This window comes from Carya illinoinensis, chromosome 7 (assembly GCF_018687715.1).
Source record: "Carya illinoinensis cultivar Pawnee chromosome 7, C.illinoinensisPawnee_v1, whole genome shotgun sequence".
NCBI lineage: Eukaryota > Viridiplantae > Streptophyta > Magnoliopsida > Fagales > Juglandaceae > Carya > Carya illinoinensis.
This window is the reverse complement of record NC_056758.1, coordinates 26,055,984-26,126,382: the sequence shown is the minus strand read 5'-3', so window position 1 is coordinate 26,126,382 and position 70,399 is coordinate 26,055,984. Positions and strand designations below refer to the sequence as shown.

Below are 70,399 nucleotides of genomic sequence, written 5' to 3'. Positions count from 1 at the left end.
GAATGGGGACAGTTTGTTATTTGGAGAGATCCTTGGGAGAATGTACAGTCACCTATTCATATTCATTCCAAAATCCCAAAGCTGAATTGATTGCTATACATTTTCTGCATGCAGATTTGTTCAGAAGCTTGCACTTCACTTGTTCAGTGGTGACACTCATCAAGCAGCTTTTCGTATTCTCTCTGATTTCCGGAAAGGGAAGCTTGGTTGGATCGCATTGGAGAGGCCTCCCAGTTAATGCCCTTGAATATTTTCGTATTGGAAAATAAGGACTTTTGAAGCTTTGACTGCAATCCTGGACATGCCAAAAGAATGCTAATGTCCATCAAAGAAGAACCTAGTAACCGTAGTCAAGATTGGAGAACAAAAATCTTGGTAAGATAAGGTTTCATTATGGAAGAACAAGTCCCACAACGTTACAATACCACCACATAGAACATGACAGATAGCAGAGATTTCAGGTGGTCCAAACTGGGAAAGCTCCATGTAAGGTAATTAAAATTTAGTCTAGTTTGCACAGTAACCAGTGACCATAATGAGACATCCTCTTTTACTGACTTTTTCATGCACCGTGGTGAATGTATGTAAATTGAACCAGAGGATCACTGATTATACCACATTTCTGGACGGAAAAATGTATTATGGCATCTGTTTATCTGCCTAAAGAGCCCACTTCTAAAGATTGTTGGACATGAGTACGGTATCCGGTGATTACACTATTCTGTTAATTCACTAGATCTCATTAGAACTCCCTTGTTAAGTATGTTAGATGAGAGGAGTGCTAGGATGGGTAGTGTAACGGACCCAGTTGATGACTAATTTGAGATAGTCTCCAAGAAAACCAAGTAGAGAGAGAGAGAGAGAGAGAGAGAGAGAGAGAAATCTGTTGAATGAATTTCCGAATGGGGATTTTCCCTCCAGCTCGTGTGTTTTATGTTTCTTTCATCTCTTCCAATACAACATTGTATTTACGATCATAAGAAAAAAAAAAAAAAGCTACAAAACGACTGTGTTCAACTTATTCACCCAACCTATTACTAAACTAAATGACAGCTTAATCATTATTAACACTTTCAATTACACTACGACACTGTTCCAGCCTCCAAGAACATAATGAACAAAACTTTCAAAACTCTCATTCTTCCTACTGCCGAGTAGCATGCCTTTAACTATATTGCTATCATTCACTCTAGCACATTCTTGACTTATAATGCACTCCCCCTTTGAAGCACCTTGCCCATAAGGTAAGAAAACTTTTGACGAAGTTGCCAATAAGGCTCCGATGCTATCATCCACTCCAACACCCTTCCACTGAACCAACACCTCAACACATGTCGATTGTTGACCTTCTTATTCCAGTGCTACAAAATTTTCTTAGGCTCAGGCATTAGTTTCCCTTGCAAATCCACTGGGGTAAGGTTGAAAGAGGCAACATATGTTCTCGTATTTTTCTTTTCAAACAAGCAACATGAAAAACAAAATGCAAAAGAGAATACGAGGGTAAACGAAGTCTGTAAGCCACCTTTCCCACTTGATGAGTAATCTAAAATGGGCCAAAAAAACCTAGGAGACAGTTTCAAATTTCTCCTCACTAGCAATAATTGCTACCTGTAAGGTTGCAATATGAGATAAACCCAATCCCCCACTGAAAATTCTCTTTCAGTTCTATGTTTATCAAACTGAAACTTCATCCTTACTTGGGTTGCGGCCAAATTTGTCTTCAATGCTACCATGATCCGATATCTTGTCTTCAACAACTCATCTACTGCTTGACTAGTTGTGATTCCAAGAATATATGACTGAAGTCTAGTAGGAGTAACTCCATAAACAACCTCAAAAGGAGTAAGCCTTGTTGAGGAGTGGAAAGTGGTGTTGTAACATCACTTAACCAATGATAGCTTGGTTTATCTCAGTGAATGACCAAATGAAATGTTCCAAACATTTATTAACAGCTTCTATTTGGTCATCACTTTGAGGTTGATAGGTAGATGAGTATGATAAATTGATCCCTGACAACTTAAATAGTTTCCTCCAAAATGAGCTTGTAAAAGTGGGACATCTATACAAAACAATAGTTTTAGGCATACCATGTAATTTAAAAACATTGTTCAGAAATAGTAATGTTGCCTTAACAGTTATAAAAGGGTGTTTTAAAGCCATAAAATGGGCATACTCTGACAACCTATCCACCACAACCATAATCACTGAATATCCCTTGGAAAGAGGTAGTCCTTCCACAAAACCCATTGAAATATTAGTCCAGACTTGTTCTAGTATGGGCAAAGGTTGTAATAAACTAGCTGGAAACTCATTCTCCACTTTTTGTCTCTTTGGCACACCTCACATTCACGAATGAACTTCTTAACCTTAGACTTCAAACCATGCCAATAAAAATTAGCTCTAGCCTTGTGCAATGATTTGTGAAAACTAGAATGACCTGCAAAAGAATTAACATAAATGTAATTTAAAATTTTCAACTTCAATTTAGGGAAATTGGGCATATAGATCCTTCATTTAAAAAAAAAAAAAAAAAACTCCATGTTTTAAACTGAAAGAAGGATGAGAAGAAGCATCAAGCTGTGAAGAAGTAATTAATTACTGTATAGTTTGGTCTTCTATATAAGCAACCTTTAAATTTGCTAGCCATGTTGGAGGTGGGAAATGATATAGCAACTAAAACTCCAAATTCATCATCTTGATTTGGTCTAAATGAGGCATTAGCTACCTTGTTCTCCACCCCTTTTTTTATATTCAATGCAAAACTCATATCCAAGCAACTTAGAGAGCTACTTCTGTTGTGAGGATGTACTAGAAGTAATTAATTGCTGTATAGTTTGGTCTTCTGTATAAGCAACCTTTAAATTTGCTAGCCATGTTGGGGTGGGAAATGATATCGCAGCCAATACTCTAGATTCATCATCTTGATTTGTTCTAAACAAGGCATTAGCTCCCTTGTTCTCCACCCCTTTTTTATATCCAATGCAAAACTCATATGCAAGCAACTTAGAAGGCTACTTCTGCTGTGAGGATGTACCTATTTTCTATTCCAACAAGTATTTCAGACTGTGATAATTAGTTCTTACCACAAATGAACTCCCCAAGAGATATGGTTGCCACTTCTTCACCGTTAACACCAAGGCTAACAATTCTTTCTCATAAGTAGAAAGTGATAAATTATTGGTCTTGAGAGCTTGGCTGAGGAAAGCTAAAGGCCTCTTCTCCTGCATCAAGACAACACTGATACTTGGTCCACACACATCACACTCAATGACAAACACTTTTGAAAAGTTTGGCAAGGAAAGCACAGGAGGGTTTGTCACTACTGTCTTGAGATCATCGAAGGATTGTGTAGTACTCTCAGTCCAAAGGAATGCATCTTTTTTTAACAATGCAGTGAAAGGGGCAGCAATCTTTCAATGCCCTTTTATAAACTTCCTATTAGTAACCTATCAAACCCAAAAACCCCTTAGTGACTTTAGGTTTTTTGGAATTGGCCAAGTAACCATAGATTCCAACTTCTTAAGATCTGCCCTTACTCCTTCCTTAGAAATCAGGTGGCCCAAATACTTAAATTCATCACAAGCAAACTTACACTTGGACTTTTTGGCATACAATTGATGTTGTTGTAGTGTCTGCAAGGCTAAAGTCAAATGCATTAAATGAGATTGTAAATCCTTGCTGTAAATAAGGATATCATCAAAAAACACTATGACAAACTTCGAGAGGAAAGGCTTGAACACTTCATTCATAAGTCCTTGAAATGTTTAGAGAACATTAGTGAGTCCAAGAGGCATTATGAGTTCCTTGTCATGCCTTGAAATGTTGAGAGGCATGACAAGGAACTCATAATGCCTCACATGTGTTCTGAAAGCAGTTTTGTGAATATCCTCACTTCTCAAACAAATTTGATGATAGTCTGCCCTAAGATCCAACTTGGAGAAAATGATGGAACCAGAAAGTTACATTTCAAGGCATGACAATGAACTCATAATACCTCTCATGTGTTCTTAAAACAATTTTTTTAATATCCTCACTTCTCATGCGAATTTGATGATAGTCTGCCTTGAGATCTAACTCGGAGAAAATGGTGGAGCTAGCAAGTTCATCCAACAACTTATCCACCACAAGAGTTGGGTACTTATCTTTGATAATAGCTTCATTTAAGACACTATAGTCAATACACATTCTCCAACTGCCATCAAACTTCCTGACCAACAATACATGAGAGGAGAATGGGGACTAACTTGGTCGAGTTACCCCTGAATCTAACAACTCCTTAACAATCTTCTCAATTTCTGTGTTTTTTATAATAGGGGTATCTTTAAGACCTGACACTCATTGGTGATGTTTTTTGCTTCAGATTAATTTGATGATCATGAGACCTATGGGGAGGTAAACCCTTAGGTTCCACAAATATCTTTTCAAACTGCTCCAGTAACTCCAAAACATCATTGGATTCCATAGCTACAAATTCTGTAACATCACAAGTAATCAATTGCAGTAGTAGTCCCTTATTCCCAAGCTTGGAGATACTTGAAAATTCCTTATCATCAACCAATCCATTCTGTAAAGCTGTAATACCTTTAAGACAAGCATCCCTCCCTCTATAAGTAAACTGCATCTTTAACTCCACAAAGTCCCACAAAATAGGTCCCAGTGATGAAAGCTACTTCACACCAAAATTGCATTACATCCATCCAATGACAGTGTTAAAAAATCAATGGTAAAAGTTGTACCTTGTATCTACACACCCACTAAAATACACCTACCCTTACTTTGAATCATATGTCCATTGGCTACTCTCACTTGAATGGACTAATTCTGTTGTATAAACAAATTACACCTTGAAGCTACTGAAGTGTCCACAAATTATGGGTACTACCAGTATCTATTAAAATGACCACTTTCCTCTTACCTAACTAGCCAATAAGTCTCATTATCTTAGGACCTGGAGCCCCCATAATAGTTTGAAGCGAAATTGAGGCTATCTCTCCCACAAACTTCAAGCTGTTTAATCTCATCTTTAGCCACTTTGTCTTGCTCCAAACCAATAGCACCATCCATACTATCTGACAACTCCATACTTTCTATCAAAAACAATTTTAGTTTAAGACACTTGTGGCCTTGATGCCACTTCTCATCACAAAAGTAGCAAAGACCATTATTTTGCCTATCTTGCATCTGAGCCTCAAACACTTTTTGATAAGGCATCTTTGCTATAGGTGGAGTTTTAGGTGTTCCTCAAATAGAACCAATTTGTCCCTATTTTAACACACTCGACCCTGGACCCAACTGACTAGAATCTGTAGATCCATTCCTCCAAGATCTTCTACTACTCGAGACATATTGTTCTTGGATCTTAGCCAATTCAAATGCATCATTTAAAGTAGTAGGATTAAACATCCTAACAGGTAATCTGACCTCATCCCGTAGGCCACTCAAAAAATAACTAAGTTTGTTTTTCTCATATATTCCTGTTATTCTATTAGAAAGAACCTCAAATTCAGCTTTATATGTAGTAATTGTACTGACCTGGTTCAAACGTGTAAGAGCCTCCATGGAATGATCATATAGGAATGATCCAAATTTGATTTGCACAACCTATACAAATTCCTCTCAAGAGTGAAATGCCCTTGCCTCACTTGCATCTTGAAACCAGATCAATGCTACTTCATCCATGTGAAAAGAAGCTATAAAAATTCGTTGGTGAGGAGGAACTTGGTAATATATGATATATTGATTGGCCCTATATCCATGGGTTATTCCCAGAGAATCGTGGAAACTCCAATTTAATTCCTTTAATAAAGCATTTATCATAGTCCTCCCTATGATGCACCTCACCCGTACCTTCATTGAAATCAACATTTCTAACAAAAGCCTACGCCTCCTGAAAGTTTTTGTTTGCTGTCCCATTGTCTTCCAAAGCATTACAAGAAATTGTTGAAATTTGTCGTAACACATCATGAAATCTTTTATCTTGGGTCTCCCTGTCAACCCTTGCAGCTTCTTGTTGGTGTAACAACAACACAATTGCATCCTCTATCTGCTTTTGCTGATGTTCTTATTGTTGGTGAAGATGATTCACCAAATCAACAATCTGAGCATAAGAACATGTTCCTTCCACCGTGGATAGCTCTGAATATCAACTATAATGGACCTAGTTGATAACTAATTTAAGATATTCAATCTCCAAGAAAACCAACAAGTAGAGAGAGAGAGAGAGAGAGAGAGAGAGAGAGAGAGAGAGAGAGAAATCTATTGAATGAATTTCCGAGTGAGGGTTTTCCCTCCAGGTCGTGTGTCATGTTCTACTTATTCACCCAACCCTTTACTAAACTAAATGACAACATATTCATTATTAACACTTTATATTACAACACGACACTGTTCCAGCCTCTAAGAACATAACAAACAAAATTGTCAAACTCCCCTTCTTCCTTCTTCTGCCCTGTAGCACGCGTTCAATTGCATTGCTATCATCTACTCCAGCACCTTCTTGACCCATAAGATATAGGTTAGTGTGGTTAGGTTAGTATTTTCTTCAGCCTTGTGTCTCTCTCTTCTAACTGAGAGAGACTCAACCAACTAAAACACCCCTTCCATCTTTCTCTTTGGTCTACAGCCTCCCTGACTTCATCACCTATTACAACCTTTTATTTCTAATTGCCTTTATGGATATCACGTGTAAATTTGTTTTTCATTTTATTCTCCAATTTATTAAAACTTTATGTTGCAAAAAAGGAGGTTGTTTTAATTTGTCACTATAACGTACCCAATAGTAAGTGTTTGGGTAAATAAAAAATGTTGAAAAATGCAAGAAAGTAGGTTAGATTTGAGGTTGACCTTGCCTCCAAGAGAAGAAGAAAGATACTGAAAATTATGTTGTATTCAGCTTTTGGATAATTTCGTAGAGTCCTCAAGCCAGTATATATAATCTGGCGTCTATCAAAGTTGTCCCATATATAGGCCATAACTACTGAATATTAAAACAGTAAATGAAAGGAAAAATACTCTCAAGGGCCAAAGCCCATAACTCTTTATAAGGATAGTGACCTTATAATGGAAATAACAAAATAATATAGAATAGCCCATAGCCCAACAAACCTATAAACCCAAATTAATTACTCGGGCCTTGTACTCGTTCTTGGAATGTGACAAACCCTCATTAGAAGCACATTGCCCACAAGGTGTAGATATTGCATCACCACTCACTACTGGGTGATCCAATAACATCATCATTGGACGAGTTAGTATCTTAAATGATTTGCTTGCAGTCACAATCCCAGCCTTGATAATTACAGCACCACGTTGTTGAACAATAATTATGAATTCTCCCTTCAATATCAGTACATTGGTGTCTTCCAGTTTGGTAAAAACCAAAACCTTGCAAGTTGCATTTGCATTCTTTCCAAGGGCAAAAACTTGAGACTTATAAATTAATACATTTTTTAAATCACATCTTTCCTCTCCATGTCTTCTTTCTTTATGCGTGTCTCAACATCAGTCGTAGCAATGACACCTTTAAGTAGAGGAAATATAGCATCCACCAACTCCATTTTTACCCCATTCAATGCCTTTGTAATAGGTGGGATATTGAGCATGTGCAAGATCTTAAGTTGGTTGTGACCTAACATGACCCCCTTAGCAATCATAGGGATGAGAGCATATCTGATTTGTCCTATGGCTCCAGTTACTAGAATGCAAACCGGTTCTTTCGCCATTTGATTGAGGTCGAGGGGACAAAGGTAGGAATCAATTTTAACAAATGAAACAAATTGGGAAGAGTAAAAGCAGAACACGATAAATAGTAGTAGATGAGTGAATCTCAGGGCCATTTCATTTTCTTTTCCTCTATCAAATGGCCAATGAGTTGGCAATATATCTGTTGAACCCAAGATTTCAAGTTTTGTGTAATTATATATTTACACATGGATTTTGATGATAACAAATGAATTCAAAGAATAAAGAAGTCTCAAGCTCAAGTTGTCTACACAATGGAGTTAAGCACATCAAGGAAACAAGCATGAGCAAGAAGGGAACAAGTTCACATTAAAATTATAGAGTAATGTTGTAAATCTCTTCAAAATTCGAAATTAGGATTAATGCTCAAAATTAATATTTTATCATAAAGCATTAAAATACATTTTCCACATGTGCATGAATATTTTTGAAAATTAAATTTGAAAATTTTGAAAGATGATTGATTGTCATCTTTTGCATGTGCATGCCTTGATTAAAGGGTTGAACTTTGAAAATATTAAAGATGATTGATTGTCATCTTTTGCATGTGCATGCCTTGATTAAAGAGTTGAACTTTGAAAATATTAAAGATGATTGATTGTCATCTTTTGCATGTGCATGTTTTATTTGAATATTTTCAAAAGTGATTGATGCTTTTTTAGACTTATACAAAAAGTAAAAGATTAGGTTTGAATTTTTTGAAAATGAAAATATGCTCATTTTGTCATATGTCAAAAGTAAAAGATTAGGTTTGATTTTTTGAAAAAGTGAATGATGTTGTCTTTGACAATTGAAAAAGAAGAACCTTTTATTTGAATTCTTTGAAAAAGTGAATGATGTTGTCTTTGACAATTGAAAAAGAAGAACCTTTTATTTGAATTTTTTGAAAAAGTGAATGATGTTGTCTTTGACATGTGAATCTTTTTAAATTTGAATATGAAGTCTCATATGCCTATAAATAGATCATTTGAGAGCTTCACATTCACAACACCAAGAGCATACAACATTCATTCAAAGCTTTCATTCTCTCTTCTCTAAACATTGAGCCTTAATCCTTGTTCATTTTGAGAGATATAGTTTGCGCTGTATTGTTCTTATTTCACTCGTTGAGGAGTGTTTTCTGATAACCTACCCACTATCAGCTTTTGTATCAGAAAAAGGGTGTGTATAACCCTTGTGTGTGTAGAAAGTATTCTACACGGGGAATAGTTGAATCACCACGTGTAAGGTAATTGCAAGTGTAGATGGTGTTCTACACGGATCCTTTGTAGCGGTGTTGTTCAAAGGTGTAATAGGTTTTTATCTCCACCTGAAGGAGGTTGAATAGTGAATTTGGGAATCCTCAAGGGGTAGCTCGAGGCGAGGACGTAGGCAGTGGGGCCGAACCTCGTTAACATACTGAGTTTGCTTCTCTCTTACCCTTACTCTTTATATTTATTGTTATTTCATATTTTGTTTATATTTTATATTATATATTTGATTTATAATTGTTATTTTTTTTTAATACAACTCAATTCACCCCCCCTCTTGTGTTAGTCATCTGGGCAACAATTGGTATCAGAGCTAAGAGCTCTATTATAAGATTAACTATCTTTTGAGTTAAGATCTTATGGCTAACATTGCAGCTTCATTTGGTGAAGGTCAATCTAGTAGTCGGCCTCCACTCTTTTGTGGAGATAATTACTCATTCTGGAAAGTTAGAATGAGAATATTTCTTCAAGCTCAAGGTAGAGAAATATGGAAATGTATTGTAAATGGACCTTATATTCCAACAAAAGTGGTTGGTGGAGTAAAAGTCAAAAAGGAAGAAGAAGAGTTTGATCGTGAAGACGATAGACTTTATACTTTAAATTTAACTGCTATGAATTTATTATATAATGCTCTTAATGGAAATGAGTTTAATAGAATAATGAATTGCGCTACGGCAAAGGAAATTTGGGATAACTTGGAAGTAACTTATGAAGGAACTTCGCAAGTCAAAGAATCAAAAATTTATATTCTTACTCATGAATATGAAATGTTTAAGATGAATGATGATGAATCTATTTCTAGTATGCACACTCGTTTTACTAATATCATAAACAGCTTGACAGCTCTTGGCAAAGTTTATTCCAAGGTGGAGATAGTAAGAAAAATTCTCAACTCTTTACCAAAACGTTGGGAATCAAAAGTTACAGCTATTCTTGAAGCTAGAGACCTCAAGAAGCTTGAAGTCAATGAACTCATCGGGTCACTTATCACCCATGAGTACACATTGAAAAGAGGAGAAGAAGAAGGAAAGCCAAAGAAGAGCTTAGCACTTAAAGCTGTTCCTCATGAAAGTGAAAGTGATGAAGATGAGGAAAATGACGATAAAGATGAAGAAGTTGCGATGATAACAAGAAGAATTCAGAGGTTCTTGAAGAAAAATAGAACTCCTCCGAGGAAATCTTTCAAAAAGTTTTCCAAGAAAGATTCAGGTAAAAAAGACACTTTAATTTGTTATAAATGCAATAAACCTGGTCATATCAAGCCAGATTGTCCTCTGCTAAAGAAAGATCGAAACAAGGGCAAGAAAGCAATGAAAGCTACATGGGATGATGATTCAAGTAGCTCAGATAGTGAAGCAAGCAATGAAGAATCAGCAAATCTTTGTCTTATGGCTAAAGATGACATTGAGGTAACAAATCTTGATAATATTGAAAATCCTTCATATGAAGAATTGCAAAATGTTTTAGAAGAGATTTATGAGGAATTTGAAAAATTGGGTATCAAGTATACTGCTTTGAAAAAGAAAAATTCTTCTTTAACAAACGAAATTGAAATTTTAAGAAAAGAAAGTATCATTTTGAAAGATGAAAATCTTGAATTGAATAAGAAGAAAACCGATTTAGAAAATATTGTTGAAAACTTTACGAATGGAAAAAGAAATTTTGAAAAACTTCTTGGTAGTCAAAGATGTGTTTTTGACAAGGCAGGTTTGGGATATATGCCAAAACAAAAATACAAACCTTATAAAAATTTCTTTGATAATCATTCTACCTCAAAGACTAATATTCAAAATTCTTTTCATAAAAATAATTTTGTCAAAAAAGGATATTATTATAATCATTCAAGTTTTTCATATATGTCACATGCTATTTGTAATTTTTGTAATAGAAATGGTCATAATTATCATACTTGTCCTATTAGAAGAAATCATACAATGACTATTAGGGCCATATGGGTACCTAAAAATCTTGTTTCTTCTAATACTAATAAATAAAGGACCCAAAGAACTTGGGTACCAAGAAAAATCATTTTAAATGTTTTTATAGGTATGCATGAAGTCATCCACAAGCAAAAATAAGTGGTTTTTAGATAGTGGATGTTCAAGACACATGACGGGAGACAAGACTAAGTTCTTTGATCTTAAATCTAAAGAAGAAGGACACGTGACATTTGGAGACAACTCGAAAGGGAAGATCGTGGGAATAGGTAAAATTGGTAATGAATCTTCTCTCATAATTGAAGATGTTCTACTTGTTGAAGGTTTAAAACATAATCTTTTGAGCATAAGTCAATTATGTGATAAAGGATTTACAGTTACTTTTAAAATGGATAAATGCATTATTTTGAATGATCATGATTGTAATATTTGTTTTATTGCTTTTAGAAACAATAATGTTTATACAATTGATTTTGAAGAAATTACCTCACAAGATGCTATTTGCTTGTCAGCTCAAAATGAAACTAGTTGGTTATGGCATAGAAGATTAGGTCATGCCAATATGGAACTTATTTCCAAACTTTCAAAAAATGATCTTGTGAGAGGTTTACCAAAAACATATTTTCTTAAAGACAAAATTTGTGATGCATGTCAATTTGGTAAACAAACAAAAACTTCTTTTAAAACTAAGAAACATATTTCCACTACTAGACCATTGCAACTGATACACATGGATCTTTTTGGACCAAATAGAGTTGCAAGTCTAGGAGGAAAATATTATGCATTTGTTATTGTTGATGATTTCTCTAGATATACTTGGGTCATCTTTCTTGCTCATAAAGATGAGGCACATAATGCCTTTACCAAGTTATGCAAGAGAATTCAAAATGAAAAGGGCTATACTATTTCAAGTATCCGAAGTGATAGGGGAAAAGAGTTTGTTAATAAAAATATTGAAACATTTTGTGATGAAAACGGTTTTATTCATAATTTTTCTGCTCCTCGAACTCCTCAACAAAATGGGGTAGTAGAGAGGAAAAATAGATCTCTTCAAGAGATGGCAAGAACAATGCTCAATGAGAACAACTCGCCTAGTTATTTTTGGGCCGAAGCGGTAAGTACTGCATGTTATGTTATAAATAGAGTTATGTTAAGGTCTAAATTAGATAAAACCCCCTATGAGCTTTGGAATGAGAAAAAGCCCAACATTGGTTACTTTCATGTATTTGGATGCAAATGTTTTATTTTGAATGACAGAGATAATTTAGGCAAGTTTGATGCAAAATCTGATGAAGGTATTTTTCTCGGGTATTCTACTAATAGTAAAGCTTATAGAGTATTCAACAAAAAGACTTTAACTGTACAAGAATCTATGCATGTAGTATTTGATGAATCTAATTCTCCACTCTCCAAGAAATCTATTGATGAAGAAACAGAAGGTATAAATAACACAGAAAGTCTCAATCTCAACAAAGAGAAAGCAATAGAGGAAGTTCAACATGGAGCCATCAGGAAAGATCATCAAAATTTAATACAAGATGCAACCAAACAGTGGAAATTTGTGAAAGATCATCCAGTGGAACAAATTTTGGGAGAACCTTCACAAGGTGTAAGTACTCGATCATCTCTTAGAAATATTTGTAATCATACTGCTTTTCTATCTCAAATTGAACCCAAAAATATTGATGACGCACTTCTTGATGAATCTTGGATTCTAGCTATGCAAGAAGAGTTGAATCAATTTGAAAGAAATGATGTTTGGACACTTGTTCCTAGACCCAAAAATTATACTATTATTGGAACAAAATGGGTTTTTAGAAACAAGAAAGATGAGTCTGGAGTCATTACTAGAAATAAGGCTCGACTTGTAGCCCAAGGTTTTAATCAAGAAGAAGGAATCGATTATGATGAGACATATGCACCTGTCGCAAGATTAGAAGCTATTCGAATGCTACTTGCATATGCTTGTTATAAAGATTTCAAACTTTTTCAAATGGATGTTAAAAGTGCTTTCTTAAATGGTTTTATAAATGAAGAGGTATATGTTGAGCAACCTCCAGGTTTTGAAAATCATATTTCCCCAAATCATGTTTTCAAACTCACAAAAGCACTATATGGACTTAAACAAGCTCCTAGAGCTTGGTACGAGAGACTCAGTGGTTTCTTGATTGAAAAAGGTTTTTCAAGAGGAAAAATCGACACAACTCTTTTCATTAAATATGAAAATGATGATATTCTTTTGATTCAGATTTATGTTGATGATATAATATTCGGTGCTACTAATGAAAATATGTGTCAAGTTTTTGCTAAGACTATGCAGGAAGAATTTGAGATGAGCATGATGGGTGAACTTACATTCTTTCTCGGATTGCAAATTAAGCAAGCAAAAAGTGGGACATTCATCAATCAATCAAAATATATTAAGGAATTACTGAAGAAGTTTGGGATGGAAAATGCTAAGGAAATTGGAACACCAATGAGCCCATCAACTAAACTTGATAAAGATGAATCCGGTAAGCCAGTTGACTCGAAGATATATCGAGGTATGATTGGTAGCTTATTATATTTAACAGCCAGTAGACCAGATATTATGTTTAGTGTGTGCTTATGTGCACGTTTTCAATCATCTCCAAAAGAATCACATTTAATTGCAGTTAAGCGCATTCTTAGATATCTTAGTGCTACAATTAACCTAGGGTTATGGTACCCTAAGCACACATCTTTCGATCTAATCAGCTACACAGATGCAGATTATGCTGGCTGTAAGATAGATCGAAAAAGCACTAGTGGAGCATGCCATTTCTTAGGTCATGCATTAGTTTCCTGGTTTAGTAAAAAACAAAATTCTGTTGCACTATCTACTGCTGAGGCAGAATATGTTGCTGCGGGTAGTTGTTGTGCTCAAGTTCTCTACATGAAGCAACAACTTGAAGATTTTAAACTCATGTATAATCACATTCCAATCAAATGTGATAATACAAGTGCTATAAATCTTTCAAAGAACCCAATACAACATTCTAGAACTAAGCATATTGAAATAAAGTATCATTTTCTTCGAGATCATGTGCAAAAAGGTGATATAATGTTAGAGTTCACAAACACACACGATCAGTTAGCAGATATTTTCACAAAACCTTTACCAGAAGATAGATTATGTATGATCAGAAGAGAAATAGGTATGATGCATGCTATGAATATCTCTTAAAAGATAGACCAGAGTCAATAAAAATAGAGATAGATTTTTTTTAATACTTTTACATAAATTTGAGATTCTTAGCCTCATGTTTGAGACGCTCATTCTCTTCATACAATATCATGTCATTCTTATTCATGGGAACCGGCAAGCGGAATGAAGAATCTAATAAAGATTTCAACTGTTTATTCTTCTGCCGAATGATTCCTTCCCTTGTGTGAGACTCTTGAACAATTTGTTGAAGTACAACAATTTGTTCTTTGAGCTTTTCAACTTCGTGATTTTTGGTTTGTAGCCGCTGAGAAAAAGCCACAATAGAGGAAGAGTAGCGAGTCCCAAGACTCACCAAGTCATAAATAGCATCAGAATCTGACTTATTAGTCAGATTATTATTTTCTTGCTGCAACATGGCACCAATGGTAGCTGCAGAAAGAACAGGAGGTTGAGATGCAGAATGCCTCATGGATGGATCTAGAGAAATGTTAGAAGAATGAGCCATTGAGAAAAGAATAGAAGGCTTAAAACGAGAATGCTGAAGGAATGCAGATGAGTTATAGAGATGAGATGAAAACTTGATGCGGATTAGATGAACTTCAGGATTGATTTTATAGAGATAGCATAAAGAATAAGACAAATTATTTTCTCTTCAAATCTTATTTAGTCAAAAGAAATACAAGATATGCTGGACACACATTGTCAAAAGTTTTCTTACTAAGCCAGCGAGATTAACAGTAGATTGTCCCTATTTTTCTAGTAAACGATGAACCTCTGCTGTTATCTGCCGATGTTGACCTTGTATCTGAACCCTTTCTCGTTCCAGCTCTTCTATTCGTGGTTGCAGATCATGAGCATACCAATCTGCAAATTTTTTCAACTCTTGGTTTTCTTGCTTTAGCCTTTTATTCTCACTATCCTTATTAGCAAGCTTCTGTCGTAACTCAGATATTTGCATGTTAAGATGATCAATCTCACTCACCCTCGCCATTAACCTTCGAGACATGATCGTAACAGAGGCAGCATATTGATTACTGAGCATTCTTGATTCTGCAATAATCTCAGAATCAGCCTTATTAGAAAAACGGTTCACTGCTCCTATCATGGTATTGACGGCCTCAGGAGAGAAGATTGATGATTGATGCGTCAAGGGTTCCTGATTCAAGTCTGGAACATTAGTGGAAGAGAATTGCTCAGCCATTCTATCGTTGTGGAAAAACAGAACTCAGGTCAAGAAGTGATTATTTTTTTGGCATCCGATAGATGAAAATGATCATTTTTTTATAGAAACTCGGAGCCTTCAATCCCGCTTGTCAACAACATCAGGCGATTGTTTAAATCTTCAGCCGTATTAAATTCATAGAGTTAGGCCTCGAGGCTTTGCAGCACTTGTCGGGTCACGGACGGCTCCATTTTTCAACTATCTACAGTGACTATTAAACGCATCGTTTTCTTCAGTCCATTTACTTGTTGCGGATCCTTTTTAATGATGCCAAAAGGGGGAGAAGTGTTAGACTAGAACATTAACACTGTTTAAATTGCTAAACTTGTTATATATGCTTGGAATTATATTTATACTTTTGCTTGAAAAACTAACGCACATTCTCAGGGGGAGCTTAAGTATTAATACAGGTTTCAGGTTCTATCAAGTATTTGTCATCATCAAAAAGGGGGAGATTGTTGAACCCAAGATTTCAAGTTTTGTGTAATTATATATTTACACATGGATTTTGATGATAACAAATGAATTCAAAGAATAAAGAAGTCTCAAGCTCAAGTTGTCTACACAATGGAGTTAAGCACATCAAGGAAACAAGCATGAGCAAGAAGGGAACAAGTTCACATTAAAATTATAGAGTAATGTTGTAAATCTCTTCAAAATTCGAAATTAGGATTAATGCTCAAAATTAATATTTTATCATAAAGCATTAAAATACATTTTCCACATGTGCATGAATATTTTTGAAAATTAAATTTGAAAATTTTGAAAGATGATTGATTGTCATCTTTTGCATGTGCATGCCTTGATTAAAGGGTTGAACTTTGAAAATATTAAAGATGATTGATTGTCATCTTTTGCATGTGCATGCCTTGATTAAAGAGTTGAACTTTGAAAATATTAAAGATGATTGATTGTCATCTTTTGCATGTGCATGTTTTATTTGAATATTTTCAAAAGTGATTGATGCTTTTTTAGACTTATACAAAAAGTAAAAGATTAGGTTTGAATTTTTTGAAAATGAAAATATGCTCATTTTGTCATATGTCAAAAGTAAAAGATTAGGTTTGATTTTTTGAAAAAGTGAATGATGTTGTCTTTGACAATTGAAAAAGAAGAACCTTTTATTTGAATTCTTTGAAAAAGTGAATGATGTTGTCTTTGACAATTGAAAAAGAAGAACCTTTTATTTGAATTTTTTGAAAAAGTGAATGATGTTGTCTTTGACATGTGAATCTTTTTAAATTTGAATATGAAGTCTCATATGCCTATAAATAGATCATTTGAGAGCTTCACATTCACAACACCAAGAGCATACAACATTCATTCAAAGCTTTCATTCTCTCTTCTCTAAACATTGAGCCTTAATCCTTGTTCATTTTGAGAGATATAGTTTGCGCTGTATTGTTCTTATTTCACTCGTTGAGGAGTGTTTTCTGATAACCTACCCACTATCAGCTTTTGTATCAGAAAAAGGGTGTGTATAACCCTTGTGTGTGTAGAAAGTATTCTACACGGGGAATAGTTGAATCACCACGTGTAAGGTAATTGCAAGTGTAGATGGTGTTCTACACGGATCCTTTGTAGCGGTGTTGTTCAAAGGTGTAATAGGTTTTTATCTCCACCTGAAGGAGGTTGAATAGTGAATTTGGGAATCCTCAAGGGGTAGCTCGAGGCGAGGACGTAGGCAGTGGGGCCGAACCTCGTTAACATACTGAGTTTGCTTCTCTCTTACCCTTACTCTTTATATTTATTGTTATTTCATATTTTGTTTATATTTTATATTATATATTTGATTTATAATTGTTATTTTTTTTTAATACAACTCAATTCACCCCCCCTCTTGTGTTAGTCATCTGGGCAACAATATCAAACAAATGAGGAGCAAAAAGGTTTTTATGTGTGAAAAGGGCATGCTTCACACTATTCTTATATGGATGCAACGCACTAACAAGACCCCATAAGGGCATATTATATACAAAGAATTCAAACTAGTAATTACTCTCAATTGCATCCTTAAACGGGTTAGCCTTTGCTTCATCAAGATCAAGGGAAAAAATGACAATCTTTTATACGTTTTTTTCAAACTTTATTTGGATTTGGCTGTCACTTAGTTCATTTTCACCAAATAATTGAAACCCAAGTAAGATTAAGGATGTGGCATTATCATGTTTTGACCCTCTATCAAGCATTTCATTAAACAACTTTTTTGCTTTAACCAAATTTGCAACTTTCAACAGTTTCTGCAAGAAACTACAATCATAACTCACACCTTTGTCAGATAGCAATAAGCAAACGATGGTTTCTACAAAAGATTTGGTTCCTCTAGGCGTGAGCATAAAAAACCCAAAGCATCAACAAAATTCAGCACCGTCTAACTGCGTACATTTTTAGTGCTTCTCGAATCACAATAGCATCCATTTTTCCCTTAGATTTTACAACAATGATTACTCACTTGTAAAAAACAATGTCCAACTCGTATATATCTTCAGCCCACAAATCCTTCGGAATAGATTTCAATATTTTTGGGAACCTTACTCGATCCTCAACAATTCTATTAAGCTTAGTTAATTTATGGTTATACATGTAAGACCAAGTAACATTCACTGGGTCCACATAAATTTTAGAGGCAATGGGATCTATGCATCTTCCAACAATTTTCAGATCCTTAGGCCATGGCATAAGAGATTTGGATGTTTTGAGAACAGTCAATTCAAATGGTACATACCTTCTTGTCATCCTCTTTACCGAACATCTTTTTGCCACAACTTTTGTTCCTGGTGTTACCTGAGGCTAAGTAGAGAGAATGGGAGTCTCGACCAGTAGTTGTGGATTTATTGCCATGAAAACCCCGTGAGAATCTTCGAAGGACATGAATCAAGAACAAAGCTCTAGTGAGAATGGTTCAAAAAAGTTGGATCGACGTTTGAAGACAGGTGGTATTGTTGAATCGAAATCACACAAGAAAGTGTGACAATCTTGAAGGAGGTTGGAGTAGAACTTGACACCATTGATGGAGAAAGAAGAATATAGAAAACTCAAGCCCTTGAGAGCTTGAGTGAGTTTACCTAGATTTAGCTCCTCCATTTGTTTCCTGTTCTCTTCCCACCTTTGTCGACAATATTCCTTATAGATTTGCTTCCATTCGATCATGAGTGAGGTGTGGAGAGAGATAGAGATAATTAGGGATGACTGCCTTTTTCGAGGTTTTTCTTTTCCAAGAGATGAAGAGAAATGGGAGCAAGAGAGACCTACGGGTTGGAACATTGTATGGCTGGTTTTTTGTGGGGAGGGTGAGGAGTCGAGAAATTGAAAATCGATTCCACTAGGGTCAAACTTCCATCGGATGGCTAGGTCTTTCCCTTTTACGATCATTGTATAGTTAGTGTTAAGGACGATCGACAGAAAGGAAGGAAATGGAAAATAATTTCTGATAGGAAATGAAGGAAATAAGAGTCTAAGAGGGAGATATGATAATTGAGAAAATAGTTTTCAATTTCTAAATGGATGAATGGGAACAAGAGAAAGAGAAATCTCGTCAGGATTGACTTCCTCTTTTTCTTCCACCATTGTTCGTGTTCTTCTTCTTCTTGCAATGCACAAAGTTGATGTTCCAGATAGATTAAATCTTCATTGAAGTTGTTCTTGAAATATTCAAAGTTGTTCTTGACATTTCTGAATGTCTATAGGATAACTTCATAATGTTGTTGTGATTGTTCGACCAACTCCTTAATTTTGAGATGATGAGAGAATTTCTTCTATTTCCATAGATTGATAGCACAGAGATCGGTGTCTCTCTGATATCACTTTATAACACACCCAATGGTAGGTGTTTGGGTAAATAGAAAACGTGAAAAAATGTAAGAAAATTTGTCAGATTCGAGATTGACCTTGTGTCCAAAACAAGAAGAGAGATACTAGAAATTATGTTTTATTTAGCTTCTGGATAATTTTGTAGAGCCCCAAGGCCAGTACATATAACTTGGTGTCTAACAAAGCTGTCCCATAAATGGATCTAGGCCCTAACTACTGAACATTAAAATAGAAAATGAAAGGAAAAGTACTCTAAAGGGCCCAAGCCCATAGCTCACTACAAGGACAGTTTGATTAAACAACAATGGACCTAACTTATAATGGAAATAATAAAATAACATGGAATAGCCCATGACCCAACAAACATATAAACCCAAATTAGTTACTTTGGCCTTTATATTCATTCTTGGAATGTGACAGTCACCATTCAGTTCTTATAGTCTTCTCATAATTTGTTCTAACCAGAATTAGAACTCGGCCAAGTTTGACATTAATGGCTTTCAAGGATTGTTTGAATGACTTCCTCTTCAATCCATATGCTATTTAAGCAAAGTCTTTGGTTAGGAAAAAAAAAAAAAAAAAAACTCTATTTTTGCTCTCACCTGTTATATTGGAAACTCTTCCCCCTTCCAATGTCTATCGAATGAGCCCTCTACCCATTTGGAGCTTCCTTCCCTTGCAAGATTCGGGTTTTTCATGTACTTTTTTGTCCAGCAAATGCATATCTTCTCGCTCAAAAATTATTAGGTATTCCCAAATACCATTGATGATGTGGTAATTCCTTCTATCCCAACATGCTATATAATTAAAATTCTCATATAAATATAAATTTTAATTGACGTGATATTTTATAATATGATGGGATTATCACTATCTAATATTTACTCTTTTTTCCTATCCCTCCATTTGGTTTCTTCCCCCTCCATGGTAAAATAAATTGAGAAATATTATATATTGTCTTATACATAGAAATATAAGAGCACAATATATATGTATATATATATACACAAGTGTATCCCGTAATTGTTGGAGACAAACATGATAGTATAAAAAGGCTAATGATAACACAAGCTGAACGCTAGTTGGGAGCATGATTTGCAGAGATTATCGCATGATGATGAGTTGGTGATCCTCTGACCAAAGCATTTACTGGAGAGGATATGTTGGCACTTATTGGAGAGGATATGTGGGTAGATTGTATGCTATCAAATGGTGAGGCTCCTTTCTTTTGTAAGGCTTTTTGCCTTTTAGAGCTCCCTATTCCCTCTTTGGCAATCTCCATCCTCCACCAATCCTATCCTTCCACACCAAGATTGTCTCATGTATTTTCCACTCATGACCATGAAAACTATTCAACTAAGACCTTTGATCCATATTAAAAAAAACATAACTCTTTCATTGGGCAACTAACGTCTTCCATTTGGATAGTGAAAGTGTTTCATCTCATCTATTTTATCATTACAATTTTTTTAAAATTTTTACACAAAATATAGTAAATAATTCAACTTTTTTAATTTTTGAAACAATAATAATATTAATAAATAATATTCTAACAATATTTTATTCAACTTTTAGTTTTCATCTTAACTCACTATCCAAACGGCACTTAAAACAATTTATTATGTATTTTGGTTGTTTATTGTCATTGACATCCATTTAACATCTCTTGTAGTTTTTATTTTATTTTAATATGACATAATGGAATTCGCATACCGTCTTTAGAGTATTGGCATTGGCCTTAGCTAAAGCCAAAGCCAAATTTTGGCTAAAACTAAACGTTTTGGCTAAAAGCTAAAGTCATTTAAGTATAACCCTACGTTGGACTAAGTAAAAGTAAGCCAAAGTAATAATATAATATTATGTTTTTAATAATTATTATTTTTTCATATTTTGCCACTATACTAAGCATATGTTAATTAATAATTTAAAAATTCTTAAATTATTAATTGACATATGGTTAGTGTTAATATTAGAATGCAAATAATCAAAAGTTTGGAAATTAAATATGTTAATTAATAATTTAGAAATTATTAAATTATTAATTAACATATCATTAGTGTTAACATTAGAATGCCAACAATCAAAAATTTGGAAATTAAATATGGATTTAATCTGGGAACAGCCAAGTTTGAACTTCCTTTTCCATTTTCTGTAGCTCACAGTTTCACCTAAAGGACTTTAACTAGTCCAATACATGAGCTATTTAAGTAAAACTTAACTATATTTTAAATTTCATTGGCATTTGACCAGTCTAATACCAATGCTCATACAACCAACCATGCATACCTTGAACTGAAGTATGAAGACATAGCTCTAAATCAACTACAACTTATCAAGATTATGCATATGTTACCAATTTATATATATATATATATATATATATATATATATTAATGGGGTGTGTAGCAGTGTTTTTAAAATTGTACCGTACCGGCCGGTATATTCCGTACCGGCCACCGGACCGGTACAGAAATTCTGTAATTTCGTACCGGTTCAAATACCGGCCGTATCGGCCTGTACCGGCCGTACCGGCCGAGATTTCGGCCTGTATCGGCCTATGTACCGGCCCGTACCGGCCGGTATTTCGGTTTTTTTTTTTTTTTTTTTTTCATTTTTTCAAACTACAAATTTATTTTTTTACCCCCAATTTAGACTAAACTATTTATAATTTATATAGATATATGTATTTATGTATAATTTGTTTATATATAAATTATTATTTTGAAATATAATTAATATATATATTTATATATATAATTTATTTATATATCGACTATCCCGAAACGGTACACGAAACGGTACCGATACCGAAATATTTCGTTCCAGTGCCTTGACCGGTACGGCATCCGGTACGGTATTCAAAACATTGGTGTGTAGACCTAGCACTTGATTGAAAAAAAATTTCATCTCAAAATTCTCATCTCATCTCTTACCTAAATATTACTCAAATACAAATACTTTCAAATTATTCATTACAACTTTTTTAAACTAATCATTATAATTTTTTCAAACTAATCATTACAACTTTTTCAAATTTTCAAATAATAAAATAAAAAATCAACTTTTTTAAATCCATAAACAAAAATAATATTAAAAAATTATACTTTAACAATATTTTAACTTTATAATATTTTTTTATTCAATTTTTTTCTCTCATTTCTTAAAACCCCATAAAACAGCTTCGTTTGGAGAGTCAGAACACTTCACTACTATTTATTATTTTATTCTTACTTTTCACTCTTTTTATTATTATTCCCAACTATTCAATATTTTGTCATTACTTTTTCATTACTATTTATAGAACATCTAAGATCACCTAACAACACAAACGCAACTTAACTCATTTCACTACTACTCACAAATTATCTTATTACTATTTACAAAATTCTCATCTTATCTCACTCTCTAAATTTGTCCTTTGCCCTCAGCTTCCAGCTTTGATGATATATCAAGGCTAAGGTATTCCATCTACAGTTCTTGTAAACCATCTGATGTAAAAGATTTGCTGCTTCCATTTTACTCACCAGTAGCTGCTTCCAGCAGAAATGCAATCAATCTCCTTTCAACCATAGAATTGATTAAATCTGTGTTTACACCTACATTGATGAAGACCCAAACCAAGGGATAAACCACAAGAAGTTGGTGCTTTGAGAAAAAGCACAGGATGAAAAGAAATATGAAAAAATCTATTTCAATCTCTACCCAATTACAACATTTGAAAGACAGTAATCAAACAAACATGGTGTCCCTAACACGATTGGTCAAGTACAAACAAGCCTGCTTTCTAATTTCATTGTGTTTCAGAGATTTGGTTTATACTCAGACATGGGGCATAATTCCATATTTTCACCGTGCAACAGTGGGAGCACAATTTGAATCATCTTTGTTTGACCAACTCTCTTTAATTCTACAGGCTTGAAAAGGCCGTTCAATTTGGAGCCCTTCTGCAGTTTCCCTTTCCAATAGCGAACAATATCTTCCAAAAGTCTCTGATGTCACTTGGAGTCTGAAATCTATACTGAACAAAAACTTCATCTCCAACCTGTTCAACTCTGCAGTGCTTACTCCTCCCACTTTGGCATAATAGGCATTGTTGAAGAATCTGCAAAATGATGTAATACGTTCATTTCAGAACATACTGAAAGTACAGCGAAAACAATACAATATAGGCACCTAAGCTCGATATAATTTGGCTTATGGATATGCATGTCAGGATCCCTAGGAAGTTTAGGGAGTCTGCCCATTATTATCATGAAATAAATATTTGAGGACTATGATCCTCTGAACTTCATTGATGAGAACTATCGAAATCATACTGTTTCCTTAAATAAATTTCCTCACATGATCCAGCTTTGCTGATAAGAAGTATAATAACTAGAAAATTTGAAAACCAAGTAAAGAGATTTTTTTCTTTGATAAGGAAAACCAAGCAACACGATAATTAAAGACAACTCTGTTTTATCAGTACTTACGCGTCATCAATAAACTTTGCTGCGAGCATAATACTTATTATTAGAAGCCGGTGAACATTTAGGGACGTTAATTGAACCTCTGTACTCTGGAGGAATCTATCAATATAGATATGTGCAACAACAAAGCAGGAAGGGCTGCAAGCAGAGTACTTGAAGATTCGATCAATATAGTGCCGGATGCTCAGAGTGGGTGCTCTCAGACCATGGAATATTGTAACAACATCTTTAATTTGTGACATCTCCAGTAGCAACTCATTTTTTTGAACTGATCTCTCAAGCAGTGAGGAGAGAAGTGATAAAACCCGTGGACTTTCCAGAAAGCCTTTTCTTAATTCTGTAAGCCCCAATGAAAGGTAAATATCCGATTCTACATTCTGAGCATGAAATGCCAACGTACCCATCTCAAATCTGCACAACAATATTAAAAATCAATAAGCTAATTCATAGTCAAGTGTTCCCCGACTAATCCCGGGGGTGCATAGACCCTCGGCAATGAGTTTTTCGCAAGTGCATATCAGGTAATTCAAAGAGAAAATCCCCCAGTCCGATAGCTACTAGATATTGTTTGCACCCAAGGGGATTTGAACCTTAGACTTGGGGGGAGCATACCCCAAGCCCAAGACATTTACCACTTGAACCAACCCCTAGAGGTTAAAACTTATTATTGCAACTAGCGATTTTAAAGCTATGAACAAGGATATGATTTTGCAAGCGCTACTTATGATGTGACTATGCAAGTGCTTCCTAAGAAGTATTCTTGTATGCAGAAAAGCCAAAGTTGATAGGCAACCAGCAAGCTCTGCTACAGGGCATAAATGCATTAGTTGCGCATTGACATCATTACAGAAGAATCATGTTTCAAAATGCATGGAAAGAACTCTATTGTTTCATTTCACAAAAATCACAAATTTTCAGAAGGAATCCAGAATAACATACATCCTTCCGTTTCTTCCACTAGCCATGATGTACACTACTTTCAGTTGAAAATTCTTTTCCACTGACTTTCTCGAAATAGGTTCTGCCTGTGTCTTGATTTTGACAACATCCTTTCCCCCTACAAAGGATTCCCATAAGCCTATAGCTCCCCCTACCAAGAAACATCTGAATGTAGACTTAGTTTGATGTTTGTGACTTAAAATATACTTCTGAGGGCGACCTTTTTATATTGTTTCACCCAGTAGCAAATCAGTCTAAGCTGTCACCAGATCAAGCTGATTCCCAAATGTAGGGATTTATCATGAATAAAAGAACAGAATCTAAGATTGAAAGTATTCAATCTCTCCTTCACATGGGTGTACGACAGCATGAACCAACTTCCAGAAGTTGTCACTATTATACACACCATGCAATTGATTCAATAAGCTTCAATCCTATTTCCATCTAATAATGCCGTATTCGAAGTTGGTTAGGAGGCAAATCAGGTGACGAATTGCTTATTCGATAAAAGTTTAACAGACCCAAATTGCATATCGAAGCCTAGTTCTTTTACTTTACACCATATTAATCTTTCTCTCCGCCATTACGGACGGATCTCGGTGACCCTTGTTCTCGAACTTCCCGGCAAGATGTCAACTTTTAACCAACTGAAAAAATACTAAAGATTACCCTAATAACTAGTAGGGATTCCGAATTAGGAAACCAATACACGTTTCTAATTTATTCAAAGTCATCCTAAAAAGCGATTCGGACAAAACAGGGAAACCCAGAAGAGAAACAAAGAAATCCAACAAAATAAGCAAACCCCACCAGTTCCAATCAAACCCTCAAACAGAATATACATTGTGCCATCAAATCCCAACTCAGTAACCACAATGTCGAGCCTAAATCTGGAAAGGAACAGATACCAGAAGAAAAACACAACTTAATATATATAAAACTTACAGAGTGCAAGGGCCAAGGGGGATGTCTCAACAATGCTATACAAAGTAGCTTCTTCTACCTGAGCGGGAGGCACGAAGAAGATACACTGCACATTGAGACATTAGCTTGTCTCATGGAGTTTACTCTTCTTTCATCTCTCTGCCATAGCACGTTTCTGCACACATTTAGTCACAAGAAAAAAGTAATCAAAGATTGCTTCTTTATTTATTCCCACAAGTGCCCCTCTCTCTCTCTCTTACCCACACCCACTAATTTGGCTTCACATGAAAGATAGTGTCGGCGGTGCACACTCCTTTTGTTGAGTAATAAGCGGGGAAATTGTCGATTCTTACCTTCCTCAGTTCCTCCTCCTCGTGAAGAAGTGTGACCTACTGGTTACTTTCCGTATTTTTTCTCTCCGTTTTGTAAGAAATGTTTCTCATTTTATCATTATTAATATTTTAAAATTTTTATATAAAATATAATAATAATATAATTTTTTAAAATTTTAAAATAATAATATTAAAAAATAATATTTTATTCCATTTTTAACTTTCATTTCAACTTATCTTATCATCAAAACCTCACTTTATTTGAGAGACAGTTATTTCTAACAAATTTTTTTTATTTTTTAGCATTTGATAGATTTATCTTACAAAAAATTGATGAATGGTAGCAAAATACAAATAAATAATTAAAGCACTCACGATCTATCTTATAGTCTCTATCATTACAATTTTTTTGAACTATAAGATACAATTATGGACCATCATTCTACAGTAGAAAATGGAAGAAAACATGAACAGACAAAAAAAAAAAGGTAACCTTAAAGATCATTAACAAAATGGTGGGGTCTTATTTTTACCAGCAATGATTGAGATCCAGAACACTGTTAAAGGTTTCCACTTTAAACTTATCTGTTCTCAATTGTGAAGTAGAATCCCAAGGCCAAGGCAGACCGTTTTTCAACTTATGGTATAGTTTTTCTTACGGCAAAAGTGTTAATGTATAGATATTTTATAAAAATAAATTTATAAATTAATATAATTTTATATATTATAAATAATCAACCTATCATATCATTTCATATTAATTTATGAATATTTTTATAAATTTTTTGTGTTTTTTAACATTTTTTTTTTATATCAACGAAAAATTGTCGTTAAAGAAAAGAAATGTGAGCTAACCTGTCTTGCACCTAATGGAATGATAGAGACGCGTTTGCTGTGAGATGGACCACCGCCAGGAGATAGAAAGAGAAGAAATTATTAATAAATGAAGGGAAATGCTTGTATGCCCCTTCTATTTGCCCCCTCAAAGTGACCACTGGTCACAAATTTTTTTTTTTAATATTTTTTTTTTACTTAGTGATTAAGGAAGTGATTTTAAGTGTATTGATATTTTTTTTATATTTTTTAAAAATTTTTAAATATATAAAAAAAATGTGAAATGAAAAAAGAAACAAAAAAGAAAAAAAAATTTACAAAGGGCGGCACGCCCAGCGGTAATCGCTGGGCGGCATAGTAGCATCGCCCATAAATGAAAGAAGACAAAGTTCTTGAGTGGATTGTAGCTGCAGCACCCACCGCAACCAAATGCTGCCAATTCAATGAGGGTCTCAGAAAGTGCGTTGTGGAGTGAAGAACACAACTAAATAATATTATTTTACATCCAATAAATTAATGAAAATGTTTGGTTGCAGGATTGTTTAGGTCTCATCTGACATCTCTTATCACACAGTTTTAATCATTATATAATTTATAGGTCCGTTTGTTGGTTGAAACTTTGAGATGAAAGAGAGGGACAAGTGAACCACGACTTAGATTCAAAGAATCTATGCAAGTTTTTTTTATTCAATATATTTGATTTTTTTAAAAAAATAATCGCTTATTCTTTTAAAATATAATAAATCCTATTAATTTTTGAAAAAAGTTTATGAAATTTATATATTCTTGAACTGTATTTAATATTAATTTTTTTTTTCCTCTTTTAACAAGCTCTTGCAGTAAGTAATATGTTAAAATATAGAATTGATACGTGTCAGCGGCGGCAACATGAGATTAGGCCATGGACTGATTAATCTTAGAGCAGTGCTGCTGCTTGAGTAGTACCGTTCATTATTATCTCTAGACATTTTTAAAAATTTTTTATTTTTTATTTTTATTTTTATTTTTTTAATATATTTAATTATATTTAAAAAATTAAAAAAAATATATCAATATATTTAAAATTACTTCTTTAATTATTAAGTTAAAAAATAAATAATTTATCTAACGGTCAACTAGAGCAATAAGTCTTGGGCGGCAAAGTAGCTTTTTTGTTAATCTTAATGCATTCGTCACATGTTTAATTAGGTTGGGAAGATTAACTTGGCAAAAGCCACCAAGCCTACCTAACATGGCATAAGAATTGTAGAATTTTAGTATGGTAAGTGATGCGGATTTGACAAATAGATTGAGAAACAACTGTAAATATTTTAGCACGTACAGTTAGGTTCTCTCTTTTATATCTACTCCGAATCAATTAGATGTTCAAATATATAAAGAGGTAGGTACAACATGAAAGACTGATACCGTGTTTACATCGTTTAAAAATTTTATTCAAATAATATTAAAATAAGACTCATACGATATATTTATCTCTGTCTAAAGTTAAATCTACCCAATATAGGATTTATTGGATCATCTTGTTCATGCTTAATGAGAATGATTATCTTTCGATGGGTCGATTTGATCTGAATTAGGAAAGATTGTAAGCTTACATAAGGCCTAAAAAGGGGTTCAGTTCTCACCACTCACAGCCTTGTAATCATTGCTAATGAGAACAAAACCAAACCGAAAGACTACACAAACATCCTTCTCCTCTTGAATTTTCTTATATGGGGAGTGAAAAGACGAGTTATGTCATTATGAGTGGTGCAAAATCCTCCAATCTCTAAGTACCAAGTGGGAATTTTAGCTTTTTTAAAAAGCAAAACAGAGAAGATAGTTCTCAAATTCTAAAATATGAACCTCAAACTTTAAAGTCTCAAACCCTATCCTAATGCTAAACCATTTTTAACAATCATTATCAAGCCCCAAAAAAGAATGTTTATCCTTTGGGTTGATGGCTTGAAAATGATATCACTCTGGCGTGGGGCGGTAGCCAACCACCCATGTTGGCGTGGGTTTGGCCACCTGGTGCGGGGCGGTCCACGTTGCTTGAGGCTGAAAAACATCATTTACATCACATCTCGTTTTAAAATAAACTCAAAAAAGAAATGATTGAAAATGATCAATGATACAAATGAGAGGGCAATTATTAAGTATACAAAATTGAATGAGCAATGAAAGAGGGTGATCTCCATTAGCAGCTTGAAAAGAAAGTCTTCATTATATTCTGTTTGGATATTGAGTTGAATTGATATGAGTTAAATTTTTTATGAATAATATTAAATTGAGATGATGGAGTAAGTTGTATTTAGTTATTAAGATGAGTTTAAATGTATTTATTAGAAGTTGAAAAATGTTGTGGGTATCACATGTAAAGATGTTTGAGTTGAGTGATGTTTTATTATTTAAGAGTTGTGTGTCTAGATATTAAGATAGGTATAAAATAAAACCTAACTGAGATGGATTGAGCTCATTCAAAGATCCAAATGAAGTCAAAAAACCCAATAAAAATAGAGAATAAGGAAAAGTGTAGAATAGAATATTGAGATATTCTATGTATAAATATAGTGTATAACACCATTTTAATTATATTAAAAAAAAAATTCAAAACATCAATACTTTTTTTATGTAAGCAGATATGATAGACTATTACATTAATGATTGTATTTCAGGTGTTGATAAAGAAAAAAAAAAAAGCTCCTAAATATATTTATCCGTACAATCTTTTAAAGAAATATAATATTTTTAACTGATATTATTATTTCAAATATACATGTGTTGGAGGTTATACACTAACATTTTTAATATATACAGTTAGTTTTATATATATTTTTAATATATTTTATTGATATAATTGATTAAAATAATTATTTTATATTAAAAAATGATATAATTAATCAAAATAGTGAAGTGTATAAAAAAAATATATAAAATTTTTATATAAAGTTTTTGTATTTTTAATTTATTTGTCTTTATTTTGTAGTATATCATGAGAAAACTCTTTTGACTTTTTGTTTCCGAAAGAGGTGAATATGAGAAAAATTCGAACGTTCCCAAATTTAGGTTGAACTTGAACCCAATTCAGGTCCAGAGCCCAATTTTAAGAACGTAATAAAAAGTTACTCGGGGGACATTTTAGTCATTCCGTCTCCAAAGCCTACACTTGAGTTTGCTCCTCCCTCACTAATATATATTCAGAAATGATTTGTGCAGTCGGGAAATACAGTTGGCGTGCAGTCGGCTGTAAAAAAAAAATTAATACGGGACCTATATGAAAAAAAAAAATTATTTTTATAACTTTTTATAATTCATGTAGGTCTTTCTGAATATAAAATAATTTTTTTATAATTTTTTTCTATTCATTCTGTACAGCCGACTGCACGCCGACTACATTTCCGACTGTATGTAACATATATATTTTTTGAAGTTAGGATTAGGTTTTCATCATTTCCCTCCAATTCCTTCACTGCTACTCTCTTTTGGATTTGTCTTTACCCACGACACCACTTGCCTCGAAATCCTCGGAAGCTTTAAAGAGAAACAAAGACTCAAGAGGAGGAAGGAAAACAACAAGAATATTTTTCTCTTCTCAGTTACCCTTGAATTTCTAGGGTTTATAGTTTATTCTTCTCTCCCGATTAGCTCTTAGGTTTTCGATCATCTCTTTACACTGTTTCATTTTTTTCCGCTTTACTGTTTGTTTGGTTGCTGGCAATACTTCGGAAAATAACTGGATGCTTGGAATGTTAACTTATGGCACCTACAGACTAAGTGTTGACTCGGCCCTTGTAAACTCCAACTTTTCCTTGGATTTTCTTTGCAATTTAGCGTAAATGGAACTGACAGGCGATTTTCTAGCGAATGATTCTGAATTTTCACGCGGTCTTTCTCGTAGGGTTTGGTGCAATGCTTGACTAGTTGAAATGATTGCTGCTTTCTCTTTGCTTTGTTCCTGGCCTTTTTGCTTTGATTGGTTGTGGAGAAGTTTAATAAGTTGAAAAGAAAGTCTGGGATTACATCGGTACTCCTATTTCCTTATAAGGTTTTGTTTCCCATCATTCTTAGATAAGTCTTCTAACCAGAATAGCCTTTTATACTTTTCTACATCTGTCATTTCCTGTATGATTAGTGAATGTTCCTTTTTCAATATCTAGATCTGTTAATTGATTTTACAAAAGTGTTGGATTGAAGTTCTAAGATGTTGCTTAGATCAGAAACCTTGACCTATAATGATGTTTAGGAAATGTTTAGAGAAGAAAGCAAGTTGAGTTTGTACCTTCTTTCTGGGGTACGAGAGGATTAAGATCTTTGATTTTCATCATACAACAGATCAACCGAATGCAAACTAAAAATCAAAGCTATAACAAGGTATATTATCGGTACCCTTTCTGTAAGAACACCAAAGAAATGTACAGATTTAGTGTGAAAGTTTGCTGTTATGTAGGTAGTTATGATCTTGTGATTTGCTTCTTGAGTTTTTTGAATTAATGTTAGTAGATTTTGGACAGAAAAACTCATCTGTTGTATCAAGTTTTCTAAATATGAAGAAGTGGAACTGTTGAGTTGTTTGTTTCTCTGTTTCTTGTGTCAAATTTCATGGTTTATGCAATACCATTTTCAGAATCTCTTACTTGAGCCATCAGTTTTGGATCATTGAGTGTGTTAGAACTTCTTCCCTTTCAAATATATATTCTTGTTTTTTACTTATCAAAAAAATATATTCTTGTTTTATAGTATTTGGAGATTATATATATATATATATATTCTTGTTTTATATATATTATGTTGTTGGACACCCGGTGCCAATAAAAAAAATTAATTTGGAGATTATAAATCTGTAAGCAAAATCATGTGATTGATAATTTTAATATTGGATATACTTTTGGTTGATAGGAAAACTAAAATTCGTATCACTCCACCACCTTTTTACTAGGATGCTTTCACAGAACTGCACAATGGTATATGAGAGGAATAATTGATATCATTTCCTTTAATGACACCACCCCTGTACATTGGTATATATTGCAAGATGTTGTTTCCTTCACTGAAGGTACTTGACTCTTGTATTGTTGACATCAGTGCTACCATCATCACTGCTGCTGGTACTATGAACCCTAGGGCCAATACTGTGAGGGGCACACCACAATCATTGCCATTGCAGCAACTGTTGTTGCTACTTTTACTGCACCAGCACCACTTCACCATCACTCTTGGCACAATGCTAGTTGTTCCCTTCTTGGAGAGTGCATGCTAAATTAATCATTATGTGATGTAGAGTTTTGCTTATTGTGTTATTTCATTTTTTTTTTTTTATGAACTTTCACCTAAGGGTGGCAATATGTGACATGACTCGTTAACCCAACATGAACACGACACGATAATAGTAGAGTTTTGCTTATTGTGTTATTTCATTTTTTTTTTTTATGAACTTTCACCTAAGAGTGGCAATATGTGACATGATTTGTTAACCCAACATGAACACGACACAATAATAGCAGGTTTGAGTTTAGTCTTAATGGGTTGACTTGTTAAGACATGATTGTTTACGGGTTAACCCGTTTTATCACGTTAAAAAAGGTAATGTTACAATTATACCCTTATACCTAAAAGTAACATTTTTAGAATTTTAATTTCGATATTTTTATTGTTTGGATTGTAATTTTGGATTTGTAGTTAGTTTTATAATTTTTATAGATATTGTGATTTTAACATTCTATAAAATTATGCTAAATTTAATCAGCTCAAACCAGTTAAATTCGGATCTATTTAATCCATTTACATAAATGGGTTGACACGACACGACTTGTTATATTAATGAGTTGTGTTAGGATTTGATATTTTGACACGATAAGCTTAACAGGTTAGGTTCGGATTTACCCATATGATATAATATACATGTCTTGACACGGTATGAACACGACCCGTTAACACGATTTGACACACTTACTTTCACCTTAGAATATATGTTTCTTGTAACCTTACTGTAATTCTTTTTTAATTTTTTTTCCTAGTGCACCATGCTCCTTTCTACTTTTTGGTTTGTTTATCTTATGAGTGGTCTTCGGTTGTTTATTTTTTTTCTTTTGTGTGCACCTGTGCACCCTAGTGGTTGAGGCATAGGCACAAAAAAAAGGGGTTATCTGTGTGTTGAAGAAATTGTAATTTCAATTCCTGTAGTTTTTTACCGATTTAAAAAAATTTCAATTCCAATAGAGTGCATACTAAATTAATCAGTGTGATGTTGAGTTTTGCATATTGTATTATTTCATTTTTTTTTTAATGAACTTTCACCTCAGAATGTAGGTTTCTTGTAACCGCATTGTAATTCTTTTTAATTTTTATTTTTTTTCCTGATGCACCATGCTCCTTTCTACTTTTTGGCTTGTTTATCTTATAAGGAGGGGTCTTCGCTTGTTTATTTTTTTTTTTCTTTTGTGTGCACCTATGTGCCCTAGTGGTTGAGGCATAGGCACAAAAAAAGGGTTATCTGTGTGTTGAAGAAATTGTAATTTCAATTCAAGTAGTTTGTTTGCCTATTAAAGAAATTTCAATTGCAGTAGTTGAGAACTTTATGAAAGAAATTAACTTGATTGCTCTAAATACTAGAGTAATTATGTTGTTGAGCCAGAAGTGTTTTTGGATCTTTTTGGCTTTATCGGATTAAGTTAGTTCAATGAATGTTCTCCCCTGAGTTTAATTATGTACTGGTTTTTGTGTGCTTTGTAATTAGGTGTTGCTGTTTGTATACTTCCTGTGTACTTGGGCTATGCATATTCACTCAATAAAATGTTATTTTACTTATAAAAAAAATTGACTTGGTTGCAGGTTTCTTTGGCATGGATTCTTCAACACAAACTTTTCAACACCGAACATTGCCAATCAAATTGTGGCCCCCTAGCCAGAGTACGAGGCTAATGCTTGTAGATCGAATGATCAAGAACCTTACAACTCCATCCATTTTCTCAAGGAAGTATGGCCTGCTGAGTAAAGAAGATGCTGAGGAAGATGCCAAGTATATAGAAGATATTTCTTTTGGTACTGCAAACCAACACTTTGTGAAGGAGCCAGATGGCGATGGGAGTTCTGCTGTGCAAATTTATGCCAAAGAGTCAAGTAAGCTTATGCTGGAAGTTCTTAAAAGAGGCCCCAGAACAAAAGAGGATGGAGAGGTTATGATATCTGAGAAAGTTACTGTTGCTAATGAAACAGTCTTTGATATATCTGGAGGTCGTAGGGCTTTTATTGAGGCAGAGGAGGCTGAAGAGCTTCTAAAACCACTTAGGGAACAAAACTCATACACTAAGATTTGTTTTAGCAATAGAAGTTTTGGCTTGGGTGCTGCTCGTGTTGCTGAACCCATTCTATTATCCATTACGGATCAATTGACAGAAGTAGACCTATCTGATTTTATTGCTGGAAGGCCAGAGGAAGAAGCAATTGAGGTTATGAATATCTTTTCTTCAGCCTTGGAAGGTTGTGTTTTGAGATATTTGGACCTTTCCAACAATGCCATGGGTGAAAAGGGTGTCAGGGCATTTGGTTCCCTGCTAAGGTCACAGAAGAATTTGGAGGAACTTTATCTGATGAATGATGGTATATCAGAGGAAGCTGCAAGAGCAGTTTGTGAGCTTATTCCTTCCACTGAGAAGCTGAGGATTCTTCAGTTTCACAACAACATGACAGGAGATGAAGGGGCATTTGCAATATCTGAGATTGTGAAGCATTCTCCTGCATTGGAGGATTTCCGGTGTTCTTCCACGAGGGTTGGCTCTGAAGGGGGAGTATCCTTATCTGAAGCACTAGGGTCTTGCCCCCATCTAAAGAAGCTTGATTTGCGTGACAACATGTTTGGTGTGGAAGCTGGAATTGCTCTGAGTAAATCTGTATCTGTCTTCACTGATCTCACTGAGGTTTACCTAAGTTACCTTAACTTAGAGGATGAGGGGGCGGTAGCCCTGGTCAATGCCCTCAAGGATTCTGCACCTTCACTTGAAGTTCTGGAAATGGCTGGAAATGACATTACTGCCAAAGCTGCCTCTTCTTTAGCAGCCTGTATAGCAGCAAAACAATATCTTACTAAGTTAAACTTGTCTGAGAATGAACTGAAGGATGAAGGTGCAAGTGTGTTGAGTAAGGCATTGGAAATGGGCCTGCATCATTTAAATGAAGTTGATCTGAGCACAAACTCAATTCGAAGGGTTGGGGCCAGGCTCTTGGCTCAGGCTGTTGTGCACAAACCTGGATTTAAGTTGCTAAATATTGACTCTAATTTCATATCTGATGAAGGGATTGATGAGGTTAAACTTATATTCAAGAATTCTCCCAGTTTGCTGGGGCCTTTGGATGAGAATGACCCTGAAGGAGAAGATCTTGACGAGACAACAGAAGAGGATGGAGCTGGTAACGAGGATGAATTGGAATCACAACTCAAGAACCTTGAGATTAAGCTAGAGTGATAGAGTTTCAAACTCAAGGCAGTAGTCTGCTGCCTGCGCGCTGATCTGATTTGAATCTTGTCCAGACCTGATTTTTGGGTTAACAAGTATGCTTTTGTATTTAGCAAGTTCTGCTGCATTTAGCCGAGTGTAATGGTCCTAATAGATCTATTTGTGGTAGTTTAGGTTGGAAACCATAACAGTTTTAAAGGACATTCCCTAGCTTACGACTTGGTTTTTAGTATTGCATCTGTGGACAATTTTATGTTTAGACGGAGTAGAAAGTAATTTTTATTTTTAAGATTTTATTATTATTCTGAATTCTTAATATATTTAATCAGCATGAAGATTATTACTTTGAAATTTGAAGTGATTCTCAAGAAAAGACAAGTATCTCAGATAGGACTTTGATTTCAGTTTCTGAATGGGTCACGTAATACTGATTATACTGCTTACTGGCAAGGTTAACTTCAGATTGAGAGATCTCTCATACATCTTTGCTCTGTGATTATCCCATTGAACTTTTCTTTTCAATTTCTTGTTCCCCTTTTCTTTTTCTTCTTAATAAAAGAAAGTTCTGTTCCTTTATTCGGGTGCAGAGAGACGCTTATTCAGTTATTCGTTTGCTGTTTGCTAACATTAACTTAAGATTCCTTGGCAAAAGGGATGCTCGTAAATTATATGGTGGAAAAATCTACATATAACATTCGTATGATAAAACCAGTTCTCTGAAAACGTGTAATGGGAAATTATGTCGAGCAACATCCAATATTAATACAAGTGTTTTGTTAGGAGTATATTTCGTGCACCAATTCGTGTACCGTTGATCTTTTATATAAAAAATTTTTTGAAATAAGAAGAAAATCTCTTATCTCATAAAAATTATGTCTTCAATTTATATTGTTTTGTTAAACATATACCTTATATATCAATGTTGATGAGCGAATCAGTGCATGAAGTGTGTTTACAAGAAGAATTTTCCTTAATACAATCCAAAATTTCAGAGCTACAATTTCTTTCCCTCAAGATTGCAGAATTAGGTTTTGTTTGCGACATGGATAAGAACTTGAATCGTATCATTTTATGCATTGAAAATGATAATATTGAATACATCGATTTTTGCATATATATAGCCTTGTGGAATGGATAGATATCACTGAATGTTTGGGTGATCATACAGCCACTGGTACTTTAAGCGACTGTAAGATCTTGTCATCTATCTCAAATTTCAAGGACTTCTTGTCTCTTCCAATCCTTACGTACTCATCAAACCGCTCCTTCAAGTCTTCAGGAAGGTTTGTGGTGCTACGCCAGCCCAAAATGTCCTTGGCAGCTCTTGGTTCAGCATAGAAGTGCTGCACAGTGCATGAATAATGTAAATTATCTGTGACGCTGTCAACAGTTTTTAAATCAATATGGTTATCTGATGCCCTAAATGTCTCCTATTCTGACTGACTTTTATTAATGGGTTGATTCATTACAGACTATCTTCCAAACCATTTACTGGCAAGAAGAAAGACAAGTTAATTACCATGTTCCTGAAAGGAAAAGCTTTCTTTGCATCAATTCCAACTGCTTTTGGATCATAATGAATGATGTTAACAGGGCGACCAGCAGCTTGGGCGCATAGTTTGGCCATTCCATCCAATGTCACTGCACGGTCACTTACACAGTTGAAAATATTAGCAGATGCAGCGTCTGGTTTCTCAACGGCTAGAGTAAGCATAGAGGACAAGTCCCTAGTATGAGAGATGTTTGTGAGTTGCATTCCAGAGCCAGGGATTGGAACTGGTCTGTCCCGAACAATTCCTGCAATTGGTAAGTTGGTATAATTGTGTGCATAGTTTTCAAGAATATTGTGATCACTAAGCCGAGGATAGATTGACATGGCATATTCAGTTAAAACCATTCCAAGAATGGGTAAAAGGAGATAAAAGAATGCAAACACAATCCAGGTATGAATGAAACAAACCTCAGAATAAATGAGTGAAGGTTTTGTGGAGTATTGGGCCACTGTTGGCTCAAAATAAAATTGCTATCTTACAGCAAGGCCATGAAAAATGAGTAATTGAAAAGGTGTGTGAGATTCTAAACTTCTCTTTTGGGCACTTGAGATTATACACTTACGATCAAAGAACCATTCCTCACAATCTTTGTTGTTGCCAGATCCGATCATGTATTGCGGACGGAATATTGACCAAATACCAAAAACTTCTGAAATGTATTTCTCCACTCCAACATGACCAGCATCAGCTTTAACGACATCCTGTTAAAGGTAAAGATTCCCATTCAATAGAGAAAACTCAGCATATCTTGTATACTAGTTGGATTCTATATACACAACATACTCCTTCAACATGGGGAGGCTCCTCTGTCGGCTTATAAATTCCAGCACTGCTTATGAACAGAAATTGCTTGACGCCTGAACTCTTTGCCCAATCTATCACAGGCCTACATATGCAGATTGATGTTAGAATAAAAGCTTACGGTTGGAATATATATAGATTTTTTCTCTTCTTTTGTTCCATTGTCATTATTGTGTTTAGTTTCAATTACTTGGTGCATTTCTGCATATTACTAAGAATCAATGTTAATGAACTACCACATACTAACTTGCCATTTGACATATCGGGTTTAAAAAGAGGCATAAATGGTGGGGCATTGGAGCTTAGTGTGCAGTGTAGGAATCTAGAGCATATATTCCTGCAAGTGTGATTGTTTAACAATCAATACTTCAGTAATTTTTATAACCTAAAATGGGGATTCGTATTTTTTTCACTTGTAGAACCGGAGGATTTATGCTCCAGTTACTCGAATTATGCTCACTCAATGACTCCCTGTTCCCTGCATTCAGAAGCTCCACGTCTGGTATGAAATTCTATAGCTTTGTCATTCATAATATAGCTGGGTATAATCTCATAACCCAGAGCTCATTTAAGGAATAAGGTCCTAAACCAACATTGAAAAATGGTTGAAAAATCATTGGTTTTTTTCAAAACTAGAACTCAAAAAGTATGGGAAATCTATCATCATATACTATATTTAGTTGGCAAACACACAATATGATCTTTATTTCCTTGGGTCCATTAACTTCTAGAAGGCAGCCCATCAAAATGTTCCAGTTCTATCAAGCAGGATAGCTGACAGACTTCAACTAAATAGTCATAGTATACCAAAAACAACGGGATTGAAGATTGATTTTCAAGAATTAACAAAACAAACCTTACAGTATCCAGGTCCTTGCCATTGTTGTCCAGAACCACATCAAATGCTACCCCTCCAACAACCTTCCCCACTTCTGCCGGGTCTCCCCACACGGTCCGGCCTCCAGCACTCACAATTTCCTGGAAATTTGCGAATAACACAAAAATAAGTTGTGTTGTAAATCATAGAGAATCATTATATCCATTACATATCACTAAAAATCCGTATTGAAATAACAGAGAGAGAGAGACACACACACAGATATTAGTGATTAATTTAGAGTGGATCTTAACTGAGAATCTGTTAAATGGAGGCTTCTTCATCTTGTCCGAGCTCTCTTCACCAACAGTCAATATCGTGACCTCGTGGCCAGAACCCAGAAGCTCTTTTGCAAAATAGAACCCAATAATCGCATGCCCACCACTATTAGTATTAACTATGAGGACCTTTTTCTTCTCTGTAGCACTGGCCCTGACACTCAAGGCAGAGGGAGCAAAGCGTTTAGAACTAGTGGGGTACGTGAGAAAAGGAAGAGAAATGGAGAGGGAGGAAGAGAGAGCATTGGAGTGAGAGAAAGAAGGGAGAGAGAGGCGTGGAGCAGAAGAAAGAGAAGGTGGAGAAAAGTTGGAGGGTGGAGAGGAGAGGAGCAGAGAGGATGAGGAAGCAAGAGTGGCCATTGACTGCATTTTTGTGAGCGCTATGGTTGTAGGAGAACCAGCGGTTTTGTTAGTACAAGATAAAGGTAACGGCCGGCCTACCTTCCTTTTTAACATGCAAAAAAGTAACTTAAAAAATTGGTGGATAATCATCATTTTCACTCCAAATTTAATGATCGAACACAAATGAAAAGTACAAAGTAAAATCTATTGATAGTTTAGAACTATTTTTTGAATTTAAGATTGGAAAGGATAAATAAGTACCAGTTTCATGGATTAATTGAATATAAATATTTTAGAGATGATGGTATTTCATAAAAATAAACTTGTAAACTGACGTATTTTGATGCAGTATATTAGATTATAAAATTATTTTTATTATAAAATAGATCAAATAAATTACATAAAATTACATCAATTTTTTAATCCACTTTTATAAAATATACAGCACTTCTCTTAAAAATGCATTTTTTCCAAACATTTGGGTCATGACAGACTACGGTTAAGAAAATTGCAACAATTACTGACGCAAACCTGCAGGACTCACATGAAAGGTTTGAAAACAGAATATTACAACACAAAAAATCAAGAGAATGGAACAAAACGAGGAAAATTGGGTTTTGTCAATTAAAATTGGTATTTATATAAAAAAAATTTAAATATATAATTTATTATAATAGGATGAAAGTATTGTTTTCTTTTAATCTATTCTTTGAGAGTGCCTAATAATTTTATGCATTGATGAACTCCTTAATTCATGCTAGGGAATTCATTAAATGACAGGAAAGATTGATTTGCAAAAAGAGAAACTTCCATGTTTGCAAGAATGGGTGCATTAAAGCCATGATACCAAATCTCTTCTAGATTGGCATGGATTATGGTAAAGGTCATTAATACAAGGGATGCTACTAATAAATGTTAATTTAAAGTTGGGACAGAGTTTAAATGCCTCTAGGGTTATTTATATTACTATACTTATGTTAGATTTATTTTATAATAAAAGTAACTTTATAATATAACGTACCACATCAATTCATAAATTTGTTTTTATTAAATCTATTTATAGCTAAAACATTTCTGAAAATAATTTAACTTATACAATATGAAAAAAAAGGTCAAAGCTGGCTCATGAATATATTATTGAAAAGACTATGAGCAACATCATCCTTCTATTTAATTTACTAACTTGCTGGTCATCTTTATGAATACTTTGGAGAAGTTTAAATAGTGAGTTGAGTTGAATTGAGATGAGATGTGAGTTGAAAATTGAATAAAATATTATTATAATATAATTTTTATCTTGAGATTTGAAAAAGTTGAATTGGTTATTATTATATTTTGTTTGAAAATTTAGAAAAGTTGTAATGATAAAGATAAGATGAGTTGAGATTAATTCTTTATCCAAACAAGGCCGAATCTTTATTTTTGAATTAATACTAGATAAAATCTTAGACTTATACACTCTTTAAAAAAAGGTAAGTTTTATCTTTAAAACAATAATTTTTTATGTAAATATTAAATTTATTTACTTTTCTAAAAAAAGATGCGTAATACTTACCTACTCTAAAACTATAAATATAATTTCTCAATTGATAAATGCCATCTTCGAACCGACGACAAGCTCAATTAGTTAGATATCGTAACGACAGATATTGTTCAACATACACGTAGTTCTCATTGTTTTCAAGTGCAGTGCCTGTTTATAACAATCTCTCTCTTAGTACTGTTACAAAGATCAGTATTGTGATAATCTGTTGACTTGGGTAACTCCTCCATTTTGTCGTAATTTCCAGATTCAAAGACAAACGTGAGTGCTACTTTAAACTCAGCTAAAATGCAGGTGGAGATGGCCTTTGGTCAATTTAAGATTCTTGCATATTCTGGATCTGGGCAAAGTGTCCATACCCCAATTGCAAAGCTTGCGGAACCTGACATTTTGATCAAGTAATACTCATTATTTGAAGAAAAAATCTAGTTGCAAGTATAATTATATATTAATATATGTATCAATCTAATGTGATTAGTTAAAAAGTAAATTTTATTAAAAACAATGCTAATTTAAATTTTAAATATGAAGAAATTAGTATTGATACACAGATTAATACGCGACTTTATTTGTATATAGCAAAACTCTTATTTGAATTGCATCAATTTACGTGTTATGCCCCACACCAACCCATAGATTCAAACCAAACCCAATTCTGGCTATTTTTTATGTAAATAATAATAATAAAAAAAACTCATAATATTTTATCACTTATAATTCATTAAATCCTAACTCTTCTCGGTCTCTAACAAAATAATTGTTAGAATAGTGTTATATATAATTACAATTTTACGTATAATATTCATTTTATTAATTTTTTTTAAATTTAAATTTTAAATTTTAAATTTTATAAATTTTAGTATATCAATAACGACACGTGGAGAAGTAAATTTCTTTTTAAATACAGTTAGCATTTTTCTTTGAACAAGACAACTTTAATAAATATGTCAAGATATTTATTAGGCATAATTTCAATTTAAATATGAAGCAAGTTGAAAAATGACTTGAAAGAGAAAGCTGTAGATGTATGGAAAAATGGGGATGCGTCCCCACTCGGCGCCTTCAAAAGCAAACCAACTTTTACTGCTCATAAAGGAGCGGTAGCAGACACTTCATACGCCCAACTCCTACTCCCCCTCTCCTACTAACATTATTTAATTGCACTCAGATTTTTGAACGTTGGCCCAAACAGCAGATCCCTCTTTCTTTTAAAATTCCATCTTCCCCCTAAAGCTCCTTTACCAACTAGCCGTTATTCCTCTCTCTCTCTCTCTCTCTCTCTCTCTCTCTCTCTCTCTCTCATGGCAGCCTCAGTGGATGATACTCCGTCACCTGCTCATCTCAACCAGGTCTTTTTCTTCTTGTCTCCTTCTTTTTCTCTCTGTCTCTTCATCTTTCCGTGGTGGGTTTTATTGTCTCTCTCTCTCTATTTGAAGAATTCTTCCCCTGTTCTACGTGATACAAATTTCTTGAATTTGATTACAGGAGGGCACAAGCTTCATGGGTTCGTCTCCTGCGTTCAGCCCCTCCTCGGACAAGCGCTTCTGGAGCGCACTACGCAGCAGGATCGACACCCTTCTTGAGCATCGTCAAAGCAGAATCCCGAGCGAACCCTCTGTATCCACCCAATCGGTGAGTGCTTCTGTTCAGCACTTGGATTGACTTCTATGCCGGTTGAGAGTTGCATTGATGGATTATGGTGTTTTCTCTATTACTCCTTATTTTTTCAGATTTCCAGAGGATCGGACCGAGCTAAGCGAATGAAGGAAGACTCTTTGCTTCTGATGCGAGGGTTTGATTCCGTTGCCAACACTCTCTCCCTGCTATCTAACAATCTAGACAATGCACTTCAGGTATATCAAGTCTCTTGGGATTTATAAATAAAAAGGGTCTTTGCGTTCTGGAATTTGGTTCAATTGTTTGATATCGCATAGAAATCAATGATCAAAAGTTCCTAGCACAAAGATACAAGTGAAAGGGATGTTTGTCCCTTTTGGCATGGTTATACACAGTGAAAAGGTACTCAGATCAGTGTCGGAAACGGGCAGAATTCTGTAAGTTTGAAACTAATTATATGGACGAAGTTTGTCTTGGGCTTAACTAACAAATTCAGCTCTCTCTATTTACAGGGAGCAAGAGATCTAACCAAACCACCCACATTGACTGAAATATTTCAAAGCAATCTGAACAAGTCAGATGGTAAAGAAGACGATTCAGAAAAGGAACAAAAGGAAACAGAGCTCAAGAAAGGATTGAAAAGGAAGTTTGATCAAAGTCATGCTTCAGAGGATAAAGAAGATGAATCTCAGAAGGCAAATGATGAGCAAACCCTAAAAGATGGGAAGCTAAACAGAGCAAAAAATGTAGGCTCACACAGTCTCTTCTTCTCTTAAAATGCCATTCTTAAACCTACCAAGCTTATCTTTTATCTTTTATACTTTTTCCTTCTCTGAGCAAAACAACTAAGCTTATCAATATTGTTTGATATGTAATTGTTTGTCGTTAACAGCTCGCAGTTTCAATGGCAACAAAAGCGGCTTCGCTTGCAAGAGAACTCAAGTCAATAAAGTCAGACTTATGTTTTATGCAAGAGCGATGCGCGCTGCTCGAGGAAGAGAACAGGAGGCTCCGTGATGGTTTTGCTAAAGGGATAAGACCAGAGGAAGATGATCTGGTAATGGGGTCTTTTATCCTTTCATTTTCTCCCTCAAACATTTGTATATTTACTGTGCTAGAAATAAGTTAAAAGAACTAGAGAAGCCATGCGGGCGTTGTTAACCTTGTAAAATGTGGCCGGCACACAGGTGAGGCTTCAATTGGAGGCATTGCTGGCGGAAAAATCCAGATTAGCTAATGAAAATGCCAATTTAGTGAGGGAAAACCAGTGCCTTCACCAACTTGTGGAGTACCACCAAATCACCTCCCAAGATCTCTCAGCATCTTATGAACAATTTATACAGGGAATGTGCTTAGACTTCTCGTCTCCACCACCGCCCATACCTGAGGCAGATGATGCTAATTGTGAAGTTTTTCAAACACCTCAAGCTCATCCTTTTAGCTTCTGCACCTCTCTCGATGAGCGCTATCATGACGAGCAGTAGGAGGGTAGAGCTTCAGTTTTGAGAAGCTAGTGTGCTATATAACTTATCATGTCAACTGCATTTGGAATTGTGTTTTATTTCAAATGTACATTTTGGATTCCTTGTCGACAATGAGGCAAACTATTTATTCTTGTAGGGTTTCATTCACGTAATAAAACAATGATTTGGTTACAGTATCAGTTGTATTCTTCTCCAACCATAGCATCATAAACCCTCAAAACTGCTAATTTGGGCTAATCCTCCCAACAAATAGGAAAATGCTAGTGAAGCTCCTCAAAGTTTAACACTCAAATTACCACTTGAGCATTTTAATTTTTTTTACTTAAATAATTAAATAAAGACGTGACTATTAATGGTGAAAGACGTTAAAAAAATATTGAAAAAAAAAAAATTTTGAAATACACTAGCAATATGCCCAACAGTAACTGCTGGGTGGCCCGCTAGCACCATCCCAACAAATATTATCAAGTTTTGAGCCAGTATATATATATGTAGTTTTGTATAGCTTAGAGGTGGGAGAGTTACAGTGAAACAAATTAATAACATCAAAAGCATATCATATCTTGGAATGACATTGTCCACTGTATCTAGAAGTACCCAACAAAATGTTCTCCAAAGAAGTTAAACATCAAAAGCACTTGCGGGTCAAGCTCAAAGCAATCTAGTACCACCACCCGAGTCATCATCTCTACTTTTTAACCAAACAAGACCGCCCTAGATTCAGACAAAAGTACGCTAAAAATATTTGGCAAAACACCTAGACTATGTGATGAGTTTCAGTTCTTTTCATTTTGGGAGGTAGTTTTATTTCTCTTTACTGCACGACTTCCAGATCCAAGAGCATCATCATCTGCACAGAAGGTACTGCGTAATGCCTGAGATGATGCATTAAACGCAGTCTCAGTAGCTTTTGTCAGATTCGAGACCAAGATGAAATCCTTCAATTTCTCCAACACTTCAGAGAAAACTCGATTTCCGTTCTCATACTAGAATAGAAGAAAACAAAGACGAGAAAGATGAAAAAGGGTCAAATCATTAGCATATGTGAAACCTTTTAAAGCTGATATAAGTACCATTCACCATGATGATGAACTTAACAAGTTGCCAGTTATTGTTGTCCATTACATAAAGAAATGACCGAGACAAATTGTCATCCCTTACCATAAAGAAACAGATTATCTTTCAAGTGGAAAATGTAAATCTTTTGTCAATTGTCAATTATCCAAGGTTCTTAAAAACCCAAAATTAAAAGAGCACCTGAAAATTTTATTTAGAAAATAGATCTTTCATCAAAAGTGTTACTAACCCTGAATGATCTAAATTAATACTCACGAACCCATATTCCAAGCTAATTGGTCCTCTCTTCTGTATACCCTAACTTTCCACAAATGGAGTTATTAGATCTCAAGGCAATCTACATCCCTAAAAATCGGTGGGTCTGACAGGCACAGCCCATAGCAACATGTGTAGAAAAGAATGAATGAAAAATATACTACTAACAATACATTTTTATAGATGTCTGTATGCAAGATTTACATTAACTCATTCTACAGGATCACTCTAATAGTGCTCACAATCATAACAATAAAAAAAGTTTCAAGCAAGGAAAAAAAAAAAAGTAAACAGTTCTCCTTTTAACCTTGTAAAGAAATTAAATGCATTATATGGTGATGGTAACTGGCCACTCTTTTAGGTTTATATCCACATAAAAGTAACCGTGTACACCAATTTCAGCAATTGTAGAACAAGTTTTATAGCAATGACTGAAGATAGAGCAGCATAGTTGTATAAATCATTGAAAAACAAATGATATTTAAGAGGATCAGTGAGACTTACTGCTTCAAGTTTTCCAAGAGCAATTTCCAGCTTCATGGAAAGTTGTTTATTTTCTTCACTCAAGGATTCAACCTTTTTTTGGGAGTCTATATACAATTTTTTGTATGAAAAATCTGCCTTAGATGACTCAGACTTTAATGCTTCCATGGCCTTTTCTTGTGCTTCCAATTGTTGTAAGATATATTCAACCTTTTCTTCCAAGTCCTTTTCATCAAAGGTTGTTGGCTCAGGCTGATTTTGCTCCCTCTGAGTCTGAGTAGGGGGGTCATCTTCCTTCTCACTTTCACTTAGAATTATCTCTTCAACAATAGGCTCAATGTCCAGGTTCTGAGCAGGCATAACTGCATTTCGGATACGTTCAGATCGCCTGACAACACTAGCATAGAATTTCACTCTTTTATTTGGATTTGATTGTTTGGAAAGATCTGCTTGCTGTTTAGGCTGTGTCTTCACCCTCCCCAAGGAAGGGATGCTGCTTTCAGACTGTATTTCCATACTGGCTGGGGAAGGATTTCCTCTATTGGGCTGTGATCCCACTCTCTCTGGGGAAGGATTTATTTTTCCAGGCTGCAAAGTCACTCTCTCCTGAGGTGGACTTGTACGTTCAGGCTTACACTAGCATAAACACTAATTAGAAGGTGAAGAAAAATTCCACAATCCATGTTCTCCAACTTCCCAGATAATAATAGCTGCTTATATGACAGGTGACAGCAACAGTGATATATTAGAATACTGTTTAAGTGATGAATTTCATTGATTACCATTGTCTTAGGTTTTTCGGACAAGTGATCCATAATGGTATCACTGCAGGATCATAAACTACCACAGGTTCCAAAAACCCAAGTTCAAGGGAAATAGCGAGTTTTAACCACTAACAACATCCTAACATGATGGAAGGTTAACCGGTAAGTGCAAATAAAACTCAAAGCTAACCATGCTTTCCAGAAAGATAAAAGATCAAACTCAAGCTTACAATGTTAAAAAAAGAAAAAAAGAAAAAAAACACCCACCAAACAGCACAACTTTTGTCGTTGGGGAGGGAACCAAACAAAAATTATACCCCAAAGCTACAATCCATACATAAGATGAAATATAAAAAACAATGAACAAAGGGGGGAAAAGAAACTATTTTGGTTTTGCCAAAACATGTCTGCTGTCATGCATATCACCAATGCAATTGGGAACACCTACCTTTTTTTTTTTTTTTCCTTCTCTAAAGATCCTTTATAAGCTGCACAGAAATATCAAATATAATTATAAAGAACAGAAAACTGGTTTCATACCATGGGTTCCTTTTCTTGATTCTTTGCAGCTTTGGGTTTCTTACCCATTCTCCTTTGCAGCTTTGAAGCTCTTCCTCCTTCCTTAACAATTCAGCTTTTCTCTTGACAAGTACTTTCTCTCCGTCTATAGTTGCAGTATGGTAATCTCTGATTCTAAATCTAAATCTGTCAACCAACAATATGCATAGTAGAAATAAGCTGCAAAACATATAGTAAAGTCGTAATTCATGGAGTGTAAAAAGTCTAAATTGGAATTAAAAGCAAAGAACTGTAAGGTTGTTTTCTAATTTTACGTATATTCAAATGGTATTATCATTGGTGGGAAATGCAGCTCCTACCTCCCCCTTCCACTCGTGCACAGACCCAATAGCTCAAAATGCAAAATACATATGGCTCAAGGAAATCCACAAATTAAATAGAGGCATGACACCATTTTTCATGCTTCTTCCTACTTCTCTTATGTTATAAAAATTTCCAAAGCTACAAACTACCCTAATCCAATTCTGCTGTGAATCGTGATACCACCAAAGCCAAGCCTAGGTAATCAACTTAATGCCAGTTGTTCATAGGAGTATCCATTGGGAAAACCATAAAAATCAACTACCAATCCAAGATATGTAAATCCAAAGATAGAAGAGAATTTTTTTTTTTTTTCCTTTCATTTTGGTAGTTAGAAAAACTAAGTACAAAAGCAAGTTGAGCACAGGCTTTAACATTTATTTGTTTTCTTCAAATGAGAAATTCTTCATAATTACACAACTCATTAAAACGTACCTATGTGGTAGCGGGCATCCAGCAAAAATTTCATTAATAAAATAGTAGCTAACTTTAAGATCAAACCTAAAACAAGACAATAAATTGGCTTTGTTTGGTTAGCCAAAACCAAAAATCTCATCTCATCTCATCTCAACTCATCATTACACATTTTTCAAATCCCAATATAAAATATAATAAACAATCTAACTTTTTCAAATTCCAATACAAAATTAATATTCAAAAATTATATTATAACAATATTTTATTTATTACTATTTAAAACATCTTATGTCGTCTGATCTTATCTCATTTCATCTGTGTAACAAAGCAAATGCCCAACTGTTCTCGAGCCAATGTAATCACTGTAAAGAGAAGATTCAGAGCAAACTCACAAGCCTAAGCATCTTAGGATCGCCAATGAAAGGGACTTTTGATGCAGTAAGCGTTACAACGCAGAGGAAGAATGTACCTATGTGCATTTACATTAACGATGCATCTGGCGGCTATTCAAGATCTGAATCGTCTTAGTGAAGTCTACAGGAACCTGAGGTCAATCAAAGATATTACACAAACTGAGAGAGAGAGAGAGAGAGGACTCCCCGAGCAAAGATCTTACAATAAACTGGTGAGGAGGAAGCAACAACGAATAGAACCGAATGCAAATGAATCCACGACTAAGAGGGAAGAGGAGGGAGGGACTGTCGCATTGGGATTAGGGTAAGAAGTGGGAAGGGCATCGAGATGAAGGAGAGACTGAGAAGGGAGTGGACTGTCGCATCAAGATTTTGGGAGAGAAGGAGACGGGTCAAGGCAGGGTCGTGTGTGCTTAGTTTTTGATTTTTTTGAAAAATTCATCCAATCCCACTCCCCCGCGGGGGAACCCAGACCACGCGCATGAAACGGTTCGTTTCATTAAAACCCATTGTACCTGGTGTTTGTATTGCCTTTATGTGATGAAACGAACCGTTTTGCTTTGAGAGGAAAATATGGTGAATTGAGAGGAAAACGGTGTGTTGGGGGAAAACCGTCTTTCCTCATATCGAACCCTAGCAGAGCAAAATGGTGGTGGAGGAACCTTGAGCCATGCATAGAGAAGCCTTGAGCCTTGAGAAACAGTGTCACGATGGCTCGTACCTTCTCAATGCTACACTGTTGTTACAAACAAGATCCTCATATATGCTAGAATAAATGTTTAGAACATAGTCACTCAAAATCATGAACAAACTCAATCACGAAAAGAGAGAACTCAGAGTTGAACCCCAAGCTTCTATACTTTTTCAGAAGAGATTTTTGAGCAATCTCCAATCTCTTTACAAATCAATTTCCAACTAAAACGATCAATGATCCTCTGCATATGTGACTAACTCTATTTATAGAAGAAGATAATAGAACTAACAGACTCAACATTTGTAAAAAGCTTCCCTAAATCGTAAGACAGAAAACAATGCCGTAATGGCTTATTCAACACAACACCACAAAATGAATCGTTTCATTAAATGCAATCAACAACTCGCACGGCAAGACTCCCTTTTGCTGCACACCGTTTCATTAAGTTTCATCCCCTGCTACACACCGTTTAACCATATCCAAAACTCACCGTATTATATGTCTGTTAAAACCATTACCTGTTGAACTTGTTCCTTCAACCCAAATCCACACATAACATTCTCCCCCTTTTAAAGGACTTGCCCACAAGGCCTTCAACCTAGATCTACACATCTACACGATAGTCCCAACCAAGTAGGGATATAACTGCCTCAATTTCCACAAACATTCCCAAGATGAATCTTTCGGAGTAGCCCTCATCTAGCTCACTAATACCTCAGTCACAACATGGTTACCCCCCTCTTCTGCATCCTTCTGTCAAGGATCTCTCATGGCTCAGGTTGTAATTGGCCATTAGAATCAGTTGGAGGTAAGGTGGGTAAATGAATGATATGCTGCCCAAGCTTCTTTTTTAAGCAAGACACATGGAAGACAGGATAGATCTTGAAAGATGATGGCAAATCAAGTTTATAAGCCACTAACCCCACTTTCTGCAGAACTAGAAATGGGCCATAAAACTTTGGAGCTAATTTCATGTTATGGTGCATAGCCACTATCTTTTGCCTATAAGGCTGGAATCTTAAGAAGACCCAATCACCCACCTGAAAAGATCTATCTATTTTGCCCTTATCAGCAAAAATTTCATCCTGTGTTGTGCTTGTGCTTGTGCTATGTTATCCCTCAACAAACCTAGTAATTCATCCCTTGTCTTTAACTGTTGATCAACAACATCATTCGAGGAAATGCCAGGCACATAAGAAAGGAGTTTATGTGGACCATAACCATAAAGGGCTTCAAATGGAGTCATTTTGAGGGAAGAGTGTAGAGTAGTGTTGTAACACCACTTAGCCATAGCCAACCATGAAGTCCACTGCTTTGGTTGTTGGCTGCAATAACATCTCAAATATCCCTCCAAGCCTTTATTTAAGGTTTATGTCTGGCCATCAAATTGAGGATGGTATGAAGAAGTAAAATCCAAGGAAACACCTTGCAAGTGAAACAACTGTTTCCATAAAGAACTAGTGAAAACTGTATCTCTGTATGAAACTATTGATCGAGGCAACCCATGCAATTTGAAGACCCCATTAAATAAAAAAAACATAAGCTACCTTAATAGCTGTGTAGGGATGTGAAAGTGGAAAGAAACGAGCAAATTTAGTCAATTTGTCCATCACAGACAACACTACAGAAAACCCATTAGAAAGGGATAAACCTTCAATAAAATCCATGGATATATCCAGCCAAAGAGAGTTAGGAACTGGTAAAGGTTGTAAGAGGCCAGGGTACTTCACATTTTCACTCTTACTGACTTAACAAGTTTCACATTCCTTAACCAACTTCCTCACATCTTTTCGCATACCTGGCCACCAAAAATCTCTTCAAGCCCTCTGAAGTGTCTTATGATAACCCACATGACTAGCTTGTGGATTGTCATGGATATATTGCAATATCTTGGAGAAGATAGATGAAGAAGGAACTATCACCAGTCTGCCCTTTCCCTTGTTGAGTAGAAAAATGTTTTGGACCTTGTTGACCTTGTTGCAATTTAGGAACCAAATCAACATATTCAGGGCACAAGGAATAACTATTCTTAAGTTCTTCAATCCACAAAGGAGTGGGAAAGGAAATCATAGCAATTAGAGCTTGTTCTTCCTCATCCTTCCTTGAAAGAGCATCAGCAACCAGATTCTCTTTGCCCTTTTTATAGTCTACTGGGAAATCATAACCAATGAGCTTGGACACCCATTTGTGTTGTGCCTCAGTACCAATTTTCTATTCTACCAAGAACTTTAAAGCCCGATGATCAGTCTTGATTTTAAAAGGATGGCCCAATAGATAAGGTCTCCATCTCTGAACAACAGAAACCAAGGCCAACAACTATTTTTCATAGGTTGATAATAGCAAAACTTTTCCCTTCAAAGCTTTACTATAAAAGGCTATTGGTTGAGACTCTTGCATCAAGACTGCTCCAAGACCCACCCTAGAAGCATCACACTTTGGTGAAAACTTTAGTGAAATCTGGCAACCTTAACACAAGAGGACTGCTAATAGCACTTTTTAATAATTCAAATGCCACAGTAGCCGTATCACTTCAACAAAAAGAATTTTTCTTCAATAAATCTGTCAAAGGAGTTGCTATAGAACCATACACTCGAATGAACTTCCTATAGTAGCCTGTCAATCCCAAAAGATCTCTCAAAGACTTCAAGGTCTTAGGAACAGGCCAATTAACCATAGCTGCAATCTTTGTTGGGTCTGTTTGTACTCATTTCCCAAATATAATGTGACCCAAATACTCAATCTCAGGTACACCAAACTTGCACTTTGACATCTTGGCATAAAGAGTATGTTGTTTCAATGTACTCAAAATAGTCTTTACATGCAACAAATGGTCAGCTACAATTTTACTATATATGAGGATATCATAAAAAAAGAAAAAAGAAAAAAAACAAAACAAACCTTCTTAAAAAAGGCTGGAAAATATGGTTCATTATTCTGAAATGTGACAGGGGCATTAGGGAGTCCAAATGGCATCACTAGAAATTCCTAATGGACCTCATGAGTTTGAAAAGCTATTTTTGGAATATCTTCATCCCCCACACGAATCTGGTGGTAACTAGCTCTTAAATCTAGCTTTGAAAAAATTCTAGCCCCAAACAATTCATCAAGTAATTCATCTATAACAGGGATTGGAAATTTATCTTTTATGGTTTCATGGTTTAGGGCTCCATAATCTATGCACATATGTCAAGTGCCATCAGCCTTCTTAACCAACGACACAGGTGAAGAGAATGGACTCTAGCTAGGTCTGACTATACCAGAATGCAACAATTCATGGACAATCTTCTCAATCTTAGATTTCTGGTAATGAGGGTACTTGTATGGCCTTATTGAAACAGGAGAAACCCCTTCCTTGAGATTAATTGGATGATCAAAAGCTCTTCTTGGAGGCAGCCCAATAGGTTCAGCAAATACATCACTGAATTCCTTAAGTAAGTCAGCCATTGGACCTTCCACTGAAACTTCAACAGGTTGCTGCTCAATAGGCATTAACTATAAAAACCAGCCTTGTTTATTCACAAATTGTGACTTAAAGCCCTTAACACCAGACATCATATGTATACTGGCAGAAGTTAAGCCTTGCAAGCTCACCATCTGGCCACCCCACTCAAATTGCATAGACATATCTACAAAGTTCCAAGTAATAGAGCCCAAAGTTCTTAACCATTGAACCCCAAGGACTACATCACATCCTCCCAAAGCTAAAATATGGAAGGCAACAGAAAATCTTGAGCCTTGAATCTTAAAGACCTCTACCCCACTACCTTGACTCAGAAGCTTTTTCCCATTGGCCACTCTAACTTGCAAACTAGAGTCTTTGTGAACAGCCAATTTAGCATCCTGGACCACTAAAGGATCTACGAAATTATTTGTGCTCCCAGAATCTACTAGGATTTCAACAGCATAAGAGCTTACATAACCATGCAATCTCATAGCATTTGCACTGATAGACCCATAAATGGCATTGACAGACACTTCCAAAGTATCAACATTTGTAGGACCAGGTTGGTTATCCTTAATACAGAGAGGGTCTTCACTATCAGATTTGTCCAATTCCTCATAATCAGCTTGAATGAAATACACTTTGGTTTTTTTTTTTTTACAAATGTGATTCAGGTTCCTTTTCTCCTCACAATGAAAGCATAAACCTTTACTCCTCTTCTCATCAATCTGAGAAGAAATTCACCCTCTTCAAAGGAGGAAAATTCTTATTGCCTTCATCAGTGAAATCTTTAAGTCCAACTTGATTAATTGGCCATTTATCAGCATAATGACCATTGGACCTCCAAGATTTCCTTGAAGATAAAACATACTCTTCCTGCAACTTGGCCAAGCCAAAGGCAGCCCCTAAGTTCAAAGGATTAAACATTTTCACAGGAATTCTTATGTCATCTTTCAAACCACTAACAAAACATCTCATTTTATGTATTTCGGATAAGCCTTTTAACCTATTAGACAATGCCTCAAATTGTGTGGTATACAACCCAACAAAATTGGTCTGTTTTAATCTTGTCAAGGCCTTCATTGGATCATCAAATGCTGATGGTTCAAATCTACTTTGCATTGCCACCACTAAGGTCTCCCACGAATTAAATTAGCCAGAATCCAAGGCATTTTGGTACCAAACCAATGCCTCACCATCCATATGGTGTGATGCCACCATTAATTTTTGATGAAATGGTACTTGAAAGCAATTAAAGTATTGATTAGCCTTAAAGATCCATCTTGCAGGATCAGTACCACTTAAATGTGGAATTTCCAACCTAAAACTCTTTTGAAAACCACCTCTGTCCTCATGATTCCTAGGGAATTGATTTCTATCTCTAGACACATCCCTATCATTTCGAGATAAAGCATTCACAGTTTCAACAACAGGTCTCAACATATCAGAAACTTGATCTAACATTTTTGTTATTCCTGTAATAGTGTGCTGATGATGTTCAAGCTGTTTTTGTACCATCTCTTGGTGTTTCTGAAAGGTATCTTGCTAACCTTTAAGTGCTCCATGCGTGCCGTTTGCCATTACACTCTCTGTTGTAAGGATCGCCTACTGCTCTGATACCAATTGTCACGTACCTTCTCAATGCTACACTGTTGTTACAAACAAGATCCTGATATATGCTAGAACAAATGTTTAGAACACAGTCACTCAAAATCATGAACAAACTCAATCATGAAAAGAGAGAACTCAGAGTTGATCCACAAGCTTCTATACTTTTCCAGAAGAGATTTTCGAGCAATCTCCAAGCTCCTTACAAATCAATTTCCAACTAAAATGATCAATGATTCTCTGCATACATGACTAACTCTATTTATAGAATAACAGAACTAACAGACTCAACATTTGTAAAAAGCTTCCGTAAATTGTAAGACAGAAAACGATGCCGTAATGGCCTATTCAACACAACACCACAAAACGAATTGTTTCATTAAACGAATTGTTTCATTAAACGCAACCAACAACTCGCACAATAAGACTTCCTTTCGCCGAGCACCATTTCATTAAGTTTCATCCCCTGCTACACACCGTTTAACCATGTCCAAAAAGCACTGTATTATATCTCTGTTAAAACCGTTAGCTGCTGAACTTGTTCCTTCAACCCAAATCCACACATAACACACGAGCCTCGCCATCTTGATGTGTGGTGAGCCTAGATGATCGAACCCTAGCAGAGAGAATTTCTATCTTCCTCTGCTTGTCTTCCTTTGCTATTTAGTACTTATTTTCTTTTTTCAGATGTGACTTTGCTTGATTATGGTGCTGGAAATGTTCGTAGCGTGAGGAATATTTGCTATCTGGGCTTTGACATTAAAGATGTAAACTTTCTTCACCTTTTTCTTCAATTCATACCACTTCTCTTTAATTATTACTTTTCTACTGGTTTGTAACTGTGACTCAGCAGAATTTTATGATTAACTATGAAGTTTTTACATATAGTAAACAAATAAATCTATTTTACCAAGAATGGACATACAATAATCTAAGGAATTATACTTCTTTTGGGTGTATATATATATTCTGAAAAGTGCCTCAAAACTTTCAATTGATCCATTTTTGTTAAGTGACTACCATGGTAGTTTTACAGAATTCTGCAACGATACCAGTATTTTTGAAACAATTTCCTTGAATAGAAATATAAGGTTGGAGCTAAGTTGTTTTCTTGGGCAATACATAGGGTATGTGTAGTGATACATGCAATATTGCTTTTGCATTTTCTAATAATGTTTAAGTTATGTAAATTCATTTCAGCGTGGTGCTTTGATGTCTTGCAAGATGGCTGAAGCACTATGTACTGATATTGAGAAGGATCGCCATTTTTAGGCATATGTCTTGGACTTCAATTACTTTGAGTCCAGTGAGGAGAATGGACCTGGTAAGTCATATCTGTAATCATATCAAAGTTTTTTTTCTCTCTTTTTTGTATGTAAGCTCTGTTTTTAGTTGCAGGATTTAGTAAATGGCTAACAGTTGTAGGTATAAGGGTAGCTCCTAGTGATCTCATATGAATGTATTGTATATTTTTGCACATTTTCTACATAGTTTTGTGTTGTATGATGATCTCTCTCTCTCTCTCTCTCTCTCTCTCTCTCTCTCTCTCTCTCTCTCTCTCTCTCTCTCTCTCTCTCTCTCTCTCTCCATTTAATTAGCAATGATAAAAAAAAAGGAGATTACTCCATTAATTATTTACCAAATGAATGGGATATATATCCATGATTGGTGAAGAAGATGGTATTAAATTTTGTGGTTCATATATATGGCATCGACCCAATCATGCATGCATGGTAATTGCGTACCTAGTGACCACCTAAAACAAAGAAAGACAGCAAAGACTTCAAAACTGCTTAGTTGCTGCCTAAAATAATAAAAAGTATCTAGCTGGTCTTTTCTTTCTTTTTCTTTTTATTTATTTATTTTCTGAAATGGACATTACAACCTATATATATACATATATTTACGTGGGGATTTACAATTAATATTGTACTCCATGCACTTATCAATGCATGCAAGTGGAGAGATTAATTTGTAAATACTATAAAAGAGACAGTTTCTTTGGTTTAGAATTTGAGGGTTTTGGAGTGTATCTTTGGTTGTGTTGGATAGTGTTTTAAGTAGCTGTTTTGGACAGTTTCTTTGAGGGTTTTGGACAGTTTCACATTCTAATTACAAATTACAATAAGCAGGTAATTACAAATTATTTGTCAAAACTATTGGCATTTTTCATGTTCTAATTTCCTACAGTTTGATCAAAATTGCATTAATCCTGATTTATTCTACAAACTGTTGGGTACAAGGAAGGCCATACTGCAAGTACTTTCTATGGGCAAATATAGCCATAGAGGAAGAACTCCGAAAGAGAGAGGAAGAAATCCGTGTGAGAGAGGAAGAGATCCATGTGAGGGAGGAAGAATTCCAAGGTGCGAGGAAAGAGATTCAAAAAACAAAGGAGGACATCCAAAAGAGGGAGTCTAATCTTCTTATTGTTTGGGATGAGCACGAATGCTACTCCACTTGTATGAGACTTTCAATTTTAATCTCATGTTTCTTGCTAGGATCAAGAGCAATTATAGATTAAGTAGAATGTGTACTTTCTTAAGTGAGTAACCTTCGAATGTGGTTCAACTATGTACCAAATTGATGACCTGTAATATTTATGTTTGTCAATGTAGTCCAACTGTGCACCAAACTAATGACTTGTAATATTTATGTTTTTCAATGTTTCAATGTAGTTCAACTGCGTACCAAACTGATGACCTGTAATATTCATGTTTTTTACAAATCTACGTGAATGAGCACAATATGGCATCCTCCATCCTGAGCATCATATTATATATATATATATATATATATATATATATATTTTCTGAACATATATCAAAATACCATATACAATACATCGAGTTACATGAATACATCCATGTAGAGTACACAGGCAACATGAATACATCGACTTGCATGAATTCCTTGACTTCATTAATACATCGACACGTGCCACACCATGTTGTTCCCCTGCTGCCGATCTACTGGGACAACACAGAACCGCGCCCAAAATGTTGGCATGTGTCCCTTACGCACAACTTGTTTCCTCGCTTGGTCTTCACGGGCCACTGCCCTTTGTTAGTTCTGTCTGCTACATGTGCTGCACTAGCAGATTCTCCACCATTTGATCATTCAGATCGACCTGACCCCACCTCCATACCATTAGTGCATGGCTCTCATTTGCGTCTCTAGGCGTGTGGTTTGAGTATTTCTCCACCATTGATCTATTCTTCTGATGTTGGTATATCCAGGTTATCGCTTTCCCTAAACAATGATCTTGTTAAAGGGACTAAGGATCTCTACAAAAAATATTTTAAGACAACGGACTACAGTGCACTAGCTTGCATTACGTCCAGTGGTGGTTTACCTTCAGAGCATCTTTTAAGACGGTACTCTCTTTGTAGGACTTGGGTAGAGACTAAGAAATTGGTCACAAAATCTATTTTTTTTTCCCTTTTTTTTCACCACTTTTGCACTGTGGTTGTTTTTATTAGGGTATTTGTTGGGGAACCCACCTCCTCAACATGTATCGTCTTTTATTTTAATGAAGTCTGCTTGATTAGAAAAACAATCCCTCGTGAAGTCCACAACATTGTTGTGTGCCACCCACTAATGTCTCAGTTGTAATGCAACTTAATACGTCCACCTGCAAGTAGTTGAGAACGATAAAAGAAAAAGCAGTATGTAAAAAGTGCATTTCTTAAGCTTGGAAAAAAAGCAAAAAAAGCCTTAGTTTGGAACCTGTGCAACAACACTTTGTTGTGTCTGATCAGCTTATAATTTTGTATTCCAAGTGTAGAAGCTGTCAAAGTAATACAAGGGTAAGTCACAAGATCGAATTCACAGGGACAATGGGAATTAAACAAACCTTTTATAATCACAAGATAAAATATTGACGTTTATGGTGACAAGAAATTTTGAAGAGAAGAAAGTCTTAAACTAAATTGTGGACTATTTACTAAGGAAGTGTGGACTGAATTAAGAGTATGATTAATGGCTGTTTTGGAAGTTCAAGCTTGAATTAAACTAAAAATAAAAATAAATATATGATTTTAAAATTACCAAAACTAAGAGACTTAGAGAAAGTGTGTAACAAATGAATTAAATTTGTAAGAAACAATAGAACAAACACTTGGGATGTAATTTTCACCTACTGATTTGGAGATGGATTTACTTCTCTTTTTATTGTCTCTCAACCATGCTCCCATTCCTAGAATTCATGATCGGATAATATAGCAATGAACCCCAATTCTTAATCTAATAAAATTACTTGACAAGTTATATAACAATTGTAAGATAGTGAAAGAAAGCCATCAAAGTCTTGTTACTTGTTCAAGTATCAATTGTGCATTTACGTCTACAATTGATCTAAACCAAGAACAAAGAACTTCAATCCTTTCTAGATGTAAACTGAAATATCATCTAACAAGTTAATAATTGAAATCACATAATATTGAAGAAAATCCACCCCAAAACAGTCATAGGTTACTAATTGAATCCCAAGCTAAAAATCTAACCTATCATTTCTAAATTAGCAAAATGTTCAACAATGATAAACTTTAACATTTTAAATTGTTGTATGAAAATAAATCCAGAAGAAAGAAAAAAATAAAACCAGCAGAGAGGGAGAGAGTTCCGTCTACCCTCTTTACAATCTGTAAAACCAGGAAAAATAAAATAAAACAAACGCCAAGTGAGTGACGCCGCCAGGTCTGGAATGAAAAGCCTAAACGAATAAAAACCAAATATGTAAAAAAAACTCCAAAGCCAGCCGTCTCACGGTCTGAACGAAAAATAAAAACTAAAAGAACTCTGCTACCGTTGAACGAAAAAACAAAGTGGAAAAAAAATGAAAAAAGCCGCCTCACGGTCTGAACGAAAAGAAGAAATGTTAGGAATGAAAACTCCACAAAAATCGAACAAGAAAAAAATAAAAATGAAAACTTAGAGGGAGATTCACTCCCGTCCGTCCAAAAAGAAAACTCAACTAAAAACAAGTCAAAAATGCAAACCAGCCAACTAAGGTCTGGATTTTAAACCTCAACGAAAAAAAAAAAAACAAAATGTAAAACTAAAAGGCTAGACGCCGCCTAGGGTCTAAAAGAAAGAACAACTAAGAACTACTGAAAAATGAGAGAGGGACCCCACCGACCCTAGACCAAAAACTAAAAACAAGTAAAAGTAAAATAGTCTGCCTCTTTCCGTGCACTCTATGAAAATTCTGAAATGCCCCTGCTTTGAGTGAAGTCTAGCGTGAGACCATGAGCTGCGTTGCTCTGTTGTGCATCCTCTGCAGGTCTATTCTGCGTGCTTGCGTGCCTCTGCTACAGCCTCTGCAGCCGGCTCCTTTTGCATTTGTTTGTAACTTGTCAAGAATGTTCCTTTATTATAATATTTCTCTAAATCAAAAGGGATGCAGCAACTCAAGTATTTCTTTCTAAAAAAATAATTGCCCTGCAGTATATAAACATGATATAAGAAGAGTAAAATTAAAATATTTATTTTGATGTGAAACAATTACATTATAATTCTTTTTAAGCACAAAAATATTAGAATTTATCAGTTGATTTAAGTATCATAATCTACTACATAATTAAGTACTTAAATCATTTTTTATTAAATAATTTATTCACTTAAGTAACTTAATTATGTAGTTTAAGCACTTCATCAGTGTCCCACCCACTAATGCCTCATCTACAATGCCACTAGTGATGTTCTCCCATTGTTAGTAGTTGAGAACGGTAAAAAAATATGCAGCATGTAAAATGTGCATTATTAAGCATAGAATGCAAAAAAGCAAACAAAAAGCTTTAATTTGGAACCTGTGCAACAATACTTTGTTGTGTGCCACCTACTAATGTCTCTTGTTGTGTGCCATCAACTAATGTCTTAGCTGCAATGCCACTCGGTCCACCTGCAAGTAGTTTGTAATGGTAAGAAAACAATATACACTTCTAAAGAAAAATAAGCACTTCTTCGATGGGGCCTCCCTTTACCTCTAACAATGTGAGGGTTCAATACTTTCTTCAAACTTTTAGTTTCAATATCAATGCCCTTAATACTAGTATTAGCCAGTGCCGGTTGTGGCTTTGACTTTGTGTAAACCAAATTTATTGCTTGTAACTTCTATGTCATATCTATAGAATTATCTTCGCTCTTTACTACATTTGTGACAACCTCATAGCATATCTTTATCAAAGTAGAGTACCTACCAACAACTGGTTTTCATGCTGTTTGTTAATTTTATATTTTTATGGAATTAAATGGAAGATGAGATTAATGGAGATGGAGGATAGGATTGTGAATTTTGTGCTGTGGAGAATTGATTGTGCATGTGTGCGATGGATCCGATTGTCATTGAATGTTTGGATTGTGATTTATTAGGGTTTCGAGATTGAAAATTTGAACTTGTAGTTTTGGAACAAGTTCCAGTTAATAAGCATGGACAAACTTGGATGATTTATTAGGGTTTTGTGATTGAACTTATCTGTAAAACTGGCTTTTCAGCTTCCTTAGTAAAACCAAATTTATGACTTAAACTGTATACATTCATTGCTTTTCAATTTCCATACATAGTTTATATCAAACAAGTTTTCTTTCCTCAATAAAGGCAGTAAAACCTGAAGGTTCAACTATCATTTTCTTTGCTTCACCTAATAATATTTGTAAATAGAATGGTGGACTCATAAGATAATTGACCGGTACAAAACTGCAAGTGCACAGTATCGTAATTTTATAGTAAAGTAATAAGAAGAGTATCGTCCTCAGGGATTGGTACCTTACGTTTGCCAAATACCAAAATTATACTAAACTTGATTTTATCTAGAGGAATCACTAAGATTTTTCTAGTTGCAATTTAAACTAAAATCGACTCAAAGAGAAATATGCAAAGGAAATAAAACTGACGTTCGAAGATCAACTTAATGGGGAGGAAAACTTCTAGGAAATCGATTTCACCTAATTCTTCACTATGCTTTTCTCATCCAGCTAACTTAATTTAAATCTCTTTTGTCTATTAGCAAATCTCTAATTCATCCAAAAGTCTCTTTCGATAGTCAATTGGAATTGACTCTTGGTTATCAATTCACACAAGAATATGCAAATTCAATAATCAAGAATGCAATAAAACCAAAGATTTAATTACTACATAGGTTCATACAAGTCTTTCGATCTCTATACTTACCTATGCTGAAATATCCAAGATCTACCCTATGATTCCCTCTTTCGATAGCAAATCACAAGATTAATTATCATCTAATCAATGGCCAGTTAATTAGAAGTAATAAACTCAGAATAAATCAGATAAACAAAGAGAGAATTGCATTAAATTAGCATAGACAAACAATCATAGTTCGGAAATAGGTTACATCGTTTTCCTAGAATAAAGTAAATTTAGCTCATGCTAGAAATGGAATTCAACATAAACGAATTCACCATAATTGTTCTGAGAAGATTGGAAGAAAATAAACACTGAAAAATCCTCCTTGCAGCCGCAAATCGTCTTCAAAAGCTTAAGGGAATGATTCAACGCTTTTCTCCCGTCCGTGCTCGTGTATGATTCCAATGTACGTGCACTAATTGGAATTCCCTCTCCAAAACAGATGATTTGAATCCCTCTAGCTATGTTTTTCTGTCCCAAGAAGTGTTCTCTAGTCAAAAGTCACGGCCCTCGAGTGAAAAATTGCTTTTATATGGTGTGACGGCGGAAAACCTTAAATCTGTCAAAATACGATGTTCGCTTGAGCGGGGTGTCGAGCGCACATCGAGCGTTCGACTCTGTCTGATTTCGCTCGAGCATCCTATCGAACACACGTCGAGCGCTCGACTCTGCCTGATTTCGCTCGAGCGGCCAATGTCTCCGCTCGAGCGATTTTTGTTTTTCAGCAACCCGCTCGAGCTCCCTGTCGAGCGGCAGTCGAGCGTTTGAATCTGCCTAAATTCGCTCGAGCGGCCAAAAGCCTCTGCTCGAGCGAACTTGTAATATCTGCAATATGAAATTTTTGCAAGTCATCAATAATCTAAGTAATGAAAATTAATACAAAAAGAAAATAGGGGTATTAACAAGATAATGACTAGAAAGCACATGAATTAAGTAAATATTGTCCTTTTAGGAAAAACCATAATAAATAATTAAACAATAAATTATATGGAGTTATTGTTAGAAAATCAATATATAAAAATCCATATATCTGAATAACTATATCCTAAAAATAATATAACTTGTTTTGGAATGCATTGCACTTGGTTGGATGTTAATACTTTTATGTTTACTATAATTTCAGATTTGTTGTTTACTTGAGTTAATGGAAATACCGACAGATTCTAGTGCGATCTCCCCTATTCAAGGTACCCTTGCCCCTAACCCTACTCCTACCACTATGCCTACCACTATGGAAACTTGCCCCGCCCCCAAGCCCAACAAGAAACCCGCTTCCATAGTTTAGTCTTACTTTACCAAACTAGGGGATGGTGACCCTGCTAACCCCTAAGTCAAGTGTAACTATTGCGGTAAAATTTATGAATGCCACTATAAGAAACATGGCAGCTCATAATTAAAGGTGCACTTAGAAGAAAAATGTAAAAAGAGTCTAATTCTAAGATCTTTGCAAAAGGAGCCAATCTAGGCTAGAAATTGGACTTTAAAAAATGGAGGATGAGAATAGTGGGGGTGCAACGTTGAAGGGGTACACGAATTATGATCTTGAGGAGTGTAGGATACACTTAGCTTGTATGGTCATCATGGACAAGCTATCTTTTCAAATTGTAGATGGGAAATGGTTCCAAGTGTATTCTCACTACTTGGAACCAAGGTTTGAACTTTCTTCTTGCCACATGGTGACAAAGGATGTAAAAACACATTATCAATGTGACGCCCCCAATTCCCACGTACGGACACGTGAAAATCGAAGCGTCAGGATGATAACAACACATGTCACCATCCTATCACCGTTTTCGTTTCACCGCCCAGAACCGCCGCTTGCCGGCGACGTGTACGACACCACCCACCCAGAAATATTCCTCTTCGGTCGGCGCACCTCCCCACCAATAAATTCATTGACTGGTTGGTTATTCCGGACTGAGTCCGAGGAGTTGGGGGTCAGATGGATTTGAGGACGGAGTTGTTTGGTTATTGTTGATATTGTGATTTGTTAGATAAATTGTGTCTTGAGGTGTGCATTGCATGGTGCATTCATATGCATGTATTAAATTGAGAAAAACTGGTTTTATTTGTGTAAATAGATTTTCAGGTGCGTGTGTATCACGACCCCAAGCCGGGATGGGGTATTATCTCGATGGAGCTCCTCTGGTCACTCGGGAGTGGATAATACTGAGTGACGTCCCCTAGATTGTCGCTAGCCGACAACCGGATCGCACGATACAGTAACACTGTCGTGTCGACTCCGTGGTCCCTAGGCTGGCGGGGACTAGATGATGGCTTGGTCCAGGTACGCGCTGGGCGCGAGACTAGGCATCGCTCGTTTAGGTGTCACATGCGTAGTCACTACCTATAGTGTGGCACAGGAGCCAGAGTGTGCAGATGATCCCTAGGGGAGATCATGGTGCATGCAATAATTGGAACGGGTTTTGGATTTTGGATACGGGCCATTTTATGAGAAAATGACGAGGTTTTATTTGAGTTTATTGTGATCCATTTTCTGGAAAAATGGTGGTTTTCTTGATTTAGGCCATTATCTGGGATAATGGCAAGGATTTGTTTAAAGGATATGTTTTGGGCCAAAATGAGATTTTTAGCGTGCGTGGAAAAAATGTGGATTTATGGGACATGTGCATTTGGCATTCTTTCATGCATATTGTTGAATTTAATATATTTTTATCTTGTGGCGTTTGTAATGTTACTTACCTGCGGCACCATTTTGGTATCGTAGACTTTGATGCAGATGTGGAGGAAGAGGAGGAGGCTGAGCCCGAGGAGGCGGCTCCGCCAGAGTTTTGACTTGAAGTCTTTCTTATTTAAAAATATTCTCTATCAGTTTTTATGGCTTGTAATTTGGTTTGAAACAATATTTGAGACTTGTAATATTTTATTATGTGTGGTTTAAACAGGTTTGTATTAAACAAAAATTTTGGTACTTAGTTATAAGACTGTTATTATCCACTGTGTGTTTTTATTGTACACTGGTTGCATGTACACACACTTGACACTTGGTGATAGGATGGTGACCCGTGTTGTCATTATCCCAACGCTTCGATTTCCACGTGTCCGTACATGGGAATTGGGGGCGTCACAATCGATCTGAAAAAGAGAAGTTGATGGATTTTTTGGTGGGTCAGTTTGTTTGCCTCACCATTGATAGTTGGACATTGGTCCAAAATTTAATTATATGTCTTTGACTTGTCATTTTGTTGATTGTGATTGGACATTGCATAAGAAAATTCTCAAATTTTGTCAAATTATCGATCACAAGGGTGAGACAACTGGGAATGCCTTGGAGGTTGCTATAAAGGAGTGGGGGTTGTTATGCATTGTGACATGCACAGTTGATAATGTCTCGTCTAATGATGTTACATTGGGATATCTTAAGACCCTTCTTAGAGAGGCAAATAAGATAATCTTGGGTGGTGATTATTTGCATGTGAGGTGTGTGACACATATTCTTAATCTTATTGTCAATGATGGTTTGAAAAATCTTCATGACTTAATTGCTCTGGTCAGGTGAGATCTTCTCTTGTGAGATTGGAGAAATTCAAGGTTACTACGAGGTCTGCGGGCCTAACATCAATGAAGGGGCTTTGTATTGATTTGACTACACGATGGAACTCAACATTTTTTTATGTTGGAGGTGGCCCAAGAGTATAAGTTGGCATTTGCATTATTTGGTGATGAAGATATCCAATATGTAAAATATTTTGATGATCACGGGAGATTGGGGAAGCCTATGACTGAGGATTGTGATGTTGTATCTACTTTCGTAGATTTTTTGAGGCTTTTCTCTGAGGCTACCATGACTTTATCTAGTTCTTTGTATCCTACATCCCATCATTTTTGTCAATAAATATGTAAGGTAAAAAAGGAATTAGATAAGATTATCATGGGTGGGGTTGCATGAGATGGCATTGTTGATGAGGGAGAAGTACGACAAGTATTGGGGGGAGATTTCGATAGGGCTAATATGTTGTTATATGTAGGTGTCGTCCTTGACCTTTGGTTTAAGGTGGATGGCATGGTATATGGATTGGGTATTACCTACGGGCAAGTATGGGCGGAGCATATTACATCAAGGGTTAGGGAAACCCTTGATAGATTATTTAATGAGTTTATCATCTTGCAGGATGATAATATTGCGGCACCTACACCTTTCTCCCCACCAGTTCCAGATGCTAGGGCTAAAAAAACGTAGATTGGACTGGAGTGACAGGATAAAGTAGAACCCCTTCATGAGAGAAGTGCTATAGAGGCTATTACTACGGTAGCCTCAGAGTCGGCTTTTAGCACTGGAGGGCACGTATTGGATCCATTTCAGAACTCATTAGATCCTACCACTGTAGAGGCTTTGATTTGGACCTCAAATTGGATCATGGGGAGTCCAATTCATATTCTGGACGTTATTAATTGGATCTGGTAATTTGTCACTTGAATTCAATTTTCTTATTTTAATTGATTTATTTTCATATAATTGGTGTTCATTTCAATTTTAATTATTGTAGCGATACCTGGGATGGCGTCTATGGCTACCTTCGCTACAGTATGACTTTGTGTATATTAGACCTACCATTGCTCATGGTTTGCACAATTAATCCCTTAATTTTTTTTCATGTTTATAAGTTATAACTTTATATTTATAATTCTAATTCATTTTATTTTTAACTTATTGTTATTGTAGGATTTAGGATTTTGAATTTGATTCTCACAGCACTCAACACAATTCAAAATCTTAGTGAACTCATTGCCACCCAAAATTGATCAAACTTCCCAATGTTATGATTTTGTTAATTTACAATTAGTTGTAATGTTAACAGTAAAATTTGTAGTATTTATTATTTTTATACGTCTTTGTAATTTTGTAATAGTTTATTAGTTGTCTTAATTTGTATCATTGTAAATTTGTAAGAGCTTAGTGCCTTAGTGATGGTTATAACTTAGTACTTAATAGACTAATATTATTAGTTAGAACTTGGAACTTAGTAATTAGTATATAGTTAATAGTTTCCATTCATAATTGTTTTTCAGTTTTTTTAATATATAAATATAGTTATAGTTAAAATAAAATTTAGGCCCAAAAATAGGTTTGAATGTGTTTCTGCGCCATTTTGGGCCCAAAAAACTGATTTAAGCCATTTTGGGCTCAGATAATCGAAATGGGTCAAAGGCCCAATCTAGCTAGACGAGAGGCAAATGGTTGGATGTCCACCCTCGTCATCCGATGGGGTACCCTGTCCCCACATGGAAAGGGGCAGAGCATGGGGACGAAAACCCTTCCCCCGCCCATGCGGGGGCAGGTAGCACCCCTAATAGCAATGATAATGTACGGGCAGACTTCTTTTGATTTGATAATGCACCACTTGTAATCATCATCTACAAGTGAGATTAGAGTAATGGTGGTACCTAGTTGGTGGCGGCGTTGTGGTGGGTGGTGTGGGCTGGGTGGATTCTGGTTTGTAGCAAATTTGAAGCTTTGGGATAGGTCGACAATGGTGGAGCTGCAGAGGCTGATAGTGGTGGAAGAGCTGCATAGATGGAGGACAAAAATGCACAGAGAAAACTCAAATGGAGGAATGCGGGTTGCTAGGAAAATTTGCAATGGGGTCTAGGTAAAATTTGAAGTCAAGGGCATTTTTGTCATTGTGTGGACCGTGGGCATTTCAGTCAATGAACTCAATTTGTGTATGGGCAATTTAGACAAAGAATTTTGATCGTGCACAGGGTCTGGATGAAGGGGGATTGTACATAGAAGAACTCTTTCATTAAACCAACGTGGCCAACCACGTTGTGTTGTACGCAATGCCTCTGCAAACCCTGACTCTGTTTAGAGGACTTTTGGATTGAGAAACACTCTCAATCTATTGTATCTCATCTTATCATTACAACTTTTTCAAATTTTCACACAAAATATAGTAAATAATTTAGTTTTTTCAAATCTTAAAATAATAATAATATTAAAAAATAATATTCTAATAATATTTTATTCAACTGCTAACTTTTATTTAAAATTATCTTATCTGATCTCACTATCCAAATAACATTTTAGACTTTTTCCTATACATATGTTTCCTACTCACGATAACCCCCGAAGTGGTACGTTCGTAGGAGTGGATTTTCAAGAGGGAGAAAAGGGGTAGTTATGTCATCTTATACATATAGGTGGAAATGCTCTATTTGGTCTAGTACTGTTCTTGGCCGTATTATAGAAAAATTTTATTTATCTTCCTTATATCACATACTTATTTTTATTTTTAATTTTTTAGTTTTTTTCCCTAGCAAATATGGAGTATAAAGATGATGAATAGAAGAACTTAATTAGTTTAACAAGAAAAAAAAAAAAATTAAAACATGTGCAATGTGTGGTGTAGGCAACTAGATAACAAATCTCGTATCATAACCCTCTATTAAGCTACAAAATGGGCCCTAAATATAAAAAGGTTCATATATGAATAAATTTTAAAATTTTTTTATTGGAATTAGGGATGTAACCAGTCCGTTTGGTCTAATTTTGAATAAATTTTAGAATCTAACCAATATACATCGATTTTAAAAATTTAAAAATAAGTTAAGACTTAAGAGCCAGTTCCTCTAATGCTTGTTCTCCTCAAAAGTAAGTTTATATTAATAACTTAATATTAATATTCATGTTTAAGATTAAAATTTTATGTTATATTAATCTTATGTTATAATATTAAAAATTACTATATAAAATATTAGGTTAAAAATTATAAGATTAATTTTTTGTTATATTAAAAGTTATATTTATTTTATGTTATAATTTTAATAGATATGAATAATTAGATTAAAATTTCATATTATATTAATTTGTAGTTTAGCATATAATATATAATATAATATAAAAATATTTTATATATAGTATCAAAAATTAAAAATATACTTATATATATCGTGGTCTGGTTTGGTTCAAACTGATTTTGAAAATATGCAAACCGGAACTAAATCAGACCGAACCCAAGTTCGGTTGATTTAACCGATTTTGTGACTTTTTTTTACACCCCTAATTGGAGTTATAATTGCTTTGTGAGAAGTTTTATTGAATTAGGTATCATTTGGTTACATAGATGACATGATATAAGATGATAAATCTTTGAAGAGTAATGAGATAATTTGTAAATAGAAGTGAATAGTTTGAATTAAGATTTTTTTGGGATTTTGAGAAATGAGTGAGAAAAAGTTAAATAAAAAATTTATAAAATTAGAAGATGGATTTTTATATTTTGTTTGGTAGTTTGGAAAAGTTGTAATGATTATATGAAAAAGTTAAAAATTTAAAATTTTAAAATTGAAAAATATTTGTTGTTGAATAGTATTTGGATGTTGAGATTATATAACATGGTTTGAAATGTTTGTGAAACCAAACCATGCATTTGTCTAGCCAACACCAGGATTACAAAACTCATTTTATTTTAATAAAAAAAACAAAATTTTCCTTTTTATATTTGTATTATTATATTTTCTTAATGTAATGATAGGTACAAATATAAAAATCCAAGGATATTATTGGAAAGAACTATCTGGCTTAATCAAAAAGCACGTTGATTGATAAGATCACATATAATTGTTATTGCATACTATGGCTTTAATTGTTATATTATGTCTCGTTGCATGGGTGATATGTATTTGTCCCATTGCATTGAATACTCTCATTTAAGCGCACTCAGCTCTTGGTTAGAATGTTGAGTAGGGGTGATCTCCGTCCGGTCAAGTCAGTCTCGGAGGTTTTTGGACCAAACCGGACCTATTTAGTCCAGGATTTTTCTACCTTGGACCGGACTGAGTACCATATGGGATCGGACTAGACCAGTTCCTTTCGGTTCGATCTAGTCTAGTCGGTCTATTCAGTCTAGACCATGACCAGAATGGGCCACTTAGCCCATGACCAGACCAGAATGGGCCATTCAGCCCGGTTGATCCTTTCGGTTCAATTTGGTCTAGTCAGTCCATTCAGTCTAGACCATGACCAGAATAGGCCACTTAGCCCATAATAATTTTGGTCCAAATCTAGTCTTTTTGGGCCCAATTTCAATTATTTTCGGCCCACTTCACATTTTGTGCATTTTAAGCTAAAAACTACTAAAAATACTTGCTCTTGAAAAGAAAATAATAAAAGAAAAAGAATCTATATAAAAAATCTGACGCCCCTAACTCCCACGTATGGACACGTGGAAATCGAGACATCAAGATGATAACTATACGGGTCACACACATCCCATCGCCAAGTGTCAAGTGTGTGTACATGCAACATGTGTACAAAATAAAACCACGCAGTGGATAATAAGGTCGTATAACTAAGTACCAGAATTTTTCTTGTTTAATACAAAACTGTTCAAATCTTACATAATAAAATATTACAAAACACAAATATTATTTCAAAGCTCAAAACAAAACATAACCCAACTCAGAACTCCGGCGGAGCCGCATCCTCGAGCTCAGCCTCCTCCTTCTCCTCGAACTCTGCACCAAAATCTACGGAACCAAAAATGGTACCGCAGGTAAGTAAAATCCAAACACCACTAGATAAAACATATAAAACTCAAACAATATGCATGAAAGAAAAACCAACGCACATGTCCCGTAAAACCATATTTTTCCACGCACGCCAAAAACTCATTTGACCCAAAAACATATCGCTTAAACCAAGCCTCGCCATTATCCCAGATAATGGCCTAAACCATCATTTTCCTAGAAAATGGATCAAAAGCCTCAAACCCAAACCTCGCCATTTTCCCAGAAAATGGCCCGCATCCGAAAACCATAAAAACGATCCAATTATGCATGCACCATGATCTCTCCTAGGGATCATACGCACACCCTGGCTCTGTGCCACACCGCAGGTAACGACTACGCGCGTAACACCTAAACAAGCGATGCCCAGACTCGCGCCCAGCGCGTACCTGGCCAGGCCATCCTCTAGTCCCCACCACTCTAAGGACCACAGAGTCGACACGACAGCGTTACCGTATCGTGTGATCTGGTCGTCGCCCTGCGACAACCCAGGGGATGTCACTCAGTATTATCCACTCCTGAGTGACCAGAGGAGCTCCACCGAGATAATAACCCAAACCGGCTTGGGCTCGTGAGACACATGCACCCGAAATCCATTTACGCCAACAAAACATGATTTTCTCACTTAAAATAAAATGCACATGTATGCAATATGTAATGCATGCCTCATGGCACAAAATAACCAAGCAATCACAAACAACCAAAACCAAGCACTCCGTCCTCAATCCATCCGACCCCCGAACTCCTCGGACTCAGTCCGGAATCAACCAACCAACAGATAAATATTTATTGTAAGAGCAAAATACATTTAAATCTAAAAGTAGAGTTTGGAAAATACTTAGAGTGCTATAAGATAATTTTCGAAGGATCGGCGAGCAGCAAACAACGAAGAGAAAGCAACGTAACAATGTAAAAACACTGTGGCCGTGGGTTGTAAAATACCCACTTTTGAACGGGGACAAACTAAGGCTCGAGATTGATAGGGAATGACTTAGAGGTGTTTATGAAGTTAGTGGAAGTGAGGTTTGGCTATGGGTGGTGACAAAAACGGCAGTAGGAAGCCAAAATACCCAAATCGGAGAGTTAGCTCGTGAGGACTGTTCCGGTGACGGATCCAAGC

At 35.3% G+C, this 70,399-nt stretch overlaps 8 protein-coding genes and 1 long non-coding RNA gene across 22 annotated transcripts in view; 4 read left to right on the top strand and 5 right to left on the bottom strand.

The window, feature by feature from the left end:
* The window catches only part of LOC122316082 (DAR GTPase 3, chloroplastic), a 10,882-nt gene extending 10,187 nt beyond the window's left edge, over nucleotides 1-695 (top strand). Inside the window, exon 9 of the mRNA XM_043132603.1 lies at nucleotides 115-695. Coding sequence (XP_042988537.1) covers nucleotides 115-238 — 124 coding nt within the window. The 3' untranslated portion in view covers nucleotides 239-695. The remainder of the gene's footprint in view (nucleotides 1-114) is intronic.
* A 4,567-nt stretch (nucleotides 696-5,262) lies between these two features.
* On the bottom strand, nucleotides 5,263-7,721 carry LOC122316272. Its single transcript, XM_043132803.1, has 3 exons — nucleotides 7,458-7,721; nucleotides 7,126-7,404; nucleotides 5,263-5,532 (listed from the first exon to the last, which is right to left on the bottom strand). Exons 1-3 carry the CDS (start codon nucleotides 7,719-7,721, stop codon nucleotides 5,263-5,265), a joined length of 813 nt encoding a protein of 270 aa, XP_042988737.1.
* Nucleotides 7,722-9,382: 1,661 nt separating this feature from the next.
* LOC122316271 lies at nucleotides 9,383-14,060 on the top strand (the record flags this gene model as incomplete). The annotated part of the gene is made up of 3 exons (XM_043132802.1): nucleotides 9,383-9,982; nucleotides 11,076-12,320; nucleotides 12,591-14,060. Coding segments are annotated over 3 exons (3,315 nt in total), but the record flags the coding sequence as incomplete, so codon positions are not given.
* Nucleotides 14,061-22,692: 8,632 nt separating this feature from the next.
* On the bottom strand, nucleotides 22,693-25,717 carry LOC122317137 (cyclin-P3-1). Its single transcript, XM_043134073.1, has 3 exons — nucleotides 25,500-25,717; nucleotides 23,619-24,026; nucleotides 22,693-23,248 (listed from the first exon to the last, which is right to left on the bottom strand). The coding sequence occupies exons 2-3, from the start codon at nucleotides 24,017-24,019 to the stop codon at nucleotides 22,993-22,995; spliced, it is 657 nt and encodes a 218-aa protein (XP_042990007.1). The 5' UTR covers nucleotides 24,020-24,026; nucleotides 25,500-25,717; the 3' UTR covers nucleotides 22,693-22,992.
* A 4,345-nt stretch (nucleotides 25,718-30,062) lies between these two features.
* LOC122316022 (RAN GTPase-activating protein 1) lies at nucleotides 30,063-35,427 on the top strand. Of its 8 annotated transcripts, none has more exons than XM_043132445.1 (3): nucleotides 30,063-30,417; nucleotides 30,525-30,650; nucleotides 33,455-35,427. In XM_043132445.1, exon 3 carries the CDS (start codon nucleotides 33,466-33,468, stop codon nucleotides 35,083-35,085), a length of 1,620 nt encoding a protein of 539 aa, XP_042988379.1. In that variant the 5' UTR covers nucleotides 30,063-30,417; nucleotides 30,525-30,650; nucleotides 33,455-33,465; the 3' UTR covers nucleotides 35,086-35,427. The 8 variants fall into 8 exon arrangements, with proteins under 8 accessions (XP_042988379.1, XP_042988378.1, XP_042988380.1 ...); XM_043132444.1 differs by having other exon boundaries at nucleotides 30,525-30,671; XM_043132446.1 differs by lacking the exon at nucleotides 30,525-30,650 and having other exon boundaries at nucleotides 30,063-30,278.
* Nucleotides 35,428-36,027: 600 nt separating this feature from the next.
* LOC122317404 (chloroplast stem-loop binding protein of 41 kDa a, chloroplastic) lies at nucleotides 36,028-39,016 on the bottom strand. Of its 3 annotated transcripts, none has more exons than XM_043134487.1 (6): nucleotides 38,526-39,016; nucleotides 38,287-38,408; nucleotides 37,413-37,515; nucleotides 37,192-37,330; nucleotides 36,596-36,717; nucleotides 36,028-36,419 (listed from the first exon to the last, which is right to left on the bottom strand). In XM_043134487.1, exons 1-6 carry the CDS (start codon nucleotides 38,952-38,954, stop codon nucleotides 36,237-36,239), a joined length of 1,098 nt encoding a protein of 365 aa, XP_042990421.1. In that variant the 5' UTR covers nucleotides 38,955-39,016; the 3' UTR covers nucleotides 36,028-36,236. The 3 variants fall into 3 exon arrangements, with proteins under 3 accessions (XP_042990421.1, XP_042990419.1, XP_042990420.1); XM_043134485.1 differs by having other exon boundaries at nucleotides 36,596-36,873; nucleotides 38,526-39,014; XM_043134486.1 differs by having other exon boundaries at nucleotides 36,596-36,873; nucleotides 38,562-39,013.
* Nucleotides 39,017-41,607: 2,591 nt separating this feature from the next.
* On the top strand, nucleotides 41,608-43,744 carry LOC122315107. Of its 2 annotated transcripts, none has more exons than XM_043130873.1 (6): nucleotides 41,608-41,819; nucleotides 41,956-42,102; nucleotides 42,201-42,323; nucleotides 42,600-42,833; nucleotides 42,980-43,144; nucleotides 43,275-43,744. In XM_043130873.1, exons 1-6 carry the CDS (start codon nucleotides 41,772-41,774, stop codon nucleotides 43,569-43,571), a joined length of 1,014 nt encoding a protein of 337 aa, XP_042986807.1. In that variant the 5' UTR covers nucleotides 41,608-41,771; the 3' UTR covers nucleotides 43,572-43,744. The 2 variants fall into 2 exon arrangements, with proteins under 2 accessions (XP_042986807.1, XP_042986808.1); XM_043130874.1 differs by having other exon boundaries at nucleotides 41,614-41,872.
* Nucleotides 43,745-44,092: 348 nt separating this feature from the next.
* On the bottom strand, nucleotides 44,093-48,283 carry LOC122317364. 4 transcript variants are annotated; one of them, XM_043134421.1, is made up of 5 exons: nucleotides 48,063-48,282; nucleotides 47,916-47,990; nucleotides 46,691-46,855; nucleotides 45,408-46,022; nucleotides 44,093-44,557 (listed from the first exon to the last, which is right to left on the bottom strand). In XM_043134421.1, exons 3-5 carry the CDS (start codon nucleotides 46,736-46,738, stop codon nucleotides 44,348-44,350), a joined length of 873 nt encoding a protein of 290 aa, XP_042990355.1. In that variant the 5' UTR covers nucleotides 46,739-46,855; nucleotides 47,916-47,990; nucleotides 48,063-48,282; the 3' UTR covers nucleotides 44,093-44,347. The 4 variants fall into 4 exon arrangements, with proteins under 4 accessions (XP_042990355.1, XP_042990357.1, XP_042990356.1 ...); XM_043134423.1 differs by having other exon boundaries at nucleotides 45,408-46,016; nucleotides 47,916-48,283; XM_043134422.1 differs by having other exon boundaries at nucleotides 47,839-48,282.
* Nucleotides 48,284-56,229: 7,946 nt separating this feature from the next.
* LOC122317019 lies at nucleotides 56,230-58,929 on the bottom strand. The gene is made up of 3 exons (XR_006244359.1): nucleotides 57,742-58,929; nucleotides 57,333-57,393; nucleotides 56,230-57,237 (listed from the first exon to the last, which is right to left on the bottom strand). It is a non-coding gene; the product is annotated as an uncharacterized LOC122317019 (long non-coding RNA).
* Between the last annotated feature and the right edge of the window lie 11,470 nt (nucleotides 58,930-70,399).

Coding starts and splice junctions, on each gene's coding strand:
- LOC122316022 (XM_043132441.1), top strand. CDS start 30,364: ATGCTTGGAATGTTAACTTATGGCACCTACAGACTAA. Junction 30,401..33,454: donor TTATGGCACCTACAGACTAA/GTGTTGACTCGG, acceptor ACTTGGTTGCAG/GTTTCTTTGGCATGGATTCT.
- LOC122315107 (XM_043130873.1), top strand. CDS start 41,772: ATGGCAGCCTCAGTGGATGATACTCCGTCACCTGCTCATCTCAACCAG. Junction 41,820..41,955: donor CACCTGCTCATCTCAACCAG/GTCTTTTTCTTC, acceptor ATTTGATTACAG/GAGGGCACAAGCTTCATGGG. Junction 43,145..43,274: donor GACCAGAGGAAGATGATCTG/GTAATGGGGTCT, acceptor GCCGGCACACAG/GTGAGGCTTCAATTGGAGGC.
- LOC122316272 (XM_043132803.1), bottom strand. CDS start 7,721: ATGGCGAAAGAACCGGTTTGCATTCTAGTAACTGGAGCCATAGGACAA. Junction 7,405..7,457: donor AAGACATGGAGAGGAAAGAT/GTGATTTAAAAA, acceptor GCCCTTGGAAAG/AATGCAAATGCAACTTGCAA. Junction 5,533..7,125: donor AGAACGAGTACAAGGCCCGA/GTAATTAATTTG, acceptor CGTTTGAACCAG/GTCAGTACAATTACTACATA.
- LOC122317137 (XM_043134073.1), bottom strand. CDS start 24,019: ATGGGTACGTTGGCATTTCATGCTCAGAATGTAGAATCGGATATTTAC. Junction 23,249..23,618: donor GCAAAGTTTATTGATGACGC/GTAAGTACTGAT, acceptor ATCATTTTGCAG/ATTCTTCAACAATGCCTATT.
- LOC122317404 (XM_043134485.1), bottom strand. CDS start 38,954: ATGCAGTCAATGGCCACTCTTGCTTCCTCATCCTCTCTGCTCCTCTCC. Junction 37,516..38,286: donor AAGGACCTGGATACTGTAAG/GTTTGTTTTGTT, acceptor CTGCATATGTAG/GCCTGTGATAGATTGGGCAA. Junction 37,331..37,412: donor AGCCTCCCCATGTTGAAGGA/GTATGTTGTGTA, acceptor TACCTTTAACAG/GATGTCGTTAAAGCTGATGC.
- LOC122317364 (XM_043134422.1), bottom strand. CDS start 46,738: ATGGGTAAGAAACCCAAAGCTGCAAAGAATCAAGAAAAGGAACCCATG. Junction 46,023..46,690: donor ATCAAGAAAAGGAACCCATG/GTATGAAACCAG, acceptor TGTTTATGCTAG/TGTAAGCCTGAACGTACAAG. Junction 44,558..45,407: donor CTCTTGGAAAACTTGAAGCA/GTAAGTCTCACT, acceptor CTTCTATTCTAG/TATGAGAACGGAAATCGAGT.